The 72,089-nt window shown below is 40.1% G+C and overlaps 4 protein-coding genes across 4 annotated transcripts; 1 reads left to right on the top strand and 3 right to left on the bottom strand.

Moving 5' to 3' along the window:
• The first annotated feature begins 13,827 nt into the window (after positions 1–13,827).
• LOC123037094 lies at positions 13,828–21,295 on the top strand. The gene is made up of 2 exons (XM_044456579.1): positions 13,828–13,989; positions 19,220–21,295. Exons 1-2 carry the CDS (start codon positions 13,948–13,950, stop codon positions 19,688–19,690), a joined length of 513 nt encoding a protein of 170 aa, XP_044312514.1. The 5' UTR covers positions 13,828–13,947; the 3' UTR covers positions 19,691–21,295.
• Positions 21,296–28,583: 7,288 nt separating this feature from the next.
• On the bottom strand, positions 28,584–31,892 carry LOC108041575 (palmitoyltransferase ZDHHC20-B-like). The gene is made up of 2 exons (XM_017119515.2): positions 28,959–31,892; positions 28,584–28,889 (listed from the first exon to the last, which is right to left on the bottom strand). The coding sequence occupies exon 1, from the start codon at positions 30,316–30,318 to the stop codon at positions 29,131–29,133; it is 1,188 nt and encodes a 395-aa protein (XP_016975004.2). The 5' UTR covers positions 30,319–31,892; the 3' UTR covers positions 28,584–28,889; positions 28,959–29,130.
• Positions 31,893–32,014: 122 nt separating this feature from the next.
• On the bottom strand, positions 32,015–32,721 carry LOC108041583 (ribonuclease kappa). Its single transcript, XM_017119529.2, has 3 exons — positions 32,507–32,721; positions 32,285–32,404; positions 32,015–32,226 (listed from the first exon to the last, which is right to left on the bottom strand). Exons 1-3 carry the CDS (start codon positions 32,573–32,575, stop codon positions 32,128–32,130), a joined length of 288 nt encoding a protein of 95 aa, XP_016975018.1. The 5' UTR covers positions 32,576–32,721; the 3' UTR covers positions 32,015–32,127.
• Positions 32,722–39,179: 6,458 nt separating this feature from the next.
• On the bottom strand, positions 39,180–41,188 carry LOC123037117 (putative uncharacterized protein DDB_G0278921). Its single transcript, XM_044456619.1, has 3 exons — positions 40,940–41,188; positions 40,393–40,803; positions 39,180–39,386 (listed from the first exon to the last, which is right to left on the bottom strand). Exons 1-3 carry the CDS (start codon positions 41,186–41,188, stop codon positions 39,180–39,182), a joined length of 867 nt encoding a protein of 288 aa, XP_044312554.1.
• Between the last annotated feature and the right edge of the window lie 30,901 nt (positions 41,189–72,089).

The following is a 72,089-nucleotide window of genomic DNA, read 5'->3' as shown; positions in this document are numbered from 1 at the left end:
GTTAGCCAGTCCTGATTTTAAAGCGCTTGCGTAAGTCACATTTTTATCAGAGTTTAAGGGTCCTAGTGAGGATCTGGCTGCAGTCGAGAAGAAGACTTCAGGGTTTGATCTGGAGGCTGTCATCTGTTTATTTTGGGTGCGGGCGGCAGTTCCTCTCTGGTGGATGCGACTTTTCAGCTCCTTGTAAACAGGGCAGCCTCTGTAGTTAGCAGTGTGATTGCCACCGCAGTTGCCGCACTTTTTCGAGTTGCAGTCATCTTTGCTCGTTGGGCAGTGTGCGGAGTCATGAAGATCTCCACAAACTACACACACCGGGCGCAGTTTACAGTATGACCTTGTATGGCCATATTCTTGGCAGTTCGCACATTGTACCGGGCCATTGCGTTTGTGCGGTTCCTCAACTGTAATTCTGCGGTGCAGCAGGAACTGAAGATTGTAAATGGGGTGCACTTCGTATTTCTTTAGGGGCTTATTTTCTGGTTCGAGCTCAACCTTAAAGAGTGGCTGCGGCTTTCTATCCCTGTTAAGGATGTTGAAGACTGTCTTAGCGTTAAATCCCTTCTCTTGAAGCGCCTTTGTTATCTCTGCAGGCGTTACGTCGGACTCTATGCCCTTAAGTACGACTTGCAGGCCCTTGCTGCTTTTTAGCTGATACGTGTAAAAGTTCTTTTTATTCTCGGAAAGATATTTCGATAATACTCTGTAATTATCTTCAGACTTCATTTGAACCTTTGTTTCCTGGATGTTGCCCTTTACTAGAGGTATTATGTGGAAGTTATCCTTTCCAATAAGCTCGATAATTTTGTTGACAAGAACATTGGAACTTTTTTCTCGAATATAAATAGGCGGAGGTTTTGGCTTCCTTTTCTCGACTTCAGTGGATTCGGCCGCCTCAACGTCATAGGCGTCTTCCAAGATTTTAAATCGGTTTGAGTTCGTGGGCATTTCTATTCCAGCTAGGCTAGCATTGTTACGGGTTATTTTGCGTTGAGAATTTAGAGGGCTCAGCTTCCTTTTGATTTGGATGCAGCCGGCTTAGTACATTCATTGGTTTTGTTCTGTTTTTCGGGCAGCGCAGTGGCAGACGTATTAATATTTGCGCTGCTAGCTGATGATGTCATTAAACGAGCAGTCGATACGGTTGCAGTTGTTGTTGTAGTTACAGTTGACGTTGTTAAAGAAATTGCGGTGCTAGTTACTGCTGATGAGCTTAGGTTATTGCATACCTGCATTGGAGCACTTTCAGCGCTCTTTGGCCGCAGAGACGTCGATGGTAGCGAGGGGGAGCAAGAACGCGCTCTCTCGCTCGATACGTTTAAGAACTCGGTCAAGTTGGGGGTAATTGCCCGCGCTTGATCAGAGCTTGCATTATTTTCGGTTGCTTTAAAAGAGAAGTAAGCGTTATTTCTTTGTACTGAGAGCCGTCTCTCGTCTTGCTCACGTTGACGTTGTGTGCGAACGTCGTTCAGACTCATTGTATTCGTGGTAAAGTTAATTAGAGTTTTAAGTGTTAAGTTTTATATTAATTAAATGACCAATCAATATAAACATTCGCGATTTCATCGCAGAAAGCGTCTTTTCGCGTTATAGTAGATTTATTAAAACGGTCACTGCACTTTTGTGATTTTATTGGATATTTTTTCCCGGAGCACAATAAATACACGTCTGCATGCGACGACGGTTTAACTTTGTCCATACTAGGCTTAAGGAAAAACTTTATCGAAGGAATTTTTGATACTGAGTTTAGAAGTGTCAGTTTTCGACGTTTGAAGATATTTTTGGCAAAATTGTAATTTTAGAAAGGGTGTTAAAATTTTTTTAAACATTTATAATGTCTTTAACTATTTTTGGGCGAAAACACGGATTGGATTGGTTAAAAGGTTTAGGGTCCAGAATTTTTGAAAGGAAAATTGACCTTTTTTCCAATTGGAAGCGATTGGGGCCTCTTGGGGAGCCCCAATAAATCTTAGCAAATCAGTTTAAAGTTATTAGAATGTAATAAAAATTCATGTTAATATTGATAACCAGTGGTTTTGGCTGTGCGTTGATTCCCAGTTTTCTTACTGATAGCTTTAGATATAGAGATTATGTTCAGACCTTTGCACCAGTTTTACGAATTTCTAGTTTCAGACTTATTTTAGCATTTTCGAATCAATATAATTTAATGATCCATCATATGGATGTAAAACAGAATTTTTAAATGGAAGTTTAAAGGATGAAACCAAAGGTTTAAACCAGTACGATGGAAATAAAGTATGTAAACTAAATAAAGCTATTTATGGCCTTAAAGCCTAGTATCCAGATCGACAAACGATTACGCTAGCGTAAAAACTTTAATCTTATCAGTGTGACCAAAAGTTTGAGAGTTCATCAGATTTAAGCGTGCTACGGTCGTACTGTCAATCAGCTGAGTTTGTTGACAAGCAGTTAAAATTCAAATATCGTATTTGCGGGAAAGAGCCTTTAAAAGATATTATCAAATACCATGGCAAGACAAGTCTGCCGCTGTACAAATAAATTAAAAAACAATACAATTTAAATTTAACAGTTGTTTTTTTTAAATTACTGATAATTAATTGCTAATTTAAAGTTTATAGCTGCACTTTTATTGTGTTTTTCGTACATTCTGGACCTAAAAAACATTTTGCTCTGACAAGAGGCACCCCAGATAGTATTAATGTTATTTTGTCCTCACATGTAAACACCTGCAATCGACTTTTGTGAGTTTTTTGAGTTTTTCCCTCAATTTCTTATAATGTTCAGTGAGAAGCCCACGCCAAAAGATTAAATTTTTGAATCTTTTCGCTAGGGTTCACCCAAAGCTAATTTCCGCAGACTGGCAACGCTATGGAATTTTCTGGTATTTTTTTCGTCGATCAGGAGACCGACGTGAAAAAAAGGCCCGACGAAAAGTGAACGCCAGCTGTTTGCCTCTCGCTCTCTCTCATGACTGGCGTACGGTTTTCGTCGATCTGGATACTAGGCTTAAGCAAGCTGGACGATTCTGGTTTGAGGTTTTCGAAAGTGCACTTAAAAATTTTGGATTTTAGAATCTAGAAGTAGACCAATGTATATATATTTTAAGTAAGGGAGATATAAGTAAAAATATATATATGGTTCTGTTAATAAATAGATATAATACAATTAAGTATTAAACAGGCAACCTTCCAATGAATAAATAATAATGCACACTTAAATTGTATGAACCGCACGCTCTCAATGCCACAATAAAAGTGAACGTGAATATCGAATGAGTAAAAGAACGACGAGAAGATGAGAAGAAGAAGCACGATGGTCCCGTTACTTTTAGCGGTTTCATTTAGTCTATCTATCTATAACAATAACATACAATAATACATGTTATTGTATCATGGTCTATCGGAATGTGCGTCTACTTCTCGTACGCATACGAGGGTGGTCCGATAAGTACTTAAGCCTAGTATCCACTTCGACGTAAACCGTACGCCAGTCATGAGAGAGAGCGAGAGGCAAACAGCTGGCGTTCACTTTTCGTCGGGCCTTTTTTTCACTTCGGTCTCCTGATCGACGAAAAAAATACCAGAAAATTCCATAGCCTTGCCAGTCTGCGGAAATAAACTTTGGGTGAACCCTAGCGAAAAGATTAAAAAATTTAATCTTTTGGCGTGCGCTTCTCACCGAACATTATAAGAAATGGAGGGAAAAACTCAAAAAACTCACAAAAGTCGATTGCAGGTGTTTACATGTGAGGACAAAATAACATTAATACTATCTGGGGTGCCTCTTGTCAGAGCAAAATGTTTTTTAGGTCCAGAATGTACGAAAAAACACAATAAAAGTGCAGCTATGAACTTTAAATTAGCAAATAATTATCAGTAAATTAAAAAAAAGAACTGTTAATTTTAAATTGTATTGTTTTTTAATTTCTTTGTACAGCGGTAGACTTTTCTTGCCAAGGTATTTGATAATATCTTTTAAAGGCTCTTTCCCGCAAATACGATATTTGAATTTTAACTGCTTGTCAACAAACCCAGCTGATTGACAGTACGACCGTAGCACGCTTAACTCTGATGAACTCTCAAACTTTTGGTCACACTGGAAAGATTAAAGTTTTTACGCTAGCGTAATCGTTTGTCGATCTGGATACTAGGCTTTAGCCTCCAAAAGAAAAACGAAAATTTTGGAAAAGTGGCGATTTTTTCAACATAATCTCCTTTTAGCTCGATACCCTTGACCCAGCGATGCTCCAACTTCTTTAACCCGTCTGAAAAATTACTTTTTCTCGAGGTCTGCAAAATAGGCGAGAAGAGAATATGGTGGATGGGGTAGCAGTTCGTAGCAATTCGACCAATTTGGCCTTGGCGAGGGCGGGAGTGTGAACCGGTGCGTTGTCATGATGGAAGAGCAATTTTTTCTACAGCCCTGCGACCGATTGGCCCTTCTCCAGGTAGTCGATGTAGATCACACCTTGTGAATCCCAAAAAACGGTGGCCATCACCTTTCCGGCCGATGGGACAGTCTTCGCCTTCTTCAGTCCACTGTCTGGACCAGTGCTGCCAATTTAGGTTTTTTCCCGTAAAAACAGGCTTTTTTCAAAGTCGAAATGCCGGAAAAATTTAGAAATAGCGGGAAGCGAGAATATTGAATTTTTTTAAAAAGCAGTTGGCTTTTTTTCGCTTTTTTTAATGATGCCACAAATTTCATGAAAAGTCACAAAAAATACGGTAACATCTACCAGTTTCGTACAAATGTACCAAATGTGTATAGTGGCAACATTATCATATGTTCTTATCGATATTTGCCAATACTACCATCGCTATTTTACGTTAAACTACTATCACAATATAAAAAGTGCGCGTAAGCGGGGATCCACACGTTTTTCACAATGCCAAAAGAATATAAGCAAAAGTGTGCAACGCAGTGAAGGAGACATCTCCGACCCTTTAAAGTATATATATTCTTGATCAGGATCACCTCCTGAGTTGATATAGCCATGTCCGTCTGTCCGTCCGTCCGTCCGCCTGCCCGTCTGTCTGTTTCTACGCAAACTAGCCTCTCAGTTTTAAAGATATTGAATTGAAACTTTGCACACACTCTTCTTTCCTTTGCAAGCAGTATATATGTCGGAACGGCCGGGATCGGCCAACTATATCCTATAGCTGCTATATAACTGATTGATCGGAAATGCCATAACATTGGTGTTTGTAAAGTTAGGAAGCTGGTATTTTCTATGGGTTTTATATTTGGCCAATCAATCCGACCTACCAAATGCCATAAGGATCGGCCAACCATATCCCATAGCTGCCATGTAACTGAACGATTGGAAATGCCATAACCTTGGTGTTTTTAAAGTTAGGAAGTTGGGATTTTTTATGAGTATTAAGAATGCATCATATGAATAATTTTGGAGAATATAATTTACAGAGTATTCTGCAAGGGTATATCAACTTCGGCTCCGCCCGAATTTAGCTTTCCTTTCTTGTTTAGAACCAATTCTGTCAGACATGCAGAAAATAAATTAGTGCTTTCAAAGCACTTATGCAAATGTTACAGAATCGTTGAATGATTTAATGTTTACCATTAATTCGTTAAAAAACTTAATCATTCCCCCTAACAAGGACATCGATATACTTAAATTTGATTTGATTTTGCAAGACCATGCAGATTCGACAATGCTTTTGGGATATGAATTTGAAAGAGAAATCTATTACCTACATATCGATGACGAACTTAAAAAAGAAATTCGTGCCCAATGCTCCACTTTTGTAATTGAGCTCATCAAGCAGCTAAAGCAAAGGCTTCCAGAACATGTTCAGATTTTAAAAAACCTTGACCTTTTTTCCGTCGACAGAATTTTGTCAACCAACAAGAAAGGGATCACGGAAATCTTGGAACACTTTCAAATAGAAAAAAAATAGCAGACATTGAGCGGCAGTTCAGGGACATAAATTTGGTTAAGTGGGAAAACGTCAAAGATTCTTTAAAATTTTGGATTGAAGTTTCCTCCCACAAGGACTCTGGCGGCAGCCGCAGATTCCTTGAACTGTCATCTGTCGCTATACAAATGCTATCGTTGCCATGGTCCGACGCGGAGATTGAGCGGGTATTTAGCCAGCTTAGCTTTGTAAAATTGTAAGAAGCTCAATGAGCGTAAGCACGACTTACAGCATTCTTAGCAAAAGGTAATATTTTATTGTAAGTAAAAAGATAAATCCGATTCTTATATATTTTATTTTAATATACAGATATGGTTTACGAAGACTATGAAAATTCTGCCATGACTACGAAGTACCATTCAATTATCATGTCGTACGATCGAGAATCCAATGGTAATCACGACGAATTAGATCAGTTGCTAAATATTTTATAACAAAATTAAAAAAGATTACAAAAAAAAATTGTTGCCCTTTTTTTTCGCTTTTTTCGGAATATTTTCAGCTTTTTTTTCTTTCTGTCCAGTTAAAAACAGTTTTTTTTTGTAAAAGTTGGCAGCACTGGTCTGGACTGTCGACGGTCACGAAACGACGCAGAAACTCTTTCGGATTGCGCTTAAACAGCGTCAAACACTGCTCTGAAGTGGTCTCACGGTTGCGTTTGTTGTCCGGAGTGAGCAAACGCGGCACCCATCGCGCCGACAGCTTTCTCATGCCCAAAATGTCATGCAGTATATGACCCACGCGGTCTATTGACATGCCTACTGTCTCAGCTATCTCGCGTATCTTCAATCGGCGGTCTGCCAATACGAGATCGTGGATTTTTGTCACGTTATCCTCCGTGGTAGCCGTTTTCAGGGCACCTGGGCGTGCCTCATCAAAAACCGACGTGCGACCACGTCGAAACTCGTTAAACCAATTTTTAATGGTCGCCATCGAAGGAGAAGGGTTACCGTACACAGCATCCAAGCACTCTTTGATTTCGCTGCGCGATTTCCCTTCCAAAAACAAGAATCGAGTCCCAGACCGATATTGCTCTTTCTCCATTTTTCCAAAATCCGCGGACACGTCCGATTCCACACGCAGTCAAAACAAAACCACGAGTCCGATTCGGGTGAAATTTCGACAGTAGCCGTCTACACGATAGTAAATTTCTCTTGCGATAGTGACGCCATCGGGCGATGAGGCTAAGTATACTTATCGGACTGCCCTCGAACATTCATGCAAACATGAATGTATGCGTGCACAATTATCCATGTGACTTTTGTACATTTCAACATGCAAATTCCAACAATTTATACTATTATATGTTGACGATGCTAATTGATGATAATTGCCACCAGTAATTCCGAAAGTATGTCTAAATTTGAAACTTAAACTTTCAAATACGTTTTAAATGACTTACATGAAATACCACATTTTATTGGTTTTATCTGCATGTATTAAAAATGTTTTAATAAATTCAATATGGAAGATTGTAATCCTGTTAGTACCCCTCTTCCAAGCAAAATAAATTATGAGGACTTGCAAGCTAAAGAATCATGTGAAGCACCATGTAGGAATTTGATTGGCTGTTTAATGTACATAATGTTGTGTACACGTCCGGACTTGAGTACATCAATAAGTATCTTAAGCCGGTATACTAATAATAATAACAAAGAATTATGGCAATATCTTAAACTATTTTTAAGATTCCTAAAAGAAACTGTTGACTTGAAGTTATTATTCAAAAGGAATCTTAAAGTGGATAATATTCTTATAGGGTATGCCGATTCTGATTGGGCTGGAAAAGAGACTGATAGGGGTAGTACTACAGGATATATATCAGGTTGTCAAATATCTGCCTTCCGCTTTTTTTGGTTTTTTAATTTGGCGGCTTTGTGCAAAGCGCTACATATCGAATCGCGCAATGCTATTTATCGATTGAAAGGTTTTGACATAACCTACAAAACGACACTATTCAAAACCAGTTTGGTTAATGCGTTGAAAAGTTATACACGTGTAAACATGGAGTTCACTAACGCCGACATTCACGCTGTTTTAAAGTTTTGCTTCGTAAAAAGTAGATGCGCAGAGAAACATTAATGGTGTTTTAGGGGACGATAACTCTATCACTTTGAACCGGTTTCGACGATTCAGAGCCGGTGAAAACGACACCATGAATAAGCCAGCCGGCGGAAGACCTGTGACGACGAATACCGATCAAATCATGGAAAACTTCGAGCTATACCGGCATGTTAAATCTCGTGACATCGCCGAGTAGATAGGAGTTAGTCACCAAACCGTTTTAAACCATCTGCAGAAGGTTGGATAAAGAAAATGTTTGGGTGCCGCATGATTTTACGCAAAAAAAACCTGTTGGACAGAGTCAACGCCTGCGATATGTTGCTGAAACGGAATGAACTCGACCCGGTGAATCGTCGAAAACAGTGGCCAAGCCGGGATTGACGGCCAGGAAAGTTTTGCTCTGTGTTTGGAGGGATTGGAAGGGAATCATACACTATGAGCTGCTCCCATATGGCCAGACGCTTTATTCTACCATCTACTGCGAGCAACTGGACCGCTTGAAGCTGGCGATCGACCAGAAGCGACCAGAATTGGCCAACAGGAAGAATGTAGTGTTCCACCAGGACAAGGCCAGACCACACACTTCTTTGATGACTCATTAGAAACTACGGGAGCTCGCATGGGAGATTTTATCCACCATATAGCCCGGACATAGCGCCAAATGACTTCCACCTGTTCCTGTCCATGGCGAATGCCCTTATTGGTGTAAAGTTGGGTGGTGGAGTGTTGTGAAAAGTGGCTGTCAGAATTTTTTCGCAAATAAGGAGGGAAGTTTCTACGAGGGGGGTATTATGAAGTTGCCGTCTAACTGGGAACACATTGTCAAACAAAACGGCGCATATTTTACCTAAATCCGTTCACTGTATCAATTTTTATAAGGCGTTGAATAAAGGGCAACAAAGCGGAAGGGAGTTATTTGATAACCTAATATTTAACAATAATCAAACTAAAATAATTTCCGGTCAAACCATTACTGTTTAAAGAAGCGAATCTTGTCAATTTATGTTTTGATTTTTCTGATTGAGTTCCAATTCTTTGCACCAAATCCTGAATCAAAAAGAAAGAGACCCCAGAGAAGAAAAATATTACAAACATTTGAATATGCACACACTCGTCTGAAAATTATCTTTTGTTATTCCCTAATTTGTATCAATGTAACTTTTGAGGTGGCGTGTTGAAAATACCAAAAGTCACACTTGTACACATACACATTGTGTCTGTGTGGGAAGAGGAAGAACAATAAAGATCTCAGAGAGGGGCAAAGCTCTCTCTTCTCTTTGTTCTCTTACTCTCTGCCTAAGAACGTTTTGTTTCCTTTTTCTGTATGCACATGCGTACTCTTACTACTTGCTTGCAGACAACGAGAGCGTGCGGTTGTGTAAAATAAAAATTAACTAAATCGACAATTGAAGTCTTTTTCCTATTTTGCAAATCTGGCTGGTGTGCTCCTGGAGTTTATATAAACATCTTTTATATAAATTCCATACCTGCAAATACGTTTGTTTATTTTTAACTGCTTGTCAACAAGCCTACCGGATTGACAATACGATCGCATCACGATTTATTCTGATGAACTCTCGAAAATGCAGTCACACTGAAAAGATTAATGCCCTCTCCCCACAGAGCTCCATCCACCATCCGTTGAACGGATGGTCCAAAGGTTTTGCCGCAACAAAGCGGAAGGGAGTTATTTGATAACCTAATATTTAACAATAATCAAACTAAAATAATTTCCGGTCAAACCATTACTGTTTAAAGAAGCGAATCTTGTCAATTTATGTTTTGATTGATCTGATTGAGTTCCAATTCTTTGCACCAAATCCTGAATCAAAAAGAAAGAGACCCCAGAGAAGAAAAATATTACAAACATTTGAATATGCACACACTCGTCTGAAAATTATCTTTTGTTATTCCCTAATTTGTATCAATGTAACTTTTGAGGTGGCGTGTTGAAAATACCAAAAGTCACACTTGTACACATACACATTGTGTCTGTGTGGGAAGAGGAAGAACAATAAAGATCTCAGAGAGGGGCAAAGCTCTCTCTTCTCTTTGTTCTCTTACTCTCTGCCTAAGAACGTTTTGTTTCCTTTTTCTGTATGCACATGCGTACTCTTACTACTTGCTTGCAGACAACGAGAGCGTGCGGTTGTGTAAAATAAAAATTAACTAAATCGACAATTGAAGTCTTTTTCCTATTTTGCAAATCTGGCTGGTGTGCTCCTGGAGTTTATATAAACATCTTTTATATAAATTCCATACCTGCAAATACGTTTGTTTATTTTAACTGGAATCGGAGTTACACATTTGTCAAAAATCCCAATCGTTTTAAACGGATGGACTCTATGGGAAGAGGGCATAAAGTTTATGCTAGCGAACTCGTTTTTTGATCTGAGTACTAGTCTTTACTTCGATTTCTCACCACTCCTAACATGTGCGAGGCACAAGCAATAGTACGGGGAATTCTCGCACAAATCCTTAGGAATAAGAACGACCAGTGCAGCAATAAGTATTCATCACGGGATTCGATACCAGTTCGATCGAACAAATGAAAAACTCTCTTTTTTTCCGTTTTTCCCCTACGAAGCATCGCTGGCAAAGTCACTCGAGAGCGCGGGCAGAGCAAATGAAACCTTTATATAGATTCTTAATCTATGGAGGAAGTTTATACATTATGCCGTCTTCCCACGGAGATATCCCACCATCCGTTAAACGGATGGACAATAAGGGTTTGCTGTTCCGAAAATTCCCAGTTAGTTTCCCATCCAAAATTGACGGACTTTTTTATGCGATAGTTAGGCGATGTTTTTGCTGCGACTCTGAGTTCACCTTCTTGACAGTGCAAAATTGCAACATTCACTACGAAAATTTAAAAAATAATAAATTTTCAAAAAGGAAGGCGCCAAATCAAAAAATGCTGTTTATACTTGTAATAATTAATTAATTACTTCTCCATCCGTGTGACAGCATTAAGAGTAGCTCCACTCTTTCCTAGGCGCATACAGTACTCACAGGTACAAAGGAATAATTTTTAAAGGTCTTAGATGTGGACCCCAATGACATGGAAGCCTCTGCAGCGGAAGTCAACGCTCAGGCAGCTCTGCGGCCCCCGCAAGGTGGGCCACAAGGCCAAGCTTGTGTCATTGCATTGAGCTTGGTTGTCTGCCATCCTTAACATTAAAAATAAAATTAAATATGAAATTATAATAAAATAAAAAACAAACATTTATATATATTGAACTTAATTTGTTACCATTTAGACAATAATGGGCAAAAGCGGTTCATATTTTTTTGCAGGCTGGCAAAAATTTGCATACAAGTTAATCACAGAAATATTTCTACATTTTGTCCGAGAAATATTGCAACATTGTCGATGGCAATATTGCAACATTTCAATACAACGGTCAAGAGCCCGAAAGTTCAATAACATAAACACACCAAGAACCCCCAAGTTCAATAACATAAACACACGCATCCGGTCAGCAGCCACAGCGCAGTACCAAAATGCCGATTCTGCAAACCTTGCAGTTTCAGCCGCTCCAACAGAACTAGGCCACCGCCGCGGTCTCTTCCGCGACGTCGACTTCGCTGCCCCAACCCACAGCTTAGATCAGGGAATTTTTAAATGAATAAAATCAGTATCAAATTGAACTCCGAATAAATCAAACGTTCAAAACTTATTTTTGGGTTTTTATTATCCTGGAAATTAACTGGCGCCCGAACAGGGACCAACGCGAGGAAAAACGATTAAGTTCCTTTTAGTACAAATAATTAAAATATTTTTGTGCGATTCCGTTGGCCCAAACATAAAACTGAAATCAGAGAGACTCCTTGGCAATTAATTTTCCAAGCTGAAGACGGTAACCGGTCGGTGAAAAACAAGTTTACTGATCCATCGGTGGACTACAAGTACTGTCAGGTACGCCCGCAGGACAACCTCTACTAAGTGTGAATCGCAGGATCCCCAGTAGGAAACAAAAAGGAAGACATCCGGATCACCAGGAGGTGTAGCCACATCATGATAAGTTAAGTGAATAGTGAATAAGTGAAGGCAACCAAACCAAAAGTTAAATAAAAATCAAAAGTTAAAAATTTAAAATAAAATTTTAAAGTTAAAGTTCTAAAATTTTAATTCCATTTAAATTTAAAGTGAATCTAAAATTTAAAATTAAATTTAATTATTTTGAGTTATTAAAATTTTATTCATATAAAATTTTTTAATTATAACCATTTTTTAAATACAAATTGAATTAAAGTATTTTAATGTATTTAAGTGATTTACATTTGATTAAACATTTTTACTACTATTTAATTAAAATTCGAATTAAATTTACAAAATTAATTTAAGCAAATGAAACATTCATTCCTTATCATATAAAAAAAAAATAATAATTAATTTTGAAACTTAATATTTATAAGAATTATACTTATCAACCATTTTTATCGTAAGACAGACCCATGAAAAAAATCTCCTATGGCCAATCCGCATAATCTTATACGACCACCCGTCATTGATTTACAACCTCAAGAACAACCTCAACATCAGCCAGAACAACTTCAAAATAATAATTTAAATCAGGTAGAACAACATCAAGCTAACATAGTTCAAAATCAAAGACAAATTCATAGACAGGAATTACATCAGGAACACAGAGACAATATGGCAGCATTAGAGTTACAAGAAGCAGTCAGACAAATAATTGCTGAACAATAACCGATCCTATTACAACAAGCTCAAAACACAGGATTCGAGTTTGCACAGATTCCAAATCAGGAAATTTCCTATGAAAATCGAGCTAACCTCGAAGGTTTGGATAGGGTACCAGACATCGTAAAAAGCTCAAGGGAATTTTCTGGCAACCCAACAGAATTCAGTTCTTGGAAAAAGGGTGTGGATAGAGTTCTTAAAACATATGAACACACTGTAGGCACATCTAAGTATTTTGGGATTCTACATACCATACGTAATAAAATCACGGGAAACGCAGACACTGCGTTAGAATCTTATAATACTCCACTCAACTGGAATGCCATTTCTAAATGTCTAACTTTGCACTACGCAGATAAGCGGGATTTAAGCACTCTTGAATACCAAAAACCAGTCGGTAGAGGAATTTCATCAGTCAGTCTACAAACACTATTCGCTTATTCTAAATAAGGTTGGATGTATGGAATTAGGAATGGAAGCCGAACAACTCATGACGAAAATGTATAGGGACAAAGCCTTAGACTCTTTTGTGCGCGGACTTCGCGGAGATTTATCTCGTCTTCTCGGTATGAAGGAACCAACCGATCTTCCTTCAGCTTTACATCTTTGTTTAAAGTTAGAGAACCAAGCGTTCCGTGCAAACCATGCAGTTAATAGAGGGCAACAATCCGGATTTAGAAACGAGCCTTCCCAAAACTTACCACATTCACAACCAACCAGACCACAGCCAAGCAGGCCACAGTGGTCATTCCCCATTAATAACCAGTATCAAAATCTTCTAGTTCCACCTAGACAAAATAATAATATGTTTAATCAACCACGACCCCAGTTCTACTGTTCACGCACTTTGCGCTGAAATTTGTTAAATAGTGTAAGGCGGGAGCGGGAGCCCAATAAAGATTTAATCGCTCTCGCGAATTCGCCCCGTCTCTCGCCCCTTCGTTAAGTTAAGTTTAAGCGTCTATATATTGAAATTAAATGTCAGTGTTAAATCGAACTCGATCCAAACCGCACTCCCTTTCGTCACTCTCTTCGTCGTTATTAAAATCGTTAAAGATCCACCAAGTCGCGTTTTTATTAATACAAAACCGTATTGAGTTTTTTCATGGTGACCCCGACGTGATATTTGGATTTTTCGCGATCTTAATTTTCACAAAAAATAAAAAACAAAAAACTCGCGTCGGTACGGAAACAAATTTTTCGTTTTCTTTTGGAACTGCGTTGGAAGTCTGCTGAACCCTCCCTCTTGCTGCTGTTAAAATGGAAAAAAAGGAAGTCTCAAGCCCAAAATTGGCCAAGCAGGTATAGAGTGCGAAAAGTTGAAAGCTAATCTGTGGCGTTTTTTAATTGTGTTTTGGCCCATCTTTCAACTTTTTGCATTTGTGTGAAAAATTCGGTAGATAGCGAGCATTCTAACCAAGAAATAAATAAAACTTGCATGTACTAACAATTATAATTCTGATACATACATACATCCATACACATATACATATTTTGAATTATACATACATAAGTAAGTGAATCGCTTTGGACCAAAATAAAATAAATATTTGTCGGCATCCTGGTTTTTTTTAAAAAAATAAAATTCCCACATTTCTCGTCGTAGTAAACACCAATTATAGCTGTGCAAAAAATTAAAAAGGCAAAAGTTGGGAATTGTGAAAAGTTATAATTCGAGAATTAAATCCCCGGCAGATTTTCTGCCGCGCATTTTCTTCAAATTTCCCTCGCTGTTCGCCATTTCCCGCGCTTTATAGCGTCAGGTTTATATATTCGTTGCCCTTAGTTATCGATCAGTGCATCATCCTCCGTTAGCATTGCGTTGAGCACCGCCAGCCGTACACACATACACACACACACAGACAGGGCAGCCCGTTCTTTCGAGTTCTCTTTCGTCGTTTTCGATCGCTGGAACGGTGCAAGCGTTGCCGCTGCCTAAACGTTTGTTCGTTTTTTGGTGTTTGAGCTTGGCGTGTGCTCCCCTACACTACGTGCGCTCGGCATATTATATTGAATTATTAAATAATTTAGGATTCCTTAAATTAATTCTTTAATTCATTTTAAATAACTCCCCTACACTGCTTGCGTTCAGCTTATTCCTCTCGTTGGTTATTATTATTTAAATTTAATAAATTTAAAAACAAAATTTTTTTGTACACACTTACATATAATTTAAAAAAAAAAATAAATTAAATTAAATTTAAAAATCTTCGATAACAAAAAAAAAAAAAAAATGCCAAAATCAGAAAGTAACAACCAGGAAATCGAAGAGTTGGAAAACCAACGAGATGGATATATGAGGAGTATAGAGCGAACGCAAAGATATTTAAATGAGGGTCGATTCTCTTTAAATACGGTTGAGTTAGAATGTCGATTAGAAATCCTAAATACGCACATCGAAAATGCTTCGCTTATACAAAATAAAATTTAAGCGAAAGATGGAGATGATGAGTACCGCGAAGAGTTCGAAGAGACTGCGATAATAGCAAAATCGTTGCTAATTTCCCTAATTGCGGAAACAAAGCGTAAGAGCGTTGACAATTCCGCTCCGCCGGTAAAGCGCACACCCCAATGCCGTTTGCCGAGCGTCGCTCTTCCAACCTTCAGCGGAAAACATTCCGAATTTAAATATTTTATAAGCCTTTTCGAAACTTTTGTTGACAAAGATGACACGCTGCACGATATCGAAAAATTCAACCATCTAATATCGTGTTTGGCTGGAGACGCGCTAGGAACAGTCAGGGCATTCCAAGTTACCGCGGATAATTATCCAAAAGCTCTGGCTAGCCTAAGGCGGGTGTACGATAATGATTGTTTAATATTCTTTGACAATATATCGACACTGTTTAATCTGCCAAAGTTTTCCCAGCCATCAGCGCTGTACGATTCTCTTTTGTCCATTGGGGATGACAAACGTATTACGAATGCCATCCTCATCCATCTAGTAATGGGCAAAGTCGATGCAGGAACTAAAAGAAAATGGGAAGAACAATTAGATTATACCTCGTTTCCTCTTTGGAGCGAGTGTGAGTCGGCCCTGAACAAGCGCTATCAGCATATGGTTGCCGAAGAAGCGTGTATGCCAAAAATTGTTCAGCAGAGCCAGGCTTATCCAAAGAAGAATGGAAACAGGAGTTTTTCGTTTGTTGCTGCCATGGACGACCGCGAAGTATGTGTGTTTTGCAACTCAGCAGAACATCAAGTAGGAAATTGCACTGCTTTTGTTGCCCTAACAGTTCAGCAAAGATTCGATTTCGCAAAAAAGGCTCCCTTGTGCATTAACTACCTCCGTAAGGGCCACACGGTAAAAAGATGCAAATCGAAGAGATGCAGGGTGTGTAAGTCCTCTCACCACACATTGCTGCACATTTATTCGCCATCAAATCTCGCGTTGCCACCTCCTCCTCAGCCCACGCTCTTGCAGAATACTCCATCCACTTCGCATGCTTTGCATGCGACTGCATCGGATAGAGTTATTCTTGCCACTGCCATCGTGAGCGTCCAAACAAAAAGTGGCGAATTAGTTTTGGCTCGAGCGTTGCTCGATTCTGGTTCACAAGTAAATTTTGTGACCGACGAGCTCGCCCAGAGACTTCAGATTAGGAGAGAGCACGTGTGTTTGAGCTTGCGGGGCATTGGTGGAACTAATGCTCAAGCAACCAAAAAAATACACACGATAGTCAAGTCGCGAGTGGGTAGCAGTCAATTGTCGTCCGAATTTTACATACTAAAAATATTTCTGGTTATCATCCGGATCAAACGGTGAACACCAGCGGCTGGAGGGTGCCTGAAAATATTCAATTGGCAGATCCATTGTTCTTCAAGCCCCAAAAAATAGACATGCTTATAGGCGCAGACTCGTTCTTTGAACTATTGTCAGTCGGCCAGATAAAGCAAGGGCCTGAGTTTCCCATTTTGCAGAAAACAGTTCTCGGCTGGAGAGTGTCAGGGAGATGTGCCTCAGAAAAAATAAGAAATGCTGAAAAGTTGGTACATCTCAGCTGCCAGGAGGAAGTGTTGGAGTCAATAGACACAACCCTGCAGAAATTTTGGTCTGTGGAGGACTTGCCGCCCAAGGCCAAGGTTCATACTCCTGAGCAGCAACTTTGTGAGCAACACTTTGAGAAAAATACTCAAAGATTGTCGTCCGGAAGATTTTCGGTTCGTTTGCCGTTCAAATCTGACCCAAACACTCTTGGTTCATCATATGAAGTTGCGAAACGTAGATAAAAAAGATGTATCTGGAATTCATGGAAGAATATGAAGCCATGGGCCACATGTCTTCCACTAACAATAAAATTCCAGACAGTTCGCACTATTTCATTCCGCACCAATGCGTGCTGCGACCTCAAAGCACCTCGACAAAGTTGAGAGTGGTATTCGACGCCTCGAGCCGTACATCGACGCAGGTCGCGTTGAATGACATCTTGATGGTTGGCCCCACCATTCAAGAGGAGCTGTATTCGACCCTTCTTCGGTTCAGACTACACAAGTTTGCGCTTGCAGCAGACGTAAAAAAGATGTATCGTCAAGTAATGGTTGACGAAGCTGACCGAAACTTTCAGCTCATAGTGTGGAGACGAGATCCATCTGAGTCTCTAAAAATCTTCAAGCTGAACACTGTGACTTATGGAACTTTGCCAGCACCCTATCTGGCGATTCGGTGTTTAATGCGGCTTGGAGAGATCGCGCAGGATTCGTGTCCAAAAGCCGCTAAGGTCATTCAGAATGACTTTTATGTTGACGATTTGTTGACTGGCGCCAGATGCGTTGAGGACCTGCTAAGCCTTCGAGACGAAGTTTCTCAGGTATTAAGAGGCAGGATTTGAATTGGCAAAGTGGTTTTCTAACTGCCCAGAGTTGTCCGCATCTGAAAGCGCTGTCATGCCGCTAACGGCAGACTCAGACGTAACTGAAACCCTTGGCGTGGTTTGGTTGCCGGGTAAAGATTACTTTCAATTTCGGTTGGATGACTCTTTCCTGGATCTTCGTGCGACAAAACGAAACATACTGTCGGTGACTGCCCGACTTTTCGATCCGCTTGGCCTATTGTGTCCTCTAGTGACTAGGGCAAAAATGTTGTTGCAGGAACTGTGGCTTCGAAAGTTAGACTGGGACGAGTCGCTGCCGATGCAACTGCAGACATCTTGGGAAGCCTTTAAGGGAACGCTGTTGCAGCTGCCCAAGATCAAGGTATCGCGATTCGTTCATACAGACGCCAAAGTCCCAGCAGAAATACATGGTATCGCTGACGCTTCCATGCGAGCATATGGAGCGTGCATCTACGTTCGCACTAGTACCGCTGAAGGTTTAAAAATATCTTTATTGACAGCAAAATCCAAAGAAGCACCCCTCAAGACGAAAACTTTGCCTCGCCTTGAGTTGTGCGCAGCTCACCTTCTTGCGGATCTTTATAATCGTGTAAGACCATTGCTTAATTTTCCGATTACAAAAGTGTTCCTCTGGACGGATTCGGAGATCACTTTGCATTGGATCAAAACGCATCCTTCGTCGTTGTCAGTTTTTGTCTCAAACCGAGTTGCGGAGATTCAAGAGTGGTCGGAAAAAGCAATCTGGAGACATGTCCCCACGAAAGTAAACCCAGCGGACATTGTGTCACGGGGATGTGACGTTGAGGAACTTACAGCTTCCATTTGGTTCGCTGGGCCGCCGTTTTTGCTCGATGCAGAAAAAGATTGGCCTGTAAATCGACACTTCGAAGTACCTGCTGATGTCGTGTCGATGGAATTACGCAAATCAGCATTGGCGCTTGTGGTAATTCCAGACCCAATTATGTGCTTCAGAAAATAGAATCCTTTTCGTCGCACATAAGGCGACGGTTTATTCAAAGGTGTAAAAAAGTGTCGCAGCCCTTTGAAAAAAGTATAACACCAAGAGAACTGAATTTTGCGTTCGAGAAAATAGTGGAAGTAATCCAATCTCACGAGTTCAGTGACGACATAGCCAAAATTCGAAAAAATAAACCGGTAGCAACGAATATACAAAAACTAAGCCCTTTTCTTCAGGAGAAAAAATTAGATTGGTGTTCCTCGACATTGCTGCGAGTTGGGGGTCGGTTATTGAATGCTCCAATCCCGTACGAAGCCAAATTCCCGTTGTTGTTGTCGAAAGGCTCACAGTTTGTTAAAACGTACGTGTCATACCTGCACGTTACAAATTGTCATGCTGGCCCTCGAGCTCTCGTAAGTCTGTGGCGAGAAAAGATATGGTTGGTAAATGCGCAGGAAGTTTGCCGCAGAACAGTTCGTTCTTGCGTTCGTTGCTTTCGGTGCAAGCCGCAACTCTTGACGCAAATCATGGGGAACTTGCCATCAGACAGACTTCGAGCTCTCCGCCCTTTTAATATCTGTGGTGTTGATTTTTGTGGCCCATTTAACACAACGTATCGTATCCGTGGTAAGCCACCGTACAAATCATACGTGGCATTGTTTGTATGTTTTGCGTCCAAAGCGGTCCACTTAGAGTTAGTGTCTGACCTCACCACTGATGCGTTCTTGTTGGCATTCCAAAGGTTCGTGAGTCGACGCGGGATTCCGGAGAAGGTGTGGTGCGACAACGCGACGAACTTCGTCGGAGCCGATCGCCACATGAGAGAGTTCCGGGCCCGTCTGGAGGAGCAGGGGGGCGGTATCGCAACATTCGCGTTAAGAAAAGGATGCGAGTTTGCGTTCATACCGCCCAGAGCACCTCACTTCGGCGGACTATGGGAGGCAGGTGTGAAGTCTGCAAAGCACCTGTTCCTTCGGACGGTCGGCGAAGACATCCTGACCGCGGAGGAGCTCGGAACTCTCCTCATCAGCGTGGAGGCCGTGCTCAACTCCAGGCCCCTCGGAGCGATCAGCACGGATCCCAACGACGGCGAAGCCATAAGCCCAGGCCATCTCCTGATCGGCGGTCCCCTCTTAGCTCCACACTCAGCAGCGCTCCCAGACCAAGTCAGCCCAACCTGCTTACGACGATGGCGCAGTGTCTCGTCCACTAATGCCTCTAAACGAAGCCGTAAAAAAATCCAGAAATTTTAATATTCAAGCAGCCCTTCACACTTCTTCAGAAGTGGAAGATGAAACACCATCCCTTGACGAATATAACGAAACCATAAAATCACAGGACGAATCACAATCTGAATATCCCGAATCCCTAACAGAATATTCTGAATCCATAAGCCAAGCCGACCAAGAATACCAATATGATTATACCTACCTTCATTTTTTAGACTAACAAACTCCTCATTGCCATATTTTGAATGCAAACTGAGGAGTGGAGAAATTTTAAAAATATTAATTGATACCGGTTCAAACAATAATTACATCTTGCCAAAATTCGTAAAAAATCCTATAGAAAATAAATCCCCGTTTGACGCCATCTCGGTTGGCGGAAGTATTAAAATTGCACATCACAAATCAGCCAATTTATTTAACGACCTTAATACAATAATTAAATTTTTTTTATTACCGACTTTAAAAACATTTGATGCCATTCTGGGAAACGACAGTTTAAAAAATTTAGGAGCAATAATTAACACTAATACCAAATCTATGCACTTAAAAAATGGAACAACAATCAATATTAAAGAAAAAAAATTCAAAGCTGTAAATTTAATTATTCCTCGGACAGATCATCTTACTGGGACACAAAAATCAGATCTTAACCAACTTATTCAGAAATATCCTAATCTTTTTGCCGAACCAAACGAAAAATTGACTTACACAACAAACGTGAAAGCTAAGATACGTACAAACACTGACACACCAGTCTACTCGAAATTCTATCAATATCCAATGGCACTCAAAGACGAAATTGACCGACAAATAAAAGAACTTTTAGACACCAATATAATACGACCCTCTAGATCGCCTTACAATTCACCAGTGTGGATTGTACCAAAAAAATTAGATGCCTCAAATGTAAAGAAATATAGAATGGTAATAGATTACAGAAAATTAAATAGTGTTACAATAGCAGACAGATACCCGATACCAGACATAAATGCAGTTCTTGCACAACTGGGAAATAATAAAATGTTTTCTGTGTTAGATCTCAAAAGGGGTTCCATCAAATTCTTTTAAAAGAAAGCGATATAGAAAAGACAGCCTTCTCCGTGAATAACGGAAAATTTGAGTTCACAAGACTTCCATTTGGACTGAAAAACGCTCCATCTATTTTTCAGCGTGCCCTAGACGACATTCTTAGGGAACACATAGGGAAAATCTGTTATATTTATATCGATGACATAATTGTCTTCAGTCCAGACGCACAATCTCATTCAAAAAATTTATGGGCTACGCTGCACTAGCAAAACCACTCACCACATTACTTAGAGGCGAGGATGGGAGAATTTCGAAGAAAGCTTCATCGATGAAATCTATTCACTTCAACAATGAAGCCATTCAGGCCTTTAATAAATTAAAAAGCACCCTAATTTCAGAAGACGTAATATTACAATATCCAAATTTTAACGAGGAATTTGTATTGACAACAGACGCCTCCGATCACGCAATTGGAGCAGTACTTTCACAAAAAGACAGACCTATAGCTTTCATATCTAGAACACTATCTCAAACCGAAGAAAACTACGAAACGGCAAAGAAAGAAATGTTTGCCATTTCATGGGCAGTAAAAACACTTAGAGGATATCTCTACGGTGGAACCGAGGTTAAAATCTATACTGACCACGAACCACTTACACACGATTGTAATTGGAAGGGAGGGATAGCGATCAAGAGATGGAAATCATATCTTGACGAATATAATAAAAAATTACTTTATAAACCCGGAAAGGAAAACATAGTGGCCGATGCTTTGTCTAGGATCCCCATAAGCAACCAAATTAACTCATTAACAGCAACACAACACAGCGCGCAGAGCTCTGGTCATAACCTTATCCCCAGCGTCGAAGTACCAATAAATGCTTTTAAGAATCAGATATTTATTTACAAAGAAAACCCCCCCGACTACAAATTTACTATTCCGTTCCCCACCTTTCATAGACACGTTATAACTCGACCAGACTTTCAGAATATTGATCTTATTGAAATATTAAAAAAACATTTAAATCCGTCAATCCTAAACGGAATTTTCACATCAGAAGAGATAATGGGAGAGATACAGCGAATTTATCCGGAACATTTCGGATCCATTAAAATCAGATTCACAAAAAATAAAGTAGAAGATTTGACAGAAGAAACTAAGCAGGAAGAATTAATATTAGAAACACATAACAGAGCACATAGAAACGCAGAAGAAAACAAAAACCAACTTGCAGAAAAATATTATTTCCCCAAAATGAAACAAAAAATAACAACATTAGTCAAACAATGCAGGGTATGTAAAGAAGGCAAATATGATAGACATCCCCCCAATCCAGAAATTAAAGAAACCCCAATTCCTGAATACCCTAGACACATAATCCACATTGACATTTTTTCAACAGAAAAGAAATTATTATTGACCGCAATAGATAAATTTTCCAAATTAGCACAGGCAAAAATTATAAAATCCAAATCCACTGAAGACATTAAAAAACAGTTACACGAAATAATATTCTACTATGGAGTACCCAAATTTATAGTAATGGATAATGAAAAAGCTTTTAATTCAGCATCTATTACCTTTATGATGAGAGATCAATTAAATATAACCATTTTTAAAGCTCCTCCCTACAAAAGTTCAGTTAACGGACAGATTGAACGATTTCATTCGACCCTTTCGGAAATAATGAGATGCCTTAAAACCAAACAAATATACAACACCTTTGAAGAATTATTAGACAGAGCCATTTACGAATACAATTACACAATACATTCAGTAACGAAGAAAAGACCATTAGAAATTTTTTTTGGCAGAAATATTAATACCGACCCAGAACAATATGAAAAAAGCAGGCAGGCTAACATAGAAAAACTTAAACAAAAGCAATTAATAGTTTTAGAAAACCACAACAAAGAAAGGAAACCTATAAAATCATATCTACCAGGACAAGAAATATACGTAAAACAAAACACCAGACTAGGCTCTAAATTATCCCCACGTTTTAAAAAAGAAATTGTCAAAGAAAACAGGAATACAACTATTTTAACAGAAGCAGGAAGGGTAGTTCATAAAAGTAATATTAAAGGTAACTAAGTCCGAAAACTCCTTAGGGAATTTTGTCCACGTCAGTCCAAAACTAAAAAACTTAAAAAAAAAAAAATATAATAAATAAGATTACCTATAACGTTTACAGCTGTTGTCCGCTTGGGGTTATCAGTCCGTTCGTGAGTGATCGGCCCATAACCCTACAATACCGTTGTTTAATGAGGCAATCGCGACCACCGACATAACAAATTATACCGATGCACATACCATAACAATTCATAAGGGTATAGGAAAATTACAGATATCAACAATAAAATTAATTCACGTCATAAATTTAAAACAGATTGAAACGGAACTATTACAAATAAGAGAACACACAATAAACAGATTACAAAATAGTTTACATTATCACACTCTGACACACGAAATAATTCAATCACTTTCTGCTCTAAGCACACTTACCCTAACAACAAAAAGCCGTCAAGCTAGGTCAATAAATATGATTGGCTCAGCTTGGAAATATATCGCAGGTAACCCAGATCACGAAGATTTAGTTATGATAGAAAGTAACCTCAATAATTTAATTAAAAATAACAACGACCAAATTATTATCAATAATCAGCTTCAAGACAGAATAAATAATTTAACAACCACTTCCAATATGCTAGCAAATTCAATTCAAAAAGACAGATTTTTTAATAATGATATTGCGTCGAGCTTGCAAACGCAAGTTAGACTTATGAAAGAAGAAATAGGAAACATTAAATTTGCAATAAAATGGGCTAAAATTAACGTAATTAATACTCTCTTGTTAAACGAACCTGAACTTAACGAAATAAATAAAATATCTCAAAAAAATAACATTACCTCGTTTTCAATTGAGGAAACACTGGAATTTGTTGATGTGTCTGTCTTACATAATAAAACAACCATAACTTACTTAATAAAAATACCTGAACTCGAACCAACTAACTATGAAAATCTTCTTTTAAAGCCTGTCATCAGAAACCAATTAATAATACATTTAGAAACTAATGAACTTTTTATATCAAACAATGTAATACTAGGCCTACCCCATGATTGTAAAACTTCAAACCATGTTAAAATTTGTAAAAAAGGAAAAATTGTTAATTTAAGTAATTCAAAATGTATTTCAAAACTAGCTCAGGGAAAGGAATCGCTGTGTGATTATAGTAACTCGGACCACATTGAACCAATAGAGCAAATAGACGATGGCATACTACTCTTAAATGACTTTAACGGCAGCCTAATTTCAAACAATATTTCACATCAACTCGAAACTATAAATATAAATGGAAAAAATTTTACAAACAAAGAAAAAGTAATAATGAAACCCGAAATCCCACGAATTCAAATTACCCCATTGCAAGCACAACGCGTTCAAATTCTGTCATTAGAAGCATTGGAAGCTCTACATATCAAAAATAGAAAGCACTTACAAACCTTACAGAATGATTCTACAATAAACCGAATAACCACAGTAACATTAATTTGCGCCATTGTTCTTGCTTTGATCGTATTAAAAAACTGTATTCACAGAAAAGAAAAAGTAATCCTACATATCCAAGAACCGCCTCCACAAATTTTAAACAACAAAACTAATATTATATCAATTCCTAAAAAAATAATACCAGAATTTAATAATATTCCCTATTTCTAACACCTCTTGAGGACAAGCAGGTTTTTAAGGAGGGAGAGTTAATCACAGAAATATTTCTACATTTTTTCCGAGAAATATTGCAACATTGTCGATGGCAACATTGCAACATTTCAATACAACGGTCAAGAGCCCGAAAGTTCAATAACATAAACACACCAAGAACCCCCAAGTTCAATAACATAAACACATGCATCCGGTCAGCAGCCACAGCGCAGTACCAAAATGCCGATTCTGCAAACCTTGCAGTTTCAGCCGCTCCAACAGAACTAGGCCACCGCCACGGTCTCTTCCGCGACGTCGACTTCGCTGCCCCAACCCACAGCTTAGATCAGGGAATTTTTAAATGAATAAAATCAGTATCAAATTGAACTCCGAATAAATCAAACGTTCAAAACTTATTTTTGGGTTTTTATTATCCTGGAAATTAACTTACATATTAGTTCGATTTGGTTGTTCGCGTAGATCACTTGCAGTCTGTTACCAAGCATCACGGATGCTGTCGACGCTGCGGGAATGCCGTGTACGCCTCTTCAACAGTGAAGCGATTTTTCCGCTGAATATAATAGATCACGCCGAAAACAACTAGAATTATAGCCACCAATGTGCAGGTTACGGGCACAACTACGACTGAAAGCTGATATTGACGCTGGGCTTCATACATGTTTATGGTGACCTGATTTAGTGACTGGGAAACCTCACTGGACAAAATATAGTATGAAATTTAGAATTGGATTTGATGGAATGGAATGTTTTCGATAAAGTGATTGCAATAATGACGGACAAAGTCACTACCTTTAATCTTGTAGTATCATGCCCAGTTGTTAAGGCTGCACTTTTTTACGGCATTTGCAAAATTGAGAACAGCACAAGGAGATCAGCCGTATAGTCTTATACAAGAACACACCCGTTAAAACAGCGCCCTCAACATGGTCAAAAGATTTTAACTGCTCAAAACTGAATTAGTATTAGTTTTGTGGCCTCCCATCATATCAGTGGAGCCAGACGAACTTTCATCCACCAATGTGTAGGCATTGTCCTTAACTGGGTACGTCCAGCAAATTAAATTCGTAATCAATAATAACATTATTTTCATGAAATTCGTGAAGAATGATGATCTCGAAAATTTGTTGTTTAATTGTAATCAGCATTTACTGATAAAAGTGCAATGAATTACTTATTAAAATATGATGAATTACTGATTAAAGAGCGATGAATTACTGATTAAACAGAGACTTTTTACCAGTAATTCATCACATTTTCATTAGTAATTCTTCACATTTTTATCAGTAGAACATTGCTTTTTCACCGCTTTTTCATCAGTAATTCATAGCTTTTTCACCCCATTTTCATCAGTATTTCATCGCTTTTTCATCGCATTTTCACCGCATATTCGTCAGTAAATAAACACATCATTTTATCAATACTTCCATTTATTTAAATATAATATTTTCTTACATTTAATGGTTATTATCAATTATTATAAATCTAAGTATTAATCATAATTCAATATACGTTTTCAGTTGTCTAGGAGTTGTTGAGGATGATGATACCGAAACCTCGGTACTTTTGGGCACCTTTTTTTGACTTCGTTCTTTATGTGCTGGCTCTTCCTGACCAAGTATATCTAAAATAAAAAAATTATTATAAAATATATAAAAACTTACTGCGTTTCTTGTTTTGCCGCCGGCCAAGTCCAGCTTAGTTTATGCTGGCCAAACAGTTTTATTATAAGCTTCACCTTAAAAATTGAATTAATATATTAACAGTATATGTAGGTACAGTTTAAAATAATTAAATAAATAAAAATCTCAGCTTCGATCTGTTCTCTCCGTTCTCTCAAATGCAAGTGCATGTAAAAACAGCGAAAACAGCTTCAGTTGAGAACAAGGGCACCGTTATTCCTAATGTTATTTTCTTTGCCTAATTTGTATATAAAAGCATGTTCGACTATTCAAAATAATTACATTATTTAAATTTACCTAATTAATGAATCTATATTTTCAAAACTATCATAACGTATGTTATCTTAAAACATATATCTATAAAATAATATAATTAATAAGTATCGACATAAATATTTATTACCAAAAAATAATTAGTTATTTTAATTTCAAGGGTGTGCAGCGGACGTTGTGATTTTTATAGGCTGTCCCCCACCACCCAGCTCATCTTATGGGGAGAGAGACAAAGTAAGAGAGGGCGATGGAAATTTTTCTGCGTTTCCTACGATCGGCGATTGAGAGTTTCGGCTCTGCCTGCGTCGCATTCAGCTCTGCCGACTTTGCCTTTGGCTCTGCCGGCGGCGCAGTTTGCTGCTAATGAATTTTTGTAGTGATCTGCAGGGTTTTTACAGCTATTATTATTCTACTGGTTAGTTCTAGACTGCTAGTAGACACTTACCATTGGTCCGATCGGTTGAGACGCTCGAGAAAAAGTGTCCTGCCTTAAGCGTGGCTCCACTTTATACAGGGGAAGAGCCCAAATAAACGTAACAACCATTCCTAAATATTGTGATGCGGGGCGTCACAAAGTAATTGGATTAACATCAAGTTGGATACAAATTTGTGATGTAACGAAGGTTATTTATTCCACCGTCAACCTATATAAGATATAGACGACCGATCCGCTGTAATTTGTTAGCTAACCGAGACAACCTTTTTGTAGCATATTTTTTATATTTATATTTTATATATTTACATTTAAAAACCATCAAATTCCATACGAATACGACACGTATTTCGACTAGGTTCATAATCCAGAATATTTTGTTTGTTTTGGGTCGGAGTTGTCATCTCTGCTTTACAAACATCTGACCAACAGATGGTACCTTAGGGGTCGTTTAAAAATAATCAGTGTTTGCAATTACTACTCCGTTGTAGCGAGATGAATACAAATATTACTATTCTATTGCTATCGCTCTGTTTTTGACGAGAGCGGTAGCAGAGCCATAGCAGAATAACGAGAAAGTTTGTGCTCTGCTCTGCTCGCAGTTTTGTCGATTGAGAAACTGCAAAAAATTGATAGCGAGATGAGAGCAGAGCACTTGCTATTTTTTCATGTGCTAAGGCTCTCGCTTGTGTTCCTTTTTTTTATTTTCTTCGCCTTTCTTATGCAGCGTGTTCTTTTTATACCCTTGCAGAGGGTATTATAATTTTGGTCAAAAGTGTGCAACGCAGTGAAGGAGACATCTCCGACCCTATAAAGTATATATATTCTTGATCAGGATCACCTCCTGAGTTGATATAGCCATTTCCGTCTGTCTGTCCGTCTGTCTGTTTCTACGCGAACTAGTCTCTCAGTTTTAAAGATATCGAATTCAAACTTTGCACACACCCTTCTTTCCTTTGCACGCAGTATATAAGTCGGAACGGCCGGGATCGGCCGACTATATCCTATAGCTGCCATATAACTGATTAATCGGAAATGCCATAACTCTGCTGTTTGTTAAGTTAGGAAGTTGGAACTTTCTATGGGTTTTATATTTGGCCAATCAATACGACGTACCAAATTTCATAAGGATCGGCCGACTATATCCTATAGCTGCTATATAATTGATTGATCGGAAATGCCATAACTTTGGTGTTTGTAAAGTTAGAAAGTTGGGATTTTCTATGGGTTTTATATTTGGCCAATTAATCCGACCTACCAAATTTCATAAGGATTGGCCGACTATATCTTATAGCTGCCCTATAACTGATTGATCGGAAATGCCATAACTTTGGTGTTTGTTAAGTTAGGAAGTTGGGACTTTCTATGAGTTTTATTTTTGCCCAATCAATCCGACATATCAAATTTCATAAGGATCGGCCGACTATATTCTATAGCTGCCATATAACTGAACGACTGGAAACGCCATAACTTTGGTGTTTTTAAAGTTAGGAAGTTGGGATTTTTCATGAGTATTAAGAATGCATCATATGAATAATTTTGGAGAATATAATTTGCAGAATATTCTGCAAGGGTATTTCAACTTCGGCTCCGCCCGAAGTTAGCTTTCCTTTCTTGTTACTTGTCGCTTTGCCAGAATGAGAAAGAAAATATTTTCTGTCAGAATAAAGTGGTTTGAAATAATAAATAATAGTATTTTATTCAAAAACTAAAAATCAAAGTAAAAACGTATATTCATTCACAGTATTCAGATTAAATCAAACTTAAAAATTAAAAGCCCCAGAATTCAAATTAATGTATGAAGTAAATGTTAATTAAATATAAAAAAGTAAAAAGAAATAAGAACTTATGCATTTAGAAACACGAATTACCCCTCATCTTCTTCGTCTTCAAATAAACTTAAATTGTCGATGGCACTATCCAAGTGAGTTGAGTTAAGCCGGACAAGAAGAATATTTTCCAATGTTTCGTGACTTAATCGATTTCGGTTATCCGACAACACCAGTTTTAAAGACGAAAACGCCCGCTCAATTGTTACCTACAAATATAAAGAAATTTAAACACTTGTTAATAAATATTTTGTTTTAAATTAAGTTATAATTCTTACTTGAGTTGGTGGATAGCAAAGCATACTTTGCTTAGGGCATACAGCTCTGGATCGCTTAATTTCCTTACTTTCCAGAAATTTAAAACATTTTCACTAGATTTCATAAACGGCAATTTCAACGATTCAATCTTTCCATGGACATCTGTTGACTCATTCGGAACAATGTTAGCACTTAAAAAGTCGTCCAAAAGATCGAAATTACTCCTGTGCTGCTGCTTAATGACTGGCCGTTTGCCACCTGCTCCAGCCGCTCTTCCAGCTCGTCCAGGTATGGAGATAGTGGCGCCTGTTGCTGCTGCAACTGCTGGATTGGCTGGGCGCTGGTGCTTCTTACTTGATGAGGCGATTGGTTGTGATGATGGTTAGTGGTGTCGAGGGGACTAGCGCCAATCAACTTATCTGTTGGATTGCCATCTAACCTGCTGGTGCCCGTATCCCCCATGGCATCGTACCGCTGGACGGGTGAGGTGGTGGACACTCGACTCTGGTCGCTGGAGGTCGGATAGCTGTAGCCATCACCGCGACTGGAGAAGACGGGCAGGAACCAGTACTGCCAGTCGTCACCAAATACCTCGCAGAAATTGGCGTATCGGCCCAAGTTATAGCCATTCTTATCTGGTCCGCCAACGCGGAAGATGGGAGCCCGAAACGACTCCAGAGTCGTGCGATTCACCAGCACCAGGTAGATGTGGTAGCCAAACAAACTCACCAAACTAATGGCAAACATTAAGGCAATGAAGAACAGGAACAAGATGTGGAATCGTCCCATTCCGGTGGCATTTAGCTGTCCCTTCCAGAAATCGACAAAATCGTGCAGCGCTGTGAAGGCCACGTACAGGCAGTAGACGAGCGCATAGCCCAAGAACAGGACAAAGTACTTGTAGTTGTAGAAGTTAACGCAGTTGTTCACCCAGGGGCAGTGGTGGTCCATCTTCAGCACGCAGCAGCTGCACACGCTGCAGTGGTGCGCCCGGTCTGGCTTGATGATCTTGCACTTCTCGCAGAACCGCACAGATAATTTCATTGTGCGATTTGTGACTGGCAGATCGCGCGCAAAGTTGTTAAGTATGCGTTTCTGGGTGTCTGGGCTGTCGGCCCGGAAAAGTCGAGTCACTTCCTCGTCCGGTATCCGCCACTGATCAGGCATTCGGCCCACGGACGTCATAATGGTACGCCAGTAGGACCACATAAACAGGGTGAGGAAAATGTGATAGAACAGCAGCATGAATATCATACCGATGCGGTTTTGCGAGTTGCGGATGCACAGCTCCACCACGTAGGCATAGTAGGACCAGGCTATCACCGCAGTGATGAATAGCACCGGGATCCACTTGAAGACCGCCATACATGCCGGTGTCATGTTTACGCAGTTAATCAAAACTCAAAAGTGCCAAAAATATTTTCTTAAAACTACAAAGCGACAAGTAAAAAGAACACGCTGCATAAGAAAGGTGCAGAAAATAAAAAAAGTAACACAAGCGAGAGCCGTAGCACATGAAAAAATAGCAAGTGCTCTGCTCTCATCTCGCTATCAATTTTTTGCTACCGTTACTGCTACACAGAGCACAGGACTTGATTTTCTGCTACCGCTATGCTACAGTTTCTCAAGCGACAAAACTGCGAGCAGAGCAGAGCACAAACTTTCTCGTTATTCTGCTATGGCTCTGCTACGGCTCTCGTCAAAAACAGAGCGATTGCAATAGCCAAACCAAATACTACGAGAGTAGCGTAGCTTTTCAAACGCTGAAAATAATCATTCAAAATCAGCACAGATGGCAGAGTTCACGCGCTACATTGTCGCTGGAGATTTCGACAACGTTCACGGATTTCGCACACGACTGCGTTGCAAGCATAAATACAAAAGCACACTACGGCTTAATTTATTTTAAACTAAATCTTAATTTAAATAGATTTCTGGTAAACAACCAGGCGTTTTTTTTTTGATACGGAAGGAAAAGAATATTTATTGTGCCTCAGCCATGTTTTGCACGTTTTTATTTAGTCTAAAACATGGTTATATCAGAATATATCCGACCAATAGGCCTACGTATGGTAAGCCCTTGTAAAATACAAAAAAAATGTCGCCCTTAACTCGATAACCAGTTATTCGACATTCATGTGTATGCCACCCAAAAAAACACGGATGCCAGCCTCCACACATTTCGTTTAAGACATTTTTTTATGAAAACCATTCACTTTTACGATTACTTTGCTTTTTGAAACTCCTGATGCGGAAAAAAGAAATGAACAGCCTTCTGCCACTTGCATAAAAAACGATACCTGCACAGTATGATTGAAAATCACATCCAATAACAGATCTAATTTTAAACCTGTCATCCAGATCATGATACAATAACATAAGGTAGTCTCGTCGGCTGTCTAAACGTTCGGATTTTGGTCAGAGCGTGTTCGTTTTTTGAAGAGAAAGGTTGTGCAACATGATTTTTTGCAATGTATGAAAGATGCCTTAATAATCGCAGCCGAGTATGCTAGTATTAGTTTATATCAAGATTAGATTAGATTATTTTAGAATTCAGAATCTTAACAAAAGAAAAAAACAACGCCTAATTTAAAATTCAGTTAGAAAAAAAATTAATCGCTTTGTATTATTAAAGGGAAAATAAAACCCCTTGAACCATTTAAGTGTTAATCCAGACATTCTATTGTCGTTTCGCTCGCACTTACTAAGCAGAATCAATTTCACTTGCACAAGTTGTTATGATTGTAGAGCTACCGACACTAGCTTATGTTGTTGCGTCTCAAAAAATTTAAAAAAAGATTAAAAATGATTAAAGTGGGACAATTAAAAAAAACAAAATTTATTGGTTTAAAACTGTAGGAGACATTATACGTAATGTTTTATATTTACCGATTTCTTACGGTTCTGGGAGGCCTTTGGAGCCAATTTAAACACAGACATAATGGGAATGTAGAAACAAAGACAAAAATGCATAATTTTATGTATAAAGGCTTGGGCTATTGTGAGTGATGACGCAATTCGACCGTAAGTTGTATAGGTGTAGTAGATAATAATATAAATACGTTTAACTAATAACTTTAACTGAACATTTCAATACTATTTATTTGAGGGCGCAGACGGAGAAGTATGTACACGTACATTTTTCCTCACACTGACAACGTTTAGTTGCGAATGCTACATTTTAAAATATTAGTTGGCAGTTACTCTGCTATTCATGTAGAATTGTTGTGCCGAGAGCAGCAATGTCAACACGTAGATGCAAGCTGCAATCCAACAATTGTAAGCATTCTGAAAAGAAAACACGTTCACAATAATTATTTGCGAAGAAGACCTCGAATCAACGTACCTGATTGTACGCTCTGTTAGCAGCTGCATAAAAATCTTCCAAGGAATGGTATTCTTCTTCTAGGGGTAAATCCTCAATAAGAGCCACGCTATTGATGTAGAAAAATAGTCCCATGAGAACCTAAAACATAAAAAACACTTTAACCTTTCTGAAAAAACCTCAAACCTTGTGACTGTCACAAATTCGAGAGTTCATGTACACATGTACATTGTACGTACTCACCAGTTGGACAATGCCCCAAACAGAGATGATCAGACCGCAGAGGGACAACTTGGGACCACAGATTTTCATTTTTCGGGGTTTTTAAAAAAGGCTGATAAAGTAAAATAATCTTATATTTTATTTAAACCCAAAATTAATTTTATTCTGCAGCGACAATTTCTTTAGTGTCGAACCTAACCAGAGAACAGTCAGGTGAATATATCATGTGACCAACATTCAGTGTGGCCGTTGTCGTTTAAGGAAAAAACAATAGCGCGACAACAATATTATTTTTTAAAATACTGAATTAATATCTCTATTATTTCATTCTGATAGCCAGGTTCCACTGGGACAAGTTTTTACAATTTAAAGCCCAGTATCCAGATCGACAAACGATTACGCTAGCGTAAAAACTTTAATCTTTCAGTGTGACCAAAAGCTTGAGAGTTCATCAGATTTAAGCGTGCTACGGTCGTACTGTCAATCAGCTGGGTTTGTTGACAAGCAGTTAAAATTCAAATATCGTATTTGCGGGAAAAAGCCTTTAAAAAATATTATCAAATACCTTGGCAAGACAAGTCTGCCGCTGGACAAAGAAATTAAAAAACAATACATTTTAAATTTAACAGTTGTTTTTTTTTAATTTACTGATAATTATTTGCTTTTATTGTGTTTTTTCGTACATTCTGGACTTAAAAAACATTTTGCTCTGACAAGAGGCACCTCAATAGACTTTTGTGAGTTTTTGAGTTTTTCCCTCAATTTCTTATAATTTTCAGTGAGAAGCGCATGCCAAAAGATTAAATTTTTTAATCTTTTCGCTAGGGTTCACCCAAAGTTCATTTCCGCAGACTGGCAACGCTATGGAATTTTTTGGTATTTTTTTCGTCGATCAGGGGACCGACGTGAAAAAAAGGCCCGACGAAAAGTGAACGCCAGCTGTTTGCCTCTCGCTCTCTCTCATGACTGGTGTACGGTTATCGTCGATCTGGATACTAGGCTTTAAAGCCTAGTACACAGAACGAAAAATGAGTGTGCCAGCGAAAATCTTTAATCTTTCAGGTGTGACTGCATTTTTGAGAATTCTTCCGTATTGAGCGTCCTGGGGTCGTACTTTCAATAAGCTGGGCTTGTTAACAAGCAGTTTAAAAACTACTTCCGTAAGACTTGTCTGCCGCTATACAAAGAATTTAGAAAACAATATAATTTAAATATAAAATTTCTTTATATTTTAATTACTGATAATTATTTGATAATTTAGAGCGCTTAGTTCTTGCAGGCTATTTTTCTAAGTTTTTTGTTGTGTTTTCAGTCAATTTTGACTTAAGAAACACTCTGCTCTGACAACAAAAACCGCAAAAGATTACATATTTTAAGCCTACTATCCACTTCGACGTAAACCGTACACCAGTCATGAGAGAGAGCGAGAGGCAAACAGCTGGCGTTCACTTTTCGTCGGGCCTTTTTTTCACGTCGGTCCCCTGATCGACGAAAAAAATACCAGAAAATTCCATAGCGTTGCCAGTCTGCGGAAATAAAGTTTGGGTGAACCCTAGCGAAAAGATTAAACAATTTAATCTTATGGCGTGCGCTTCTCACTGAATATTATAAGAAATTGAGGGAAAAACTCAAAAAACTCACAAAAGTCGATTGCAAGTGTTTCCATGTGAGGACAAAATAACATTAATACCGGGTGCCTCTTGTCAGAGCAAAATGTTTTTTAGGTCCAGAATGTACGAAAAAACACAATAAAAGTGCAGCTATGAACTTTAAATTGGCAAATAATTATCAGTAAATTAAAAAAAACAACTTTTAAATTTAAATTGTATTGTTTTTTTATTTCTTTGTACAGCGGCAGACTTGTCTTGCCAAGGTATTTGATAATATCTCTTAAAGGCTCTTTCCCGCAAATACGATATTTGAATTTTAACTGCTTGTCAACAAACCCAGCTGATTGACAGTACGACCGTAGCACGCTTAAATCTGATGAACTCTCAAACTTTTGGTCACACTGGAAAGATTAAAGTTTTTACGCTAGCGTAATCGTTTGTCGATCTGGATACTAGGCTTAACTTTTGAATATGAAATTATAATAAAATAATTTAGACAATCTTGGGCAATAGCTATTCATATTTTATCTGCAGGCTGGCAAAAATCTGCAGACGTATTAGTTCGATTTGGTTGTTCGCGTAGATCACTTGCAGTCTGTTACCAAGTATCATTTATAACGCTGTTGTGCTCATTTTAAATGTTGTGCAAAATGCAACGGGCTAAAATGATGAGCCACAGCTGTTCAGATCAGCTGTTATCGGATGGTGGATGGTGGATGTGCTCTGTGGGAATCGGAGTTTCACATTTGTCAAAAATCCCAACCGTTTCAGACGGATGGACTCTATGGGAAGAGGGCATAATGCCCACAGAGATCCATCCACCATCCATTGAAAAGTTGGGGTCCATAAGGTTTTGCCGTTCCGAACATTCCCAGTTAGTTCCTCATCCAAATTTGACGGACTTTTTTATGCGATAGTTAGGCGATGTTTTTTCGGTGCAACTCTGAGTTCTTCTTCTTGACAGTGAAAATTGGAAAATTCAATACGAAAATTTAAAAAAGAATGACGGGTAACTTTTCAAAAAGGAAGGCGCCAAATCAAAAACTGCTGTTTATACTTGTAATAATCAACTAATTACTGCTCCATCCGTGTGGCAGCATAAAGGGCTGCTCCACTCTTTCCTAGGCGCATACCGTACTCACAACATGGAGCAGAACACCTTGGAGAACGAGAGTATGTCCCCAGACTTTATGACGGTTTGTCGCTGTAGCATGGCTCAGGGATGGCCAGGGTTCGTCACAGAAAGTTGTTTGTGTCAGGCGTGGTTGCTGAAAGAGAATTCCGACCCAGCCCAGAGTCGAAGTCGTGGAGAATTACACAGTAATTCATTATAATTATTTCGTTTATTTCGGTTTATTTCGGTAAGATTCTTGACATTTGATTGATTCTGACCAACGGATTCCCCTGACTGGCGGTGTGCCGCCCTTGCTGCTCTCGTTTCCCTCGTCCAATCCGACTAACGGGTGGCGGGAGGCGTGTAGCTGCTCGATAGGGACAGCACGGGTTTACGGCTGAGAGAGAGCCGGGACCTGAAATGAGAGTATCGGATGGCCCTTGGCCGGTAATCACCCGCCTACGGGCGATGATTTGGGTGCTTGGGGACCTTAATATCAGCCACAAGAGAAGGAGAATCGGGGGACCCTAAAGTCACCCGCTAGAGCGAGAGAGAGTAAGTTGCTTGGGGACCCTGAAGTCAGCCACAAGAGAGAGACGGTTCGGTGCTTGGGGACCCTAAAAACAGCCACAAGAGAGAGAGAGTATGTTGCTTGGGGACCTAAAGTCAGCCGCAAGAGAGAGAGAGAGTATGTTGCTTGGGGAAGGCTGGAGGAGAAAGGCTGGAGGAGCAGCACGCTCGGAGTTTCACATTTGTCAAAAATCCCAACCGTTTCCGACGATGGAAACTGCTAATCCAATTTTATTTAAAGTGGAAACAATAAAAGAAAATTGGCAAAAAAAAAAATAAAAAATAAAGTAGGGTTATTTAAAAGTGATTATTCCGGACTAAATAGAGTTCATGAAGAACACATAAAAGCCCGTAACTTCAAAGAGTTAAATGAATTAATTCAATTTGATCATTCCTACGTACTCGAAACAAGTCTATTTAAAATGGAGGATAATTTCAAATAGGCAAATAAGGCGATAAGCCAAAGCTTATAAGCCCTTGCAGTTATTACAAAACGAGTACATTTCGGTTTCTATGCCTATGTTACTAAAAACAATGCGGCTATACTGAGTTTGCGCTGGATTCTGATTCTGCTTAGTAAGTGCGAGCGAAACGACAATAGAATGTCTGGATTAACACTTAAATGGTTCAAGGGGTTTTATTTTCCCTTTAATAATACAAAGCAATTAATTTTTTTTCTAACTGAATTTTAAATTAGGCGTTGTTTTTTTCTTTTGTTAAGATTCTGAATTCTAAAATAATCTAATCTAATCTTGATATAAACTAATATAACTCACACATTGCAAAAAATCATGTTGCACAACCTTTCTCTTCAAAAAACGAACACGCACTGACAAAAATCCGAACGTTTAGACAGCCGACGAGACTACCTTATGTTATTGTATCATGATCTGGATGACAGGTTTAAAATTGGATCTGTTATTGGATGTGATTTTCAATCATACTGTGCAGGTATCGTTTTTTATGCAAGTGGTAGAACGCTGTTCATTTCTTTTTTCCGCATCAGGAGTTTCAAAAAGCAAAGTACTCGTAAAAGTGAATGGTTTTCATAAAAAAATGTCTTTAACGAAATGTGTAGAAGCTGGCATCCGTGTTTTTTTGGGTGGCATACACATGAATGTCGAATAACTGGTTATCGAGTTAAGAGCGACATTTTTTTTTGTATTTTACAAGGGCTTACCATATGTAGGCCTATTGGTCGGATATATTCTGATATAACCATGTTTTAGACTAAATAAAAACGTGCAAAACATGGCTGAGGCACAATAAATATTCTTTTCCTTCCGTATCACAAAAAAAAAAACGCCTGGTTGTTTACCAGAAATCTATTTAAATTAAGATTTAGTTTAAAATAAATTAAGCCGTAGTGTGCTTTTGTATTTATGCTTGCAACGCAGTCGTGTGCGAAATCCGTGAACGTCGGCAATGGGGAGAAATTCGTCTTGGTCGTCGAAATCTCAAAACCAGAAATGGTTGTGAAATGGGCTCTTCTGATCCAGCGACAATGTAGCGCGTGTAACGACCCTGTTTTGGTAGACGGTATAGCTCGCCGTGGTTAGGGTTCGTGACAGATATTTATATTTTCCTCTATAGATCGATTTACCTCCCTTTTCCCAATAATGACACAGAGGGATAGTACTATAAAGGAGACGTGTATTTCGAAGTAATCGTACAATGTAAGTTGGTCGTGTGGTTGTGTATAGATCAGTCGGGACTGATTGCTTTGTCGATTCGGCGCTTCGGAAGGGCCGAGTGATGAACTGCTTGCTGTCGTGATTCGGCGCTACGGAAGGGCCGAGTAATAAACTGCTTGTTGTCATGACCCGGCGCTACGGAAGGGCCGAGTGATTAACTGCTTGCTTCGTGGAGGTTGATCGGTGAGCTGCTTTCTCCGTGGTCTGGCTCTACGGAAGGGCCAAGAGGTTCACTGCATACTGCGAGCTTCGGCGCTGCGGATAGACCGAGAAGTTGCGTCGGCGCTGCGGATGGGCCGGGAAGTCGCTTCGGCGCTGTAGGAGGGCCGAAAAGTTGCGTCGGCGCTGCGGACGAGAAGTGCACTGCTTCGTCGCGCGTACGTCGGGTTCGTAGTGTTCTGGGTTGTTGAGAGAGATCTACTTGGATTTCTAGTGGGATTCAGGAATATAGGGCATCGTTAGTTTCGGTCTGCCGGGCATCGTTAGGTTAAATTAGGCGTTGTTTTTTTCTTTTGTTAAGATTCTGAATTCTAAAATAATCTAATCTAATCTTGATATAAACTAATATAACTCACACATTGCAAAAAATCATGTTGCACAACCTTTCTCTTCAAAAAACGAACACGCACTGACAAAAATCCGAACGTTTAGACAGCCGACGAGACTACCTTATGTTATTGTATCATGATCTGGATGACAGGTTTAAAATTGGATCTGTTATTGGATGTGATTTTCAATCATACTGTGCAGGTATCGTTTTTTATGCAAGTGGTAGAACGCTGTTCATTTCTTTTTTCCGCATCAGGAGTTTCAAAAAGCAAAGTACTCGTAAAAGTGAATGGTTTTCATAAAAAAATGTCTTTAACGAAATGTGTAGAAGCTGGCATCCGTGTTTTTTTGGGTGGCATACACATGAATGTCGAATAACTGGTTATCGAGTTAAGAGCGACATTTTTTTTTGTATTTTACAAGGGCTTACCATATGTAGGCCTATTGGTCGGATATATTCTGATATAACCATGTTTTAGACTAAATAAAAACGTGCAAAACATGGCTGAGGCACAATAAATATTCTTTTCCTTCCGTATCACAAAAAAAAAAAAAACGCCTGGTTGTTTACCAGAAATCTATTTAAATTAAGATTTAGTTTAAAATAAATTAAGCCGTAGTGTGCTTTTGTATTTATGCTTGCAACGCAGTCGTGTGCGAAATCCGTGAACGTCGGCAATGGGGAGAAATTCGTCTTGGTCGTCGAAATCTCAAAACCAGAAATGGTTGTGAAATGGGCTCTTCTGATCCAGCGACAATGTAGCGCGTGTAACGACCCTGTTTTGGTAGACGGTATAGCTCGCCGTGGTTAGGGTTCGTGACAGATATTTATATTTTCCTCTATAGATCGATTTACCTCCCTTTTCCCAATAATGACACAGAGGGATAGTACTATAAAGGAGACGTGTATTTCGAAGTAATCGTACAATGTAAGTTGGTCGTGTGGTTGTGTATAGATCAGTCGGGACTGATTGCTTTGTCGATTCGGCGCTTCGGAAGGGCCGAGTGATGAACTGCTTGCTGTCGTGATCCGGCGCTACGGAAGGGCCGAGTAATAAACTGCTTGTTGTCATGACCCGGCGCTACGGAAGGGCCGAGTGATTAACTGCTTGCTTCGTGGAGGTTGATCGGTGAGCTGCTTTCTCCGTGGTCTGGCTCTACGGAAGGGCCAAGAGGTTCACTGCATACTGCGAGCTTCGGCGCTGCGGATAGACCGAGAAGTTGCGTCGGCGCTGCGGATGGGCCGGGAAGTCGCTTCGGCGCTGTAGGAGGGCCGAAAAGTTGCGTCGGCGCTGCGGACGAGAAGTGCACTGCTTCGTCGCGCGTACGTCGGGTTCGTAGTGTTCTGGGTTGTTGAGAGAGATCTACTTGGATTTCTAGTGGGATTCAGGAATATAGGGCATCGTTAGTTTCGGTCTGCCGGGCATCGTTAGGTTCGAACTGCCGTTCTACATCCGTTTCGTTTCCGGGTCGGGATCCGGAAACGTGACGTCTGGGGGAACTCTCAGAGGTGGGCCGGTATTACGTAAACCGGGCCGCCTCAGTGATCACGACTGAGTCTGGGCTGATTTCGAGGAAACCAAGCCAGTGATCCTCACTAGGTCGCAGAACCGATTTAAAAAACCGAGTTCTTACGGATCCACCACCAATACCAAGACTATCTACCAGAACACTTACCCGGATATTTCTCCTTGTTGCTGATGTTTCCTCGATGATCGTCGGAACGCTAGTCCCTCATCTGGGGTCTTGCCTCTGCTTATATAGGCCCCGTTGAGTTTGCCCAGAGCGGTCGATGTCGAGAATCCCGATATCGATAACTCGTTATCGGGTCATTAATATAGCGATGGTAGTCGACTGTCGATGTATTGGTGGTGTTAGTGTGGCCAGGTTTGTTAGTCGACTATCGATATATTAGTGTGGCCAGTTTATCGTTTTGGGTGTGCGATTTGAAAGTGCGCGATTTTGGAGCGTGTTTTGAATGTGGTGTGGCGTAGGGAGAATAAAAGATCATTGTGTGTTTTTTTGGAATGTTATTATTATTATTTGTGACGCTGGGTCGTCACACCCCCCTCCGCTTAAGACGTTAATGTCTCCACGGTGTTTTTGTGGACGTATCCACCTCTCCCGATCCGGATTCGGGTCGTGAGATTGTCCGAGACCACCAGTTTCGTCCTTCTATTCCCGCTGCGCCAGGTTGCCTTTAGACGGACGACGCTTCTTCTACCCTTTGCTTGTGGTCGTTGTATTCCCGCGGTTTTGGTTCCCACTCCTCCTCACTTTCCTCCGATAGATTGATCGGTTTTTCTCCGGGATAGTCGAGGGAAGAGAGCCGCCACCCATTTCGTCTGTGGCCGTTGAAAATCCACTAACTCGTGCCATTTTGTGCCGGTTGTTGTCCTGGGCATGGGGGGTCGTGCTTCGTTGTCCGTTGTTTGTCGTGTCGTTTCCTTGGTTGTTGTTGTTGCCATCGTTTGCCGTGTTGTTGCTGCGGTTGTTTCCTTGGTTTTTGGTGTCGCCTTCGTTTGCCGTGTTGTTGCTGTGGTCGTTTCCTTGGTTGTTGGTGTCGCCTTCGTTTGCCTTGTTGTTGCTGTGGTCGGTGTCAAAATTGGTTGCCTGGCTGGCGCTTGTCTGCCTACCGGGGCGGCCCTGGTTGGCTTCCTGCAACCAGCTGGACCTGCCACGTCCACGGCTCCGAGTATAATCACCCATCGCCGCTGTTGGTTGAGCATTTGGAGGCTCTTCTGGTACTTGGAGAGCGAGCTTTTTAGTTTCTTGTCCATTCTGAAAAATGGGCGGATGGTTCTAGTTTGTTGTTTTTGGAGTTACGCATGCTTGTTAGTCGAGGGTTTCTACATGGTTCGTTTATGTGGGCTCTGTGCGTCTTCCCGGTCACCGTGTGTTTTATTGTTGCAATTACCGCTGATATGAAACTTGTTACTTTGAATGGACCTTCGTATTTTGAAGCTAGCTTGGCCGCGAATCCAGTTGCTGCTTTTGACAAGGGGTGCTTTCTTTCCCATACTAGGTCTCCTATTTTGGGTCTCCAGTCCCTTTTCCGGAGGTTGTACGATCTAGCTTGATCCTGTGCCGCCTTTCCCATGTTTAGGTGTGGTAGTTTCCTTGCTTCCATTATTAGTTCCCATCGTGCCTCCACTGTCTCCTCCATGATTCCGGATCCTTGAGTGTTTTCGGCAAACAGGCTTCCTGGTAGTCTAATTTCCCGTCCGTATAGCAGATATGCCGGGCTATATCCTGTTGATTCCTATCTGCTACTGTTGATCGCTAGCGATATTTCAGGTAGCCGGTCGTCCCATCTTGTGTGCTCTGCTCCTGAGAATTGGGCTATCATCGTTTTTATCGTACGGTTTGCCCTTTCTGCTGGGTTTTCCTGAGGGGTGTATGGGGCTGTTAGTTGGTGAGCAATCCCCCATTTCTGTAGCTGTGCCTTGAACTTGTTGCTTGTGAATTGTACTCCATTGTCTGAGATGAGGTTTTTTGGGGTTGCAAACCGTGACATGATTTATTCCCTGAGGACCTTTAATACGATTTCCGTGGTCCCTTTCCGGACGGCTGCTATCTCTACCCACTTCGTGAATTTATCGAACATCACTAAAAACATGTTATTACCGTGGCTAGACCTTGGAAGTGGCCTCACAAAGTCTATGCACAAGGTTTCACAAGGTGCTTTCGCTATCTGTGACAAAATTTTCCCCGCTGCTTGTTGTTGTGATGTCTTGTAGCGCTGGCATGTCTCGCAGCTTCGTACATGCTGCTGTATGTCCCCCTAGGTGTCCTGCTGTTGCTTCGCTGTGGTTTTCTTGCAGTGCTCGTGCTCTTTGGTTTTTCGCCACGCTTAGTTCCATGGCTGTATGTCCTCGTCTGCGGCCCATGACGGTAGATGTCTGTATAGTTTTCCGTTGATTATCGCGTAATCTGGCAATGTTTCGGGATTTCTTTCCAAGTCTAGGAGTTTCTGTTTAATCCAGATGTCTTCTTCGACCTCGGCTCCGTGAGCTTCTTCTTCTGGCATTCTGGATAGTGCGTCCGCAACGACATTGAGCTTTCCTTTGCGATAGCGTATTTCGAACGTGTATGGCTGCATTGCCAACGCCCATCTGGCAATCCGTCCTGATGGGCTTTCTATCCAGTTTAGCCATTTTAGCGCCTGATGATCAGTGATGACTATAAAGTGATACCCTTCCATTTTCTGGATGCCCCAGTGGATTGCCAGGCATTCTTTTTCGGTCGCTGAGTAGTTTTGCTCTGTCTTTGTGAGCTTCCGACTGGCGTATGATATTACGTGCTCGCCGTTTTCATCCTCTTGAGTCAGGACCGCTCCTAATCCGCAGTTGCTGGCGTCCGTCTGAAGTATAAACGTTTTCCCAAAATCCTGGTGCTTCTGTTAGTGCTATTTTAGAGGTTTTGCGTTGCTTTTTCTGCCTCTTAGCTCCACTTAAACTTTGTGTCTTTTTTGAAGTTGTACAGTGGTTGTGCCATTTCCGTGAAGTTCGGAACGAACCTTCTGTACCTACTCCCAGGAAGCTGTGTACTTGCTTTGTCGTTTGTGGGCTTGGCATGTCTAGGATCGCGGCTATCTTTTCCGGGTCAGTGTGTATCCCCCTTGCGCTCACAACATGGCCTAGGTATTTGAGTTCTTCCTTGAAGAAGTGGCATTTCTCTGTGTTTGTCCTCAGGTTTGCCTTGCGTAGTCGGTTCATTACTTCCTGCAGCTTTTCCAGGTGTTCCCTTTTGGTACGCCCGATGACCACTATATCATCAAGGTATGCGAATGCAAAGGCTTCCATCTCCGGTCCTATGACTGAGTCCAGGGCTCTTTGAAACGTGGCTGGTGCTGTGTGTAGCCCGAAAGGCATTACCTTCCACTGAAACAGTCCGCGACCTGGTACGGTGAAAGCGGTTTACTGTTTGCTCCCTTTATCCATCGGTATTTGCCAGTAGCCACTTTTTAAGTCGAGTGTACTTATATATTTGGCCTCCCGTAGTTGGTTGAGTATGTGATCCATTCGGGGTACCGGGTATGCGACTCGCTGTGAGTGCTCGTCCAGCTGCCTGTAGTCTATGCAAAGTCCTCTTTTTTTGTTTTTTTTTCTACGATTACTACTGGCGAGCTGTAAGTGGAATGTGAGGGTTCGATAAGGTCCTGAGCTAGGAGGTCGTCCACTTGTTTGTTTATTATTGCTTGCATGGCCGGGCTTCAAGAGGAAATACCTCTGTTTAATTGGGCGATCGTGTTTCATAAAGATCTTATGCGTGGCAATGTGGCTGACTCCCTTGACTTGACTCATCATTTCCAATTCCTTTTTGAGGGTTTCTTGGATCTCTGCGTCTGCTAGATCGCCTGTCGCTAGTGATCCGATGCCGTGGCTCTTCTGTTTTTTGTTTTTGTTTCTGTTTTTGTTTCTTTTGTTCATGTTCATTCTTGCTGTGATGCCTCCGCATTGTAGTGTCGCGTTACATTGTTCCAAGAAGTCTATCTCCAGTAGAAGGTCGCCGATTACCTCTTCGAGGATTAGCAGCGTCGTCATGCTTGCTTAGTTCCCGAGTACTTCCAGTGCCTCTGTGACCGTTCTGTTTGTCCCGTCTGCTAGTCTAATGGCTTCGTTTACTTGCTTCCTTATCCCATGCCTGGCTATGTTGTTGGCTAGTTTCCTGGCGATGAAACTTCTTGTGGCTTCCGTGTCTACGGCCCCGCGAACTCCTGTGTTGCCTATATTCACTTGTGCAAGTAGTCGTCGGCCATTGAAGTTTATTGCTGTTGCGCGTGTGGTGTTTGCCCTGGGTGCCCGCTCTGATCCCATGGGCCTCTGGCGTTTCCCGCCATTTCGTTCCATCATGTCCGCATATCCAGCAATATATTCTTGGTGTGTTGTTGCACTGCCGTCCTATGTGTCCCTCTCCTTTGCACCTTGAACATCTATTATTCATACTGAATGATCTTGTGATTCCTCCGTTCAGTGCTTGTGGTGGTTCCTGGGGTGTCCATTGGTTTCTTGTTTGTCTCCCGAAATTTCCAGATGTTTGCTGTTGTCTCTCAATTTCCCGGTCGCCGTTTGTTGTGTTGTGCGTTCCTGTGGCTGGAGGGCCTCGAATTCCTTTGCTAACTGCAGGTATTCTGCTAGGGTTCGGCATTCTCCCCATTTAGCATACTTTTTAAATTCCACTCGACTGTTCCGGTAAACCCACTCTAGTTTTTTTCTTCCGTAAGTGTGGTAAATCTCATAATCTTTCGGAGTTCCTGCGCGTAGTCCTTTGCTAACTCGTTTGGTGCCTGCGTGTTATATTTTCCATCGCTTTCTCTTCGTGGTGCGCTGGTCTGTAGTATTCCAGGAATTCTTTTTTGAAGTTTTTCCACGATGGCATTGGGGTTGGATGGGTGTGCCACCAGTCCAGGGCACAGTCTCTGAGCAAAACTACCATAGCTCCTGCTACGTGGTTGAGCTCTATCCCATAGGCCCTTGCCAGCTCTTCCGTTCTACAAATGAATTCTGTCGGGTCGCCCGTGCCGTCATAAAATTCTCCCCAGCTTCGTATTACTCCCATTGTGGCCACTTTGTCGGTCTTTCTGGGCTCGGGTACGGGTTTTCCGCTGCTTGTTTCTTGCCTGTCTGGTATCTGTAGTTCTGGTTTTTCTCCATTCCGTCGGGTGCTGGTGATGGGGTTTTCGCGTGCTTCTGTGCTAGGTCTTGGAGACGTTTGGTGGTTTCTTCGCTGTGGGCACCGCTCTTTATTAACTCCGACATTTGTTTCCGCATGTCCTCGCAACGCGTTTCTGGCTCAATGTCGAATTCCCTCAGATAGATTTCCAGTTGGGCCTTGTTGCAATCGCTGATCCAGCTTCGAGTCAGCTTGTCTGCCATTTTTAATCCGTGCTGTGTTGAGGGAGAGGGTAAACGATCTTTGTTGGTATTTTGAGGTTTCTATCTGTTTGTTTTTAATCTGTTCGGGCGCCACTGTAACGACCCTGTTTTGGTAGACGGTATAGTTCGCCGTTGTTAGGGTTCGTGACAGATATTTATATTTTTCTCTATAGATTGATTTACCTCCCTTTCCCCAATAATGACACAGATGGATAGAACTATAAAGGAGACTTATTTTGAAGTAATCGTACAATATAGGTTGGTCGTGTGGTTGTGTATAGATTCGGCGCTGTAGGAGGGCCGAAAAGTCGCGTCGGCGCTGCGGAAGGGCCGAGAAGTGAACTGCTTCGTCGCGCGTACGTCGGGTTCGTAGTGTTCTGGGTCGTTGGGAGAGATCTACTTGGATTTCTAGTGGGATTCGGGAATGTAGGGCATCGTTAGTTTCGGTCTGCCGGGCATCGTTAGGTTCTACATCCGTTTCGTTTCCGGGTCGGGAGCCGGAAACGTGACGTCTGGGGAACTCACTGAGGTGGGCCTGTATTACGTAAACCGGGCCGCCTCAGTGATCACGACTGGGTCTGGGCTGATTTCTAGGAAACCAAGCCGGGACGCCAGTGATCCTCACCAAGTCGCAGAACCGAATTCTTACGGATCCACCACCAATACCAAGACTATCTACCAGAACACTTACCCGGGTATTTCTCCTTGCTGCTGATGTTTCCTCGATGATCGTCGGAACGCAATTTCCTCATCTGGGGTCTTGCCTCTGCTTATATAGGCCCCGTTGAGTGTGCCCAGAGCGGTCGATGTCGAGAATCCCGATATCGATAACTCGTTATCGGGTCACGAATATAGCGATGGTAGTCGACTATCGATGTATCGGTGGAGTTAGTGTGGCCAGGTTTGGTAGTCGACCATCGATATATTAGTGTGGCCAGTTTATCGTTTTGGGTGTGCGCTTTTAAAGTGCTCGAATTTGGCGCGTGTTTTGAATGTGGTGTGGCGTAGGGAGAATTAAAGATCATTGTGTTTTTTTTTTTGAATGTTCTTTTTATTTGTGACGCTGGGTCGTCACAAGCATTAACTCTGCCATCTGTGCTGATTTTGAATGATTAATTTTAAACGACCCCTAAGGTACCATCTGTTGGTCAGATGTTTGTAAAGCAGAGGTGACAACTCCGACCCAAAACAACAAAATATTCTGGATTATGAATCTAGTCGAAATACGTGTCGAATTCGTGTGGAATTTGATGGTTTGAAATGTAAATATATAAAATATAAATAGTTGTAGTGTTATTGAATTACTCGAGGTCATACGTTGGTTATATTTTAATTTCTTCTATAACACACTCCTCAGGGAGTGTAAGTGTGATGAAAGTTAAGTGGAATAAATCGTTGGGTTATAGAAGAAATTAAAATATAATCAACGTATGACCTCTAGTAATTCAATAACACTACATATATTGTTGAACAAGGTCGATACCAAAACCAACTTAAATAAAATATAAATTAAAAAAAATATGCTACAAAAATGTTGTCTCGGTTAGCTAGCAAATTACAGCGGATCGGTCGTCTATATCTTATATAGGTTGACGGTGGAATAAATAACCTTCGTTACGTCACAAATTTGTATCTAACTTGATGTTAATCCAATTACTTTGTGACGCCCCGCATCACAATATTTAGAAATAGTGGTTACGTTTACTTGGGCTCTTGACCTGTATAAAGTGGAGCCACGCTTAAGGCAGGTCACTTCTTCTTGAGCGTTTCAACCGATCGGACCAATGGTAAGTGTCTACTAGCAGTCTAGAACTAACCAGTAGAATAATAATAGCTGTAAAAACCCTGTAAAACCCAAACTGCGCCGCCGGCAGAGCCAAAGGCAAAGTCTGCAGAGCTGAATGCGACGCAGGCAGAGCCGAAACTCTCAATCGCCGATCGTAGGAAACGCAGAAAAATTTCCATCTCCCTCTCTTACTTTGTCTCTCTCCCCATAAGATGAGCTGGGTGGTGGAGGACAGCCTATAAAAATCACAACGTCCGCTGCTCATCCTTGAAATTAAAATAACATAATTTTTTTTTGTAATAAATATTTTAGTCGATACTTATTAATTATATTATTTTATAGATATACGTTTTAAAATAACATACGATATGATAGTTTTGAAAATATGGATTCATTAATTAGGTAAATAATGTAATTATTTTGAATAGTCGAACATGCTTTTATATACCCTGCTTTGACTCGAAGTGAAACATAAAGACAAATTAGGCAAAGGAAATAACAATAGCATTAACGGTGCCCTTGTTCTCAACCGAAGCTGTTTTCGCTGTTTTTACATGCACTTGCATTTGAGAGAACGGAGAGAACAGATCAAAGCTGAGATTCTTTGTGAAATTTTATAACGAAATTTATCAGAAATTTAGGGGATTGTTATTTATTTTATTATTTTAAGCTGTACCTACATATACTGTTAATATATTAATTCAATTTTTAAGGTGAAGCCTATAATAAAACTGTTTGGCCAGCATAAACTAAGCTGGACTTGGCCGGCGGCAAAACAAGAAACGCAGTAAGTTTTTATATATTTTATAATAATTTTTTTATTTTAGATATACTTGTTCAGGAAGAGCCAGCACATAAAGAACGAAGTCAAAAAAAGGTGCCCAAAAGTACCGAGGTTTCGGTATCATCATCCTCAACAACTCCTAGACAACTGAAAACGTATATTGAATTATGATTAATACTTAGATTTATAATAATTGATAATAACCATTAAATGTAAGAAAATATTATATTTAAATAAATGGAAGTATTGATAAAATGATGTGTTTATTTACTGACGAATATGCGGTGAAAATGCGATGAAAAAGCGATGAAATACTGATGAAAATGGGGTGAAAAAGCTATGAATTACTGATGAAAAAGCGGTGAAAAAGCAATGTTCTACTGATAAAAATGTGAAGAATTACTAATGAAAATGTGATGAATTACTGGTAAAAAGTCTCTGTTTAATCAGTAATTCATCACTCTTTAATCAGTAATTCATCATATTTTAATAAGTAATTCATTGCACTTTTATCAGTAAATGCTGATTAAAATTAAACAACAAATTTTCGAGATCATCATTATTGACGAATTTCATGAAAATAATGTTATTATTGATTACGAATTTAATTTGCTGGACGTACCCAATTAAAGACAATGCCTACACTTTGGTGGATGAAAGTTCGTCTGGCTCCACTGATATGATGGGAGGCCACAAAACTAATACTAATTCAGTTTTGAGCAGCTAAAATCTTTTGACCATGTTGAGGGCGCTGTTTTAACGGGTGTGTTCTTGTATAAGACTATACGGCTGATCTCCTTGTGCTGTTCTCAATTTTGCAAATGCCGTAAAAAAGTGCAGCCTTAACAACTGGGCATGATACTACAAGATTAAAGGTAGTGACTTTGTCCGTCATTATTGCAATCACTTTATCGAAAACATTCCATTCCATCAAATCCAATTCTAAATTTCATACTATATTTTATCCAGTGAGGTTTCCCAGTCACTAAATCAGGTCACCATAAACATGTATGAAGCTCAGCGTCAATATCAGCTTTCAGTCGTAGTTGTGCCCGTAACCTGCACATTGGTGGCTATAATTCTAGTTGTTTTCGGCGTGATCTATTATATTCAGCGGAAAAATCGGTTCAATGTTGAAGAGGCGTACACGACATTCCCGCAGCGTCGACAGCATCCGTGATGCTTGGACGTGGCTGGGTCAGCGGCATCACCCGCAGCCCAGCGTAGATCTCACGACGGACCATCCGCCCAGTCCGGGATTTGGCGTCAATGTCGGCGATTTCGATAGCAACTTGCGCTATAACACTTTCAACTAGGTCCCTAAGGCGTTCGGTTGGAATATTGTTACATATGCAAATTAACCGTTTTAATTTAAATTCGTCGCGAAAGTTATGAAGCCCTGCTCGCAATTTTTTTTAAATTTGGTAAAATCGCAATCGATTTGTGAAACTTGCAGATCCCTTTTTATATTGTTAAAGACTGTCTTTGTTCTAAAAGCAAAAATAAATCTGGTTAAAATTACTATCCATGGTTTTACAGCTCTAAGAAAAAGAGCTGCGAAAAAATCAGTTGCAGAACAAAAAGATTAAATCAAAATAAAACCTGGTTTTTATTAGTACTTTACATATATATGTTAATAAACAAGTTAAGTAGCAACCCTCGTCAAAACTTCTCAAAAATTGTGTGCGCCCGAAATGCTGATGCACCAGTTATGCCTTGCAACATTCTTAGCTTTAACGTTTGGAGCAATAGCCCGGCGGCTGTTTGTGTCGCAAGATTTATGCTTATTTATGATGTGTCTTGACGACCACGAACTTATGGCATGTTCATTACTTTTCCATTTTATGTATATAGCTCTAGATTCATATTCATTTGTTTTGTAAATTATTTTTGTTTCACGCTTGCTTGATTAAATGGACTACTCCGGCTACAGCTGAAAATAAATATATTGTTTCATTGCAGAGCCACAAGGCCAGCGATAGGAAAGCCTAAATAGCATTCTTAACCTAAGTATCAAGAACTTTCGTAATACCATAGAATCTATTAATGACGTCCAACGGAATTAAGTTTATATTAAGAAGAATCAAAACTACTTTTTTAATTTTTCTACATTGGTGGTTGTGAAAAAAGTAAATAAGCAGTTTTAGCGCAAAGTGTTCCGAGTTGGGATTGGAAACAAATAGAAGAAAGAGTGTTTTACAGGATCGGCTGTTCGATCATTTTGGGCTGGATGTGGGTGGCGATGCGGGTGAAGATTCTGTAAGCGTCAGTAGTTCATCAAACTTCAAAGAAGCGAATGCACCTGTAAGCTCAAGATTTACTTTACGCGATATTCAAGAGAGTGTATCTTCGTTTTCGGGCTCCGAACAAGAGGACATCAATCACTGGTTGTTCGAATTCGATGATGTTGCTGTTACGGTGGGCTTGGATAAATTTCAGAAATTTATTTATCCTAAACAGCTTCTGATTGGAGCAGCCAAGCCTTACATCAGAAGTGTTAGAGGAGTTAGGGGTTGGATCGAGCTTAAAGAAGCATTGAAACGAGAGTTTTGAAAAAAGTTATGTTCGGCAGAAATACATACGATTTTGCGGCAGAGGCAGAAGCAAGTATAGGAGACATGCATTGAATTTCTCTATAGTTTAATGGAGATAAGCAAGCCGATTAATCTCGACGACGAAAGCTTAGTTTCATATTTTGTAGATGGCATACCAGATAGCAAAGTAAATAAGGCAGGACTGTATCGCGCCAAATGAGGTAGGGAAAGCAAAGACAAAATTTATATTTACGAGAAGATTAAGGGTAAAGGAAATATAAAGGAAAGTTTTAATAAGGAAGTGGCAGGTAAACAGAATCAAGGTAATTTACAAAGAAAGTGCTTCAAGTGTAAAAGTGAGGGACACATCGCAAAAGATTGCAAAGGTGAAGTACTTTGCTACAACTGCAACTAGAAAGGACACATCTCGAAGCACTGTGACGTGAAGAAAACCAAAATTTCCGTTAAGAACGAGTCTGCTAATCTGCTGGAAGCTAAAGCTGCAAGACGCTGAATGCTAATGACGTGGCGTTTGTAGCCAGGACTCAGGTTGCTATTTGTGCTTGATGCGAGATGACATTTTCAGAAGTTTTGATGGCCTAATGCTTAAACCAGTAGTTAAACACCTAAGAGGCATTGGCAAAGTCGAATTGGTAACTATTGGATCTTTTGAAGTTAATATCGAAGCAGATAATATATGTTTTTCGGTGACTTTTCATGTGGCTAAACAACATGAACTGGAGTATGCTGCGATTGTTGGAAATGATGTGCTGCAATCCGTCGACCTTATTTTCACCTCAGATGGAGTCAAATTCATAGCAAGAGAGAGCGATTTTGCGTCAACATTTAAGGGTATGTGTGTCATGGAGATCGTCGAGGAAATTTCTGTTTTGGACAAAGTTGACTTGTCTCACCTAAATAAGAATCAAAAGCTAGAGATAGAGCAGCTTGTTACAGGGTATAAACCAGAAAAATCAATTGACTATCCTGTGAGTATGTAAATTGTATTGGAAGACGACATTTCAGTTTATCAACGCCCAAGACGAACCTCGAATGAGAACAAGTGTTTTATTGAGAAACAAGTGCAGGAATGGCTGGCAGAGGGAATTATTGTACCCAGCTCCTCAGAGTACGCATCACCAGTTGTACTAGTTGCAAGAAAGGCCGGATCAAGAAGATTTTGCTGTGACTACCGACTGCTTAATCAAAAAATCACGAAGGACAATTTTCCGATGAGTTTAATTGACTACGTTCTCGACAGGTTGCAAGGATCGAAAATATTTACAACTCTTGACATGATGAACGGATTCTTTCATGTACCGATTGACGAACAATCCAGGAAGTTTATAGCATTCGTAACACATACCGGGCAGTACGAATTCACGCATGTACCATTTGGTATCTCCAACTCTCCAGCTGTATTCTCTTGGTATCTTACCGCTACGTAAGATGGACGATATTATCGTGCCAAGTAAGGACGAAAACGAGGGACTGCAGGCGCTGGAAAAAGTTTTGAAAGTAGCTTCGAAGGCAGGCCTACGCATCAAATGGGAAAAAATCACAGTTTTTGATGAGCAAAATAAACATCATCGAGAACGGAACCATAGCACCAACTAACGAGAAAATTAAAGCAGTCGTTAACTTTCCTATTCCTCAAAGCAGGCAAGCTTTGCAGCGTTACTTGGGTCTGACGTCATACATGTGGCGATTAAAGATTACGCTTTGGCAGCAAAACCATTGAGCGACTTGCTGCGAGAGAAAAATAATAGAAAGGACGACAGAAATTTAAAGTTGACTGAGGAAGCGTAGTTTCCTTCAACTCTCTGAAGCAAACTTTTCATTGAGTCCAAGCGAGGAAAGGAGGAGGGTTTACTCAGTCCCATTGATAAGGCTCAAGAACCCCTTGGACCTATCATATCGACCACGTTGGACCTCTGACAGATACGAAGCAGAAATATAACCACATTCTTGCGGTCGTTGATGGATTTTCAAAATTTGTTTGGCTTTATCCTACAAGCTCGACGGGATCAGAAGAAGTTTTAGAAAAGCTCGAGAAGCAAGCAGCAGTCTTTGGAAACCTTCGCCGAAAAGTTACTGACAGGGGAACTGCATTCACTTCTGGACTGTTCAAGGAGTACTGCAGCCGCGAAGGAATTCAACTACTTCACATCACCACAGGCATGCCTAAGGGCAACGGTCAGGTGGAAAGAATCCACAAAATTGTCATCCCGATGTTGAGCAAGATTTGCCAAGAAAACCCAGCAAATTGGTATCGGCACGTAGACAGAGTTCAACAAATAATAAACAGCACTCCACCTCGAACTACCAAGTATAGTCCGTTTAAAATTTTGACTGGATTAGATATGCGAAAGAAAGACGATGATTTAAGAAAACTTTTTGAAGACTTAGGTGTAGAAGAGATAAGTAATGAGCGAGAAGAAATACGTGAAAAAGCTCAGGAAAATATTGAGAAAGTGCAGCAAGAGAACCGAAAGAACTTTAATGAGAAAAGAAAGGTTGAAATTGATTATACTGTAGGAGAATTAGTTATCAATTAAAAGGACACAGAATGGAACTGGGATGAAACTTCGTCCTAAATTTTTCGGCCCGTATAAAATAGTCAAAAAACTTAATCATGGGCGCTATGAAGTTTAGAAAAAAGGCAACCAGGAGGGACCGAAACTAACTACAACAGCTGCAGAATATATGAAAAAATGGGGTTCATTCAGGTGCAAATTAAGATTCAGGATGGCCGATTGTGGGATAGGGATATATTGATAGACTAGATTTCACAACGAGGCATAGTATCCACTCTCCATCCTTTTCCATTAATGTGATCTATATATTCATCACACTCTTCCACCCGAATTTCGCGCCACCATATTGCACCAAGTTTAGTTGATGCCGAACAATTGACAAAGGAGGTCGAAGTATCCATAGTGCGAAAGTCGTAAAAACTGAATATTAATCTTTAATTGTTTAATTTGAAACCTTCTAAAATACCCGAAATATAATAAACCATATTTAATTTGTAATACCCTACATAAATGTTTGTTTTTTATTTTATTATAATTTCATATTTAATTTTATTTTTAATGTTAAGGATGGCAGCCAACCAAGCTCAATGCAATGACATTAGCTCGGTCTGCGTTCGCTGCTTCTCCACTTTTTCTCGAGCGCTATCTCCACAAGCTAGGCCTTGTGGTCCACCTTGCGGGTGCCGCAGAGCTGCCTGAGCGTTGACTTCCGCTTCAGAGGCTTCCATGTCATTGGGGTCCACATCTAAGACCTTTTAAAATTATTCCCTTGTACCTGCAATAAATATATTTTATTAGTAATTCTAAACCACAAATATACGTCTGACATACTCTCGTTCTCTAAGGTGTTCTGCTCCATGTTGTGAGTACTGTATGCGCCTAGGAAAGAGTGGAACTACTCCTAATGCTGTCACACGGATGGAGAAGTTATTAGTTAATTATTAAAAGTATAAACAGCATTTTTTGATTTGGCGCCTTTCTTTTTGAAAAGTTATCCGCAATTATTTTTTAAATTTTCGTAGTGAATGTTTCAATTTTTACTGTCAAGAAGAAAAACTCAGATAAAAACCATATAGGCGAAGGCAATAGGTAGGTAAAAAATACCCAAGCTAGACAGGGAAAAGGGTTTGAAAAGAATCTGCATTTTGCAGTGAGACAGGGTAAGAACATGCCACGTGGTGAGTATGCAACAAAACCAAGTGACAAAGAGGCCCAGAACAAAAACAGGTCCAACCTAAGGAGGTCGATCCATCGGTCTCTAAATTTAAAGGAAGCCGCAAGGTAACTACACTCTATGCGAAACGCATAAAAGGCAGAATACATCAGATCGTATATCAGGGCAAAAATAACAAACACAGCCGAGGGAGCGGTTAATGACATCGACGATGAAAGTGATTCATCAGCAGGCATTGACTAATTGAATTTTTAGGGAACTCTCCCAACTGCCGTTCTGCTAAAGACAATTAAACAAAAATGTTCAATACAAATGTTTGAAAAAGTTTTCCCGTTTCCCCCATTTTAGTCATTGTTGACACATTTAATGCTATCATAGGTTTCGACTTGCTAACGCAGGCTGGTGTAACTTTAAATCTGCTCGATAATAACATTACCTACGGCAACAAGTCAGAAATGTTAAGACACAATTTAAGCGAGAACGTGAATTTCACACGTGTTGATGACGTAGTAGTCCTCGATACCGTAAGGGGCGAATTAAAAAAAAATGATTGTGATGAGGATAAAGGCATCTTCGACCACTAACGAGGCACTGTCCTTCAACACCATAATCGAACCAAACACGATGAACCGGTATATTGCTAATAGGGCTGGAAAAAGTTCAATTTTTTAGACGTCTCTCAAGCATGTGATAGAGTTTGGCTAGAAGGTCTAATGTACAAGATCAAGACAATGATCCCCTACAACACCCATAGGCTTTTAGAGTCTTACCTCTACGACAGAAAATTTGCTGTTCGATGCAACACTGCTATAACTGACGATTTCACTATTGGAGCTGGAGTTCCTCAAGGAAGCGTGCTTGGGCCAACATTATATGTCCTCTATACAGCAGACATCTCAACAAGCACACGACTAACAACATCTACGTTCTCTGATGATACAGCCATTCTCAGCCGCTTAAAATGCCCGATACAAGCAACTGCGCTGCTAGCTCTTCATCTGGTTGATGTTGAAAAGTGGCTATCAGACAGGCGAATTAAAGTGAACGAACAAAAATGCAAGCACGTTACGTTCACCCTGAATAGGCAAAACTGCCCGCCGCTCATGTTAAACCATACTCTACTCCCGCAAGCAAACGAAGTGACATATCTAGGAGTACACCTCGGCAGAAGACTCACATGGCGCCGGCACATTGAAGAAAAAAGAACACACCTAAAGCTAAAAGCCAGTAGCCTTCATTGGCTTATCAACGCTCGGTCTCCCCTTAGTCTTGAATATAAAGTGCTGCTGTATAACTCGGTACTAAAACCTATATGGATGTACGGCTCTCAGTTATGGGGGAATGCCAGCAATAGCAATATTGACATAGTCCAGCGAGCTCAGTCGAAGATCTTGAGAACAATCACCGGGGCACTGTGGTACGTTCACAACGAAAACATACATCGCGACTTAAACATTCTACCAGTCAAAGAAGTGATCGCAGAACAGAAGGAAAAGTACTTTACCAAGCTATTGTTGCACCCTAACCAACTGGCGAGAGGTCTTACAAGGTTGATCAACCAATCACGCCTTCGTCGCAATGACTTACCGACCCAGCGACCGACTTGAGGGACGCGCAACCAGAATGCAGTCTTTTTATACTGTTAGTTAAATTTTAATGTTAAGACTAAGATTCGTAAACTTATTGTAAACTTATTGTTAAATAAAAAAAAAAAAAAAAAAAGGCTACACGAAATTCTGTAGAAAAATTCGCTCTGCCGGTAGTGCCTGTCGAGTACAGACACTGCTTCGGGTTAGATTGCATAAGTTTGCCCTTGCGGCAGACATAAAGAAAATGTATCGTCAACTTCTGAATTCAATTCGGCTGCGTGCAGACGTGTTTTATTAACGCTCCGGAAAAACAATTAGCCAATCAGTCGAAAACGTTCGAAAAAAAAAAATAAGCGCGAGGTTTTGCGTTTCGAGATGCAAATCGCATATCGTAAACTAAAGTTTTAATTAATTAAATAATTAATCTTTACGCACTAACTATAAACAAATGAGTAAGAACGTGGATCAGCGCACTCAACGACAAAAACAACAAGACGAAACGCGTGAAAAAATTCAGAGAGAACAAGACAAACGTCGTCTCTCTTTGGCCCGTAACAACGCCTATTTTACGGTGACGAGTAATACTCTAGAACCGAAAGTGCTTGAAGGTGCAAGTTTACTGACCGCCGAAAACCAGAGAGCTAACTCTTGCTCTCCCGCCCTGCTCTTCACCGCTCGAACGCCATGGAGTGAGCAATGCAAGACTCCAACAGAGCTTCTGCCGCCTAGCGCAACAACAACAGAAACTACTACGACTACTACAACGGTCTCTGTCGCCAACAATGCAATAACGACTCCACTCCTCTTCCTGTGCTGCGGGTAAAGCAACAACACAACCAAGTGCAAAAATCGGTGCAAACGGCAAAAACAAAGCTACGGTAGAAGTGACAATTCTGCAAGCGGGTTCGGACATTCAGACAGGCATGGATCGCTACATTAATATCTCCAAGCGCAAGCTAACACCCCCAAAAAACTCGGACGGCAATAAGCCCAAAATAAATCGTTCCAGCAAAGGCCCTGTAAATCCCGGGCCATTAGATGAAAACAGATTTTCCATTCTGGCGGAGCCTGAAACAGAGTCTGAACAATTAGCCCCAAGGAAACTAAAGCCCCCACCTATTTTTATTCGGGAGAAGATCTCGAATGCCCTAGTCAACAAAATAGTTGAGCTTGTCGGAAAAGATAACTTTCATGTTATTCCGCTTATGAAAGGGAATAGAATAGAACCCGATGTGACACCCTGCGAAGTTACAGAGGCCTTAAAAAAAAACGGTTTTTGCGCAAAAAATGTTATAAACATTATGAACAAAAACAAGAAGCCGCAACCACTCTTCAAGGTCGAGCTGGAGCCAGACAGCAGAACTTTGAAAAAAAACGCAGTGCACCCGATCTACAAGTTGCAGTACCTTCTGCACCGTAGGATCACAGTGGAAGAGCCGCACAAACGGACCGGACCAGTGCAATGCACAAACTGCCAGGAATACGGTCATACCAGGGCTTACTGCACCCTCAGGTCAGTATGTGTAGCTTGTGGAAACTGCCACGGCTCCGAACCCTGCCCTGCCAACAAGGAAGACTCTCTCACTAAAAAGTGTGTAAACTGCCAAGGAAACCACACAGCTAACTACAGAGGCTGTCCAGTCTACAAGGCGATGTAAAAGTCGGATGCAACGAGCAACAACGGCACGCTCCCTGAACACACAAAACACTTACATGAGATCACAAACGACACCGGAAGTTTTCTTCGCAAAAGCAGCCAGATCATCATTTGGCCCTTCAATTACCACCAACGGAATTTCTTACGCCAGTGCTCTAAGATCAGGCACAGCTCACATAGAGCCGAAAGTTGATAACATCCAGCAGGCCATGGGACAGCCACAAAGTAACATGGAATCTATGATGATTACTTTGCAACAAAATATGATGGAATTTATGTCCTTCATGAAAACCACCATGCAAACCGTTATGCAAAACCAAAATATCTTACTACAAATGCTTGCAGCTCAGCAGTCCAAATAAACCATGCCTAGCCTTCGAATAACTCTGTGGAACGCCAACGGTGTTTCACGGCATAAACCTGAAATAACTCAATTTCTGAACGAAAACCACATCGACGTTATGTTGCTGGCAGAAACGCATCTCACCAGCAAATATAACTTTCAAATACGGGGATACACGTTCTATGGCACAGATCATCCAGATGGTAAAGCGCATGGCGGCACTGGAATCTTAATAAGGGACCGCGTCAAACACCACTTTCACCAACGGTTTGCTAAAAATCATCTGCAAGCTACATCGATAAAATTACAGTTGGGCAACTGCAACCTTGCCATTGCCGCTGTCTACTGCCCACCCCGCTTTACAGTCTCCGAAGACCAATTCATGGACTTCTACAATTCGCTTGGAGAGCGATTCATAGCAGCAGGAGATTACAACGCCAAGCACACGCACTGGGGATCCCGCCTTGTGACCCCCAAAGGAAGGCAACTATATAATGCACTCATTAAAACATGCAACAAACTGGACTACGTTTCACCAGGCAGCCCTACATACTGGCCTACAGATCCTAGAAAACTACCTGATTTAATTGATTTTGCTGTGACAAAAAACATCTCTCGCAATCTAATATCTGCAAAATCGCTTTTGGATCTATCATCAGACCACTCACCAGTGCTAATAACTCTTTTTCAAAGCCCTGAATTAATCGAGCACCCTCACAGGCTGACGTCGCATCGAACCAACTGGCTGAAGTTCAAAAAGTACGTAAGTTCCCACATTGAACTAACTCCACAGCTCAACATCAAGGAGGACATCGACTGCTACGCCGATGCTCTGGAGTCTGTACTCGTCGCAGCAGCCAAAGTCTCAACACCGCAAGGGAGGGATGGGCACACACACCAACACAAAACTAACCATGAAATCGAACAGCTTGTTCTGGAGAAAAGACGTTTGAGACGTACTTGGCAAACCAGCAGATCGCCATCCTCAAAACAAAGTCTTAAAGAAGCTGGTCGCAGACTTACCAGGGCTCTAAGGCAAGAAGAAGAAAAAGCACAACGCCAGTACATTGAGAAACTTTCACCCACCAGCACTAAGCATCCCTTGTGGAGGGCCCACCAAAAACTAAGTGCGCCGGCCGAAACAGTAATCCCCATAAGAGACTCTTCAGGCAGCTGGGCCAGAAGCGACAAAGACAGAGCTTGTACATTTGCTTTACACCTTCGAAATGTTTTTCAGCCAAACCCTGCAACTAATTCATTCGCACTACCGTCGCCGTCAATTCGAATTGAATCTGAGACGGAGCCAATTCTGTTTCAACCAAATGAAATTGCAAAAGTAATCAACGAGCAATTGAAACCAAAAAAGGCCCCAGGCGGTGATCAAATAACTCCCAAAATGTTAATCGAACTTCCAAACTGTGCAGTTGAGGTTATTTGTAAACTCTTTAACGGGATTACACGACTTGGCTATTTCCCAAAAAAATGGAAAAAATCGGTAATCATAATGATCCCAAAGCCAGGGAAATATCACACAATACCAGCTTCGTATAGACCGATAAGTTTACTCTCGTGTCTGTCAAAACTGTTCGAAAAATGCCTTCTGACGCGCATCATTCCATATCTGAAAGAGCACAACGTTATTCCAGCACATCAATTTGGCTTTCGAGAAAGCCATGGAACAATAGAGCAAGTCAACAGATTAACAACAGAAATAAGGACTGCATTCGAGCTTCGGGAATACTGCAGTGCGGTATTCCTTGACGTTGCACAGGCTTTCGACCGAGTCTGGCTTGATGGCCTTATCCATAAAATCAGAACGATCCTGCCAGGAAACACTCACAGGATACTGGAATCGTACCTTTACAACAGAGCCTTCGCCGTGAGATGCAACACCACAACATCCGATGACTACGCTATAGAGGCTGGAGTTCCCCAAGGTAGCGCCCTTGGTCCAACTCTATTTCTCCTCTACACCGCACTACTTCTACATTCGCAGACGATACCGCGATCATAAGTCGGTCCAAATGCCCAACTCAGGCAACAGAACTACTAGCTGATCATCTCGTTGTAGTGGAGAGGTGGTTATCAGACTGGCGTATAAAAATAAATGCGCAAAAGTGTAAACACATAACGTTTACTCTTAACAGACAAACGTGTCCCCCGCTAACCCTGAATAACACGCCACTTCCACAAGCTGACGATGTAACGTACCTTGGCATCCACCTAGACAGGAGACTTACATGGCGGAGACATATCGAAGCTAAGAAAATTCACCTAAAACTGAAATCAAACAGTCTCCATTGGCTTTTAAACGCGCGCTTCCCCCTCTGCCTGGACTTCAAGGTCCTGCTCTACAATTCAACGCTTAAGCCAGTCTGGACCTACGGCTCCCAATTGTGGGGAAACACGAGCAGTAGCAACATCGACATTATTCAGCGAGCACAATCAAAAATCCTGAGAACTATCACTGGGGCACCTTGGTATGTTCGGAACGACAGCATCCACAGAGATCTTGGCATTCTACCCGTAAAAGATGAAATATCAAAACAAAAAGCGTCCTACCACACCAAGCTAACTTCTCATCCAAACCAGCTCGCCAGGGGCCTAGCCAGGGCTTCCATCCGGACCCGATTGCAACGCAATGACCTTCCAGCTCAGCAATAGTTATTAGAGCCCCTAAATTTTCGCGCCAGTCACCTTGACTGTCAGATAGCTTTTTAATTTAAGATTCTATATACTTATTGTTAGTCTCAATTCAGAGGAGATCCAATAAATAAAATGCAAATGTTAAAAAAAAAAAAGTAATGGTGGACGAATCTGACCGAAACTTTCAGCTCATAGTATGAAGACGAGATCCTTCTGAGTCTCTGAAAATCTTTAAGTTAAATACCGTTACATATGGAACTTCGCCAGCATATTTTTTGGCGATCAGGTGTTTAATGCAGCTAGGAGAGATGGCGCAAGCATCTTATCCAAAAGCCGCACAGATTATTCAGAAAAATTTTTATGTTGACGATTTGTTGACTGGCGCCGGATGCGTTGAGGACCTGCAAGGCCTTCGAGACGAAGTTTCTCAGGTTTTGCAAGAGGCAGGATTTGAACTGGCAAAGTGGTTTTCAAACTGCCCAGAGTTATCCGCATCTGATAGCGCTATAATGCCACTTACGGCAGGCTTAGGCGTAACTAAGACCATTGGCGTGGTTTGGTTACCGGTTAAAGATTACTTCCAATTTCGGTTGGATGACTCTTTCCTGGATCTTCGCGCGACAAAACGAAATATTTTGTCGGTGACTGCTCGACTTTTCGATCCACTTGGCCTCTTGTGTCCTTTAGTCACAAGGGCAAAGATGTTGTTGCAGGAGCTGTGGCTTCGATAGCTAGATTGGGACGAGTCGCTACCTATGCAGTTGCTTACTTCATGGGATACCTTTAAAGCAACACTTCTGCAGCTGCCGAAAATTAAGGTATCGCGATTCGTCCACACAGATCCGCAAGTCCCGATTCAAATACATGGTTTCGCAGACGCTACCATGCGAGCGTATGGAGCGTGCATCTACGTTCGTTCTCAAACTGCTGAAGGTTTAAAGGTTTTTTTATTGACCGCCAAATCAAAAGTAACTCCCCTTAAGACGAAAACTTTGATTCGCCTTGAGCTGTGCGCAGCTCACCTTTTAGCAGATCTGTATAATCGTGTTAGGCCATTGCTAAATTGTCCCATTGAGAATGTTTTCCTATGGACAGACTCCGAGATGACATTACACTAGATCAAAACCCATCCTTCGTCATTGTCGGTTTTTGTATCAAGTCGGGTCGCAGAGATTCAGGAGTGGTCGGAGAACGCAACTTGGAGACACGTTCCCATGAAAGTTAACGCAGCAGACGTAGTGTGACGTTGAGGAGCTTACATCGTCCATCTGGTTTGGCGGCCCTCTGTTCTTGCTGGACTCAGAAATTAATTGGCCTGACAATTAACAATTCGGCCGCAGTAGTGCTGATGGAATTACGCAAATCGGCATTAGCTCTCGTATTTAGCCCAAATTATCTGCTTCAGAAAATAGAAAACTTTTCGTCGCACCTGAAGCTTCTGAGAGTTTTCGTATGGGTTTTCCGCTTTATTCAAAGGTGCAAAAAAGGGACAAAGACCTTTGAAAAAAGTATTTCGTCAAGAGAACTGAATTTCGCTTTTGAGAAAATTGTTGAAGCTATCCAATTTCACAAATTTAGTGACGATATTAGTAAAATTCTGAAAAATAAACCGGTAGAAACGAATATTCAGGAGAATAAATTAAGCACAAGCTTTGGCAGCGAAGGTCCTGGGAGTACATCTCCAGCTTACAGCAGAGGTCAAAGTGGCACAAGGAGGAGCCAAATCTCGTCGCTGGAAAAATGGTCGTCGTCGCAGAGGACAACCTTCCACCCCAGCAGTGGAGGATCGGGCGAGTGGAAGCGGTCCACGCCGGCGCCGATAAAAAGATTCGGGTGGCGGACGTTTGGACTCAGGAAGGAGTATACCGGAGAGCGATACATCGGCTGGCGGTATTGCCTGCGTTGTGCTGAAGGAGGCCGTCCCTTCAGAGGGGGCGGTGCGCACTTGGCGCGTTTATTTAAATTCGAAATTCTCTATAGTTTTAAGGCGAGAGCGGAAGCCAATAAAGCTTTCGTTCGCTCACGCGAATTCGACCCGTCGCTCGCTCCTCTTAGCTAAGCATAGCTCTAAGAGATGATTATTGAAATTAAAATACCAGTGTTAAATCGAATCTGATCACCACCACACTCCTTTTCGTCGTCGATAGTATTTGCAATAAAATTCGTCACTCTCCAATCGAAGTCGCGTTTTTGTTAATACAAAACAGTATTACATTTTCATGGTGACCCCAACGTGATAGATTGGAAAGTGTTCGCGATTGTGCAAAGTAATTTACACCAAAAAACAGTAAACTCGCGTCGGTACGGCAACCAATTTCTTTGTTTGGAACTGCGTTGGAAGTCTCGCTCTAGATTCATATTTATTTATGTTGTAAGTCCCGCTTAAGCGAAGCACGTCTTGTTTGATTAAATGCACTACTCGGGCTACAGCCTAAAATAAATATATTGGGTCATAGCTGAGCCACAAGGCCAGCGATAGGAAAGCCTAAATAACGTTCACAATTAACTTTCGTGACATCTTGGACACTAGCCGCAAACGGCACAGGAAACTGAATTTGATACCATAGAATCTGTTAACGTATACATAAGGAAAACAAGCAAATGGAAAAGTTGAGATCATTTTAAATCTAAAACCCAGTTTGTTTACTGGTTTCGTCCTCAGAACGGCGCGTCTATCAGAAATTATGCATCCAGCACTGCTTAAAATCCGGGGACACATAAATATCTTAGGGCTCACTCCTTCCAAAGCTCAATTTCAGAGGAGTGAGCCTGACAACAGAAAAACCTAATTATAATCTGATCAATAGAGTGAGATGGAATAAATGTAATTCTTCCAATAATCCAGGGGACTTATAGTTAGACAATCGTGGTCCTTTTTTAAATATTGCCGGAGAGTATTTAGTGTAGTTGCTTTGAAACTTTTGTTTACATAAACGAAAAAAAATATTAAAGACACTGTGGCATTACTACTTCCAGTAACCCAATTTGTTGCAGCATCAAATGCCTCAAATAGTAGCTCGAGATCCATGCGGACTGATATCTTTTCAGCTGTAAGCGGTGGAGGTGCCTGTCTAGGGGAACACGAGAAACGATATCTTAGATTTTTAAAATTCTGCTCACCATTTTAAAGCAACTATTCAATCATGTCGGCACTTTCTGCATAAGCTCGAAAGAACAATCACTTCCCTGAGCAGATTTTAGCTATGAGTATGCGATTGAGCTGCTTTTGAGAAACGTTACTATCCGCTTACATTTTGAAATTGTTGGTTTTAAATGCTGCAACAGCAAAGTACACTGCATGATCAAATTGACCGTGTGAGCATAACACGGCAAATGTCTCCGCTGCAAAATGGACGCTGTATTATCTGTATCTGCGATCATATTTTTTTGCGCTTCTCGGCTCAAAGTCATTCATCAAAAAATGACCAGTGACAGTCAAATATGTCCATCCATCCGTAGACAGCGCGGAGTACTTTACTTTGTAAGGAATAACCCTCAGTTTATTCTTCATAATATCATACATATTTGTCAGAAGAACATCACTTAATGGTCTTCGGCTTGGTAATGAGTACTGTGGGTCTAAGCAGTGGACAAAATAACGAAAGCCGCTGTTAATAACAATACTCTGCGTTATTAAGCGCATTTTTTCGAGACTGTTTTTACTGTCTTAAAGATTTTCTTTTAGTTTTCGCGACAGATTCGATTCGCACCTTTAACGGTATTAACTCAATTTCCATCGAGTCGCGGTTAACCGAACCCGAAGAGCAAGCGAGAATAATGTGTTGGAATGCCGTTCAGAAGTTGATATTTGCGAAAAAATCGCTGAGAGGAACTACTAAATTGTTCATAATGAGTGAGAGAGATCTGAGCACCTGGAATACGCTTAAAATTGCTCTCTTAAATGAGTTCAAAACTATTTTGAACAGACAAATCCAGAAGCAGGTGAGCAAAAGCAAACGCGCAAAGGTCGAGTGTTGTTTCGCATACTTGTACCGAATGAAGGATCTGGCCATTTGAGGAGATTTTTGTGATTCGGTTTTGATACAGTACGTAATTGATGGCATAGACGATAACTCAATTGACAAAACTCTCCTATACGGTGCCAGAAATATTAGTGAATTCAAAGAGAAGCTGAAATGTTACGTCCAAAAAATGACCGAGAGAAAGTGTACGACCGTGAGAAACCAAAGCGAAACGACGATGTGCTTTATAGCATAAAAGTGGCAACACCTAAGAAGAATTTTATAAAAGAGGTAACTTGCTATAATTGTGACGAAAAAGGATACCTGTCCAATAATTGCAAGAACAAAGAGCGCAGCACTAAATGTTTTAAGTGTAACCAGTACGGACATATTTCGAGCAACAGAGTGCGGTCTAAAAGTAATTTTACTTTAATATTTCGCGCAGTGTAAAAGCTATTGTATAAATTTTTTCCCCATAGGAACAATAGGGTGAAATCGGTCCAAATTTGATGTTTTTTAGAATATATGTATAAGCTATTGACATAAATTTTTCCAAGTCTTATTTATTTACGCATATCTTGATCAGGGTAAAAGTGCTTGCCGATCGGACGTCTATATATTATAGCTTCCCTAGTAATAATTGTTAAGGTCTGCGAAAATATCCCTTTTTTTCTATTTTTATATGACGTTTTTGCGGTATAAAAGCTATTGACATAAAACTATGCAAATCTAATTTATTTATGTATACTCTATTCTTTTCGTTTTTTTTTAATTTTAGCAATTTCGGCAAAGTCTGCAAGAGCATTAAAACTTCGGCTTGCCAAAGTTAGCTTCCGTCCTCGTTTTCTATATTTTGTAATAAACTACGCAAATCTAATTTATTTATGTATAACTTATTCTTTTCTCTACTTTTTCAATTTTAGCAATTTCGGCAAAGTCTGCAAAGTCGTCCTCGTTTTTATGTATAATTACACAAAATTTAATTTTTTTATATATAATTACACAAAATGTATTTTATATATTTATTTAGTATTTGATTTCATATAATTACAAGAAATTAATAGTTGATATATATCCAACATATATGTCGCATTTATGTTGATCGTCAATAAAATGGTATTAGTTCTTCTATATAATTAAGCATATTTATTCAATTATATAATTTTTTTAATATTTGATTGAAAGTTTGGAGTATCACCACAACTGGGATCGTTGTTGATTATGTTTTTTCTATCGGACATGTGTCTTCCTCCTCGATTCTCATAAAAGCGTTGTATTTGCGCCATGCATTTTAAACCTGAAGGAATTTTCTCATTTTTGACCATCATGATTGAACTTTTTTTAAAAACGATATGATTTTGGAAGCTATAAGATCTAGAGGGTTGGAGTTTTAGATTTAGTTTCCTTTGCTTTCCATCCAGCACAAAATTGTTATGCGAATGTGCCACGCCCACTCTAACGCCCACAATCGCTAACTAAGCTAAGATCTGTCTAGCGCTTGAGATCTTATTTTGATTATTAATATCCATCAAAAACCCGAATATTTTTAAAATAATTGCTCATAAGTTTTTAATGAGCTATGAGCAATTAAAGTTTTGCCCAATAGATGACGCTTGTTTAAAAAATCGGAATCGGTTGCTCTGGCAACCACATTTTTAAAGAGAGAGAGAGTAAAAATTCTTCATACGCATTTTACTAGTGACCATGAAGACCATTTTTGCTTCAGCCAAGTACCACGCCCACAAAAACCTTCAACGCTAAAATCTGACTAGCAGCCGCATTTCAAATGATTTTGTAAAATTGTAAATCGATACCAATATACTCATTAAAAATTGTTCAAATCGGACCCTTGGCTGAGTAACTGGTATATGATAGTCGGGGCACACGACTGTAGCGTTCACTGTTGTTATATTTGTAAGTTCTACATTACAACAAATTTTCGAATCGCTCCAATCGTAATATTTTTTTTTTAAGGTTTCAATATGTACGTTTAAAAGCTTTATTATGACGCCAAAAACTTTAAACCTGAAGGAATTGTCTTATTCTTACATTTTGTTTTGATAGACTGTCCTCCTCGATTCTCATAAAAGCATTATGTATGCGCCATGCATTTTAAGCCTGAAGGAATTGTCTAATTTTTGGCCATGTTAATTGAATTTTATTTTTGATGGTACAGGTGCTCTTTTCCTTGACTCTTATATAATAATATAATAAAATAAATAATAAATAATAAAAAAATACGATTTGAAAACAATTTTTTGTCAATGTCGGTGTGTAAGCTATTGACATATATTTTTCCAAGTCTTATTTATTTACGCATACCTTGATCAGGCTAAAGCGCTTACCGATCGGATATATCTTATATCTTATAGCTTCCGTAGGAACAATTGTTAAAGGCTGCAAAAAATATCCCTTTTTTTCCTATTTGTATATGCCATTTTTGCAGTATAAAAGCTATTGACATGAAACTATGCAATTTATCTAATTTATTTATGTGTTCCTTGCTCAGGGTAAAAGTTGTTGCCAATCAGACAACTACATTCTAAAACCGCTATTTAAAAATGAAATTGATTATATTTGATATTTGTGATTCGGTTTTGATACAGTACGTAATTGATGGCATAGACGATAACTCAATTGACAAAACTCTCCTATACGGTGCCAGAAATATTAGTGAATTCAAAGAGAAGCTGAAATGTTACGTCCAAAAAATGACCGAGAGAAAGTGTACGACCGTGAGAAACCAAAGCGAAACGACGATGTGCTTTATAGCATAAAAGTGGCAACACCTAAGAAGAATTTTATAAAAGAGGTAACTTGCTATAATTGTGACGAAAAAGGATACCTGTCCAATAATTGCAAGAACAAAGAGCGCAGCACTAAATGTTTTAAGTGTAACCAGTACGGACATATTTCGAGCAACAGAGTGCGGTCTAAAAGTAATTTTACTTTAATATTTCGCGCAGTGTAAAAGCTATTGTATAAATTTTTTCCCCATAGGAACAATAGGGTGAAATCGGTCCAAATTTGATGTTTTTTAGAATATATGTATAAGCTATTGACATAAATTTTTCCAAGTCTTATTTATTTACGCATATCTTGATCAGGGTAAAAGTGCTTGCCGATCGGACGTCTATATATTATAGCTTCCCTAGTAATAATTGTTAGGGTCTGCGAAAATATCCCTTTTTTCTATTTTTATATGACGTTTTTGCGGTATAAAAGCTATTGACATAAAACTATGCAAATCTAATTTATTTATGTATACTCTATTCTTTTCGTTTTTTTTTTAATTTTAGCAATTTCGGCAAAGTCTGCAAGAGCATTAAAACTTCGGCTTGCCAAAGTTAGCTTCCGTCCTCGTTTTCTATATTTTGTAATAAACTACGCAAATCTAATTTATTTATGTATAACTTATTCTTTTCTCTACTTTTTCAATTTTAGCAATTTCGGCAAAGTCTGCAAAGTCGTCCTCGTTTTTATGTATAATTACACAAAATTTAATTTTTTTATATATAATTACACAAAATGTATTTTATATATTTATTTAGTATTTGATTTCATATAATTACAAGAAATTAATAGTTGATATATATCCAACATATATGTCGCATTTATGTTGATCGTCAATAAAATGGTATTAGTTCTTCTATATAATTAAGCATATTTATTCAATTATATAATTTTTTTAATATTTGATTGAAAGTTTGGAGTATCACCACAACTGGGATCGTTGTTGATTATGTTTTTTCTATCGGACATGTGTCTTCCTCCTCGATTCTCATAAAAGCGTTGTATTTGCGCCATGCATTTTAAACCTGAAGGAATTTTCTCATTTTTGACCATCATGATTGAACTTTTTTTTAAAAACGATATGATTTTGGAAGCTATAAGATCTAGAGGGTTGGAGTTTTAGATTTAGTTTCCTTTGCTTTCCATCCAGCACAAAATTGTTATGCGAATGTGCCACGCCCACTCTAACGCCCACAATCGCTAACTAAGCTAAGATCTGTCTAGCGCTTGAGATCTTATTTTGATTATTAATATCCATCAAAAACCCGAATATTTTTAAAATAATTGCTCATAAGTTTTTAATGAGCTATGAGCAATTAAAGTTTTGCCCAATAGATGACGCTTGTTTAAAAAATCGGAATCGGTTGCTCTGGCAACCACATTTTTAAAGAGAGAGAGAGTAAAAATTCTTCATACGCATTTTACTAGTGACCATGAAGACCATTTTTGCTTCAGCCAAGTACCACGCCCACAAAAACCTTCAACGCTAAAATCTGACTAGCAGCCGCATTTCAAATGATTTTGTAAAATTGTAAATCGATACCAATATACTCATTAAAAATTGTTCAAATCGGACCCTTGGCTGAGTAACTGGTATATGATAGTCGGGGCACCCGACTGTAGCGTTCACTGTTGTTATATTTGTAAGTTCTACATTACAACAAATTTTCGAATCGCTCCAATCGTAATATTTTTTTTTTAAGGTTTCAATATGTACGTTTAAAAGCTTTATTATGACGCCAAAAACTTTAAACCTGAAGGAATTGTCTTATTCTTACATTTTGTTTTGATAGACTGTCCTCCTCGATTCTCATAAAAGCATTATGTATGCGCCATGCATTTTAAACCTGAAGGAATTGTCTAATTTTTGGCCATGTTAATTGAATTTTATTTTTGATGGTACAGGTGCTCTTTTCCTTGACTCTTATATAATAATATAATAAAATAAATAATAAATAATAAAAAAATACGATTTGAAAACAATTTTTTTGTCAATAGCTTATACACTGCGCGAAATATTCTGAAATCCTATAGCTCCCATAGGCACAATAAGGTGAAATCGGTCCAAATTTGATGTTTTTCAGAATATTTCGCGCAGTGTGTAAGCTATTGACATATATTTTTCCAAGTCTTATTTATTTACGCATACCTTGATCAGGCTAAAGCGCTTACCGATCGGATATATCTTATATCTTATAGCTTCCGTAGGAACAATTGTTAAAGGCTGCAAAAAATATCCCTTTTTTTCCTATTTGTATATGACATTTTTGCAGTATAAAAGCTATTGACATGAAACTATGCAATTTATCTAATTTATTTATGTGTTCCTTGCTCAGGGTAAAAGTTGTTGCCAATCAGACAACTACATTCTAAAACCGCTATTTAAAAATGAAATTGATTACGTATAGCTAATCATTTTATACCCTTGCAGAGGGTATTATAATTTTGGTCAGAAGTTTGTAACGCAGTAAAGGAGACGTTTCCGACCCTATAAAGTATATATATTCTTGATCAGGATCAATAGTGGAGTCGATATAGCCATGTCCGTCTGTCCGTCTGTTTTAATACTAAAGAAAATCGAAACGAAAATTAAATTATTAATAATTGAGAACGTCAAAAAGTGAGAAGACTTTGGCTTGGCTTCTGCAAAATTTGGGGGAAGAGAGAACACAAGACTGGCCGATTCGATATTCAAAATTCAACTAGTTTATTGGGCCCAGCAGCGCAGTTTTGTGAGAGCCTTTGCAGGCCCGCTGAATCCGATCTTAGCATAGATCTAACATAATAGTTCTGGGCCTGTAAGCGGTGAGCATAACGCTGTTGGGCTCTCTTAAGCTGTTACTATTTGTATCTTCACATAATTTTAACTTCATGATTAGCGTTCTGCGCTTCAACATTCCGGCCACCTTGAAGGACCTGCCTTCAATATATTGGGAGTACAGCCTGCTTCTGAATAGGACGCTTAAATACGCCTGTTGCGGTCTTGATTTCGGCCACTCGAATTTCGCCATCGGCTCCTGCCACCACACTGATGACCCTGCCGGTAATCCAACGCTGGGGTGGAGTGTTGTCCTCGTGGATGATTACCAAGGCTCCGACCTCCAGATTGGGGGATGTAGTTTGCCTCTTGGTTTTGCGCTGAAGACTGTGGACGTATTCTCTGGACCACGCCTGCCAGAACCGCTGTCTGAGCGGGGATAGCAGTTGGCACCTCTTTGAGTATCTCAAACCTCTGGTCGGTGCGTCTGGCTCTAATCCTTGCGGCAGCGAACGAAGGGCCAGCCCGATTAGCAGGTGCCCTGGAGTGAGCGCCTCCCCCTCGTTGGGATCGGTGTTGCTTAGAGTTAGAGGCCGAGAATTGAGCACGGCCTTGGTGTCCGCCAGATAAGCCCTGACCTCGGCTTCGGTTAGGGACGCGTCTGCGACTTGACGCACGAGAATTTCCTTCGCAGACTTCACGGCCGCCTTCCACAAGTCGCCGAAGGGCGGTGCTCGTGGTGGGTTAAACCTCCACTCGATGCCCTTCTCCACGACCAACAGTTGAAACTGCTGATCCTCGAAGGCGCTCTAAAGACTTCTCAGCTCGTTCCTGGCTCCCACGAATTTCGTCGCGTTGTCGAAATGTACTCGATGGCGACAAATTTGTAACGAGTTCCAGGTGAACAGCCTTGAAAGCAAAACAGACAAATACAGCAATATACATCTTAATGGGGGCCGTCCTCGAATACGCAACGAGACATTGATAGGACAAAACAAATATTCGCCACAAATATGAAATGGCCTTACGGTTTCGAATAGGCTTATATCTAAAACAATGGGTGCATTTTTGAACCACCCGAGTGCATTCTCTGCGAGCATTTATTAAACAGATTTCTTGCCGAAGAAGACCGATCATCGTTTTTGCATTTGCGTGAAAATTTCTCAAATGCAAATTTGACAATTTGGTTTTTACAAGGGAGTAATATCTGAAATTTAGCATTTTCTGAAATAGGTGCATGCAAGAGTCTACCTCGCGCCCGAATTAGCGAAAATCTTCTACCAGCTTCAGAAAACTTTTGTATAAAGGGCGTCATCATCTGCAAACTTGGTTGTTAAACATGTCCTTTTTAATTTTCTTGTACCCTTCTACAAAGACATTTTTTGGATGATTTCCATCAGTTTAAAAAATGATAGTTGTAACTCTCTAGCAGTCAGACTTACTGATCTTTCTCGTGATTTAGCTAGGTTTAGAAATCTGTAAACGTATCCAAGAATTCTAATGAGTTTGGGAAACGATGAGATACGAGTAATAAATTCAAACGGAGTTGATAGCTCGACGGCTAGACACTTGGGTAGCTCTTTTTAACTCTGAGTTTTTTAATACGGCACAAAATGCGAGTTCTCTGGCCATGATGACTCATTTTCATACAGAAATTGCGGACCTTCGAACCAGGTGGATTCAGTCAATTCATTTACATCACAGCCATGGCCAACGTGTACCTAGGAATGGTGACTGCGTGAAGATTAAGTAGATGTAACGACATCGGAATGGATTCATCCCATTCCAGTTGAAGTTGCCAAAGGCTTTGAAGAAGAATTTTAGATGTAAGGCCAATAAGGCACTGCAATCCCAAGGGAGTAAAAAGCCGCGCGCTTACTGAAAGAATTGTGCATTTTGAGGGAGTCAATTTTGTAAAGCTCTCATCTAAATGAAATCGAAATGTGTCTGTGTGTGGCATCCACTTGATTACACATCTGTAGCAGGCCAGTTAATATAAGTATGCTCTGGTACCACTATCCCTTGAGTTACGCTCTCTCGAGAGAGCATGTTACTCTCTCAAGAGAGCGCCTCTCTGTGAAAACGGGGGTTGGAAGCAAGCTGCCTGCGAGCAGTGACTTCACTTGGTTTGGAGAGCGCAACAAAAGAAGATCAGTAAAAGACAAGTGGAGATTAATAAACTAAACCTAAATGAATGTAAAGCTTAAACTAAATAAACTAAAGACGCAATAAATAATATATAATAAAAACATCCTGATACAATCTCAGAAGTGGGATCGAGTAAAAAATTTTTTTGCGAAACGAATATAACAAAACCAAAATGGATTTGGCTATTAATGAAGTAACAGTGGTTCAGCTAAAAAAGTGGCTGGAGTGTTTGAATTTATCAACCAAAGGTTCAAAAGCCGATCTGTACGGCCGATTATGTGCAGTTCCACCCGAAAGCCGAGGCAGTGCACCAACGATTAGCCAGGAGGTGCAAGAAATAATGGACACGGAGGCGGAATGTGCAGAGTTGGAAAGGCGCATGCAGCAAAACCGCATTGAACTTGATAGTGGCCTGAAAACCATGGAGGAGCTGCATCAGGGAATCGAAAATGCCAAGAAAGTTCTCGAGAATCTTCAG

Source organism: Drosophila rhopaloa, unplaced genomic scaffold (genome assembly GCF_018152115.1).
Source record: "Drosophila rhopaloa isolate 14029-0021.01 unplaced genomic scaffold, ASM1815211v1 contig_133, whole genome shotgun sequence".
Lineage (NCBI taxonomy): Eukaryota > Metazoa > Arthropoda > Insecta > Diptera > Drosophilidae > Drosophila > Drosophila rhopaloa.
This window is presented reverse-complemented; position numbering and strand designations above follow the sequence as displayed.

Excerpts from the sequence above, each read along its gene's own strand:
- LOC123037117 (XM_044456619.1), bottom strand. The coding sequence starts at position 41,188 with ATGGAGGAGACAGTGGAGGCACGATGGGAACTAATAATGGAAGCAAGG. Across the intron at positions 40,804-40,939 it reads TAACAAGTTTCATATCAGCG|AATGGACAAGAAACTAAAAA; the intron begins GTAATTGCAACA and ends CCCATTTTTCAG. Across the intron at positions 39,387-40,392 it reads ACCGGCACAAAATGGCACGA|ATCTCTCTCAACAACCCAGA; the intron begins GTTAGTGGATTT and ends AAATCCAAGTAG.
- LOC108041575 (XM_017119515.2), bottom strand. The coding sequence starts at position 30,318 with ATGACACCGGCATGTATGGCGGTCTTCAAGTGGATCCCGGTGCTATTC.
- LOC123037094 (XM_044456579.1), top strand. The coding sequence starts at position 13,948 with ATGGAAAAAAAGGAAGTCTCAAGCCCAAAATTGGCCAAGCAG. Across the intron at positions 13,990-19,219 it reads GCCCAAAATTGGCCAAGCAG|GTTCGTGAGTCGACGCGGGA; the intron begins GTATAGAGTGCG and ends GGCATTCCAAAG.
- LOC108041583 (XM_017119529.2), bottom strand. The coding sequence starts at position 32,575 with ATGAAAATCTGTGGTCCCAAGTTGTCCCTCTGCGGTCTGATCATCTCT. Across the intron at positions 32,405-32,506 it reads TTTGGGGCATTGTCCAACTG|GTTCTCATGGGACTATTTTT; the intron begins GTGAGTACGTAC and ends TTTATGTTTTAG. Across the intron at positions 32,227-32,284 it reads CTAACAGAGCGTACAATCAG|AATGCTTACAATTGTTGGAT; the intron begins GTACGTTGATTC and ends TTTTCTTTTCAG.